This window comes from Frieseomelitta varia, unplaced genomic scaffold (genome assembly GCF_011392965.1).
Source record: "Frieseomelitta varia isolate USP_RPSP 00005682 unplaced genomic scaffold, Fvar_1.2 scaffold_183, whole genome shotgun sequence".
Classification (NCBI taxonomy): Eukaryota; Metazoa; Arthropoda; class Insecta; order Hymenoptera; family Apidae; genus Frieseomelitta; species Frieseomelitta varia.
Window position 1 is genome coordinate 164,356 of NW_025109561.1, and position 72,089 is coordinate 236,444.

The following is a 72,089-nucleotide window of genomic DNA, read 5'->3' on the forward strand; positions in this document are numbered from 1 at the left end:
AGTTAAAGTTATATTAAATCTAAAATATTATATTATATACAGTTAAAGTTATATTAAAGTTATATTAGATCTAAAATCTTAAAAAAACATATATGGACATCCACCTTTCTCATTAGCTTATCTCTCGACATGTTATTGATTGTATTTTGCTAGCTGACAGTTAAAGTTATATTACGAAATAATTCAACTAAAAAAGATGTTGTTACTGTCAAAGAAATTAATGACTAATTGATTTTAAAAACAATAGCTATTGTATTACCATTATTCGCGAAATTTTACATTATATGATCACAATTGAAAGATCCAGTGCAGACCTGTGCCACAAAATGTTAAAACAATAAGATTCTTATTAATTTTTACACCTCTTGATATCTAATTATTATGCCTTGACTTAAATAAAATTCAAATTCAAATTACTGCAATACTACTTTCCATAAAACATCTTAACATCTCACAGTGTTACAACTGTGGCATAAATCCCTTTTGCACTGAATCCCTCGATTAATTACCTGACATTGAACGAAACAGAGAAGAAATTTGTATAATCAATCTTTCCTCTTTATCGTGGCAAGAAAACTGGAGAAAAATCGATGGAACAGACGATGTTTCTTTCGAGTTAGTCGTAACATCTTCGTCTGTAATGGCACTTTGATTTTCTTTATAAAAATTGTTCGTTAAAGCATTCGTTCGCCCCAGTCTGTAATTAGTGTCCATTTTATAAAATGCAGAAGTACCGCAAAATAGGCCAAGGGAAGATGGAGTCGGGAAGAGACGACGACTTTTACAGGCTTTCTAGAGGCATTTAAAGAGGCGCTAGGTGAATGTAATCGCGGCGGCGGGCAGAAAACGAACAACCGCATTCAATCCTCAAGCTGGTATATATTCATTTTTCGGAAATGGATGGATCGAAGTGGACGACCAGATGTGAGGGATGCGCGTTTAGCAGAGGGTTGACGGCGAGAATGTGCGTGAACGGCAAGTGGAACGCGACTTCGTGACCCTTGAATACGCCACTCGAGGAATTTCTCTTGGAAATATGACCGAACGAATATTCCTCGCCTCGATAGTGTTGGATGAAGTTACCGTCAGTTTGCACTTCTCGAAAATGTAATAATTCTCCGGCAGGGAGACGCGCAGTTACTTCAAAAGAAATGGGCTTGCAGACTTTACGTTGCCGAAACGACTCGTCCAGTTTAAATGAATATTCGCAAATTATTGCTTGACGTGCCAAACGGTGTAAATAATAGTAAAAACGGATTCATCGCAGATGGACTAAATAAACCTCAAAATACAATACAACTAGTGGATGTCAAATAACAAGATTCACTTTGAACTGTGAGACACCATGAAAACGATTATCGAATAAAATATGGCGTACAAATTATTGGTAAATTTGTGAAAAACAAACTGTGACTTTCCTCGAGAAGAACGTGACGAATATTAACGTTCATTCACTTTGTCAAACAGAAGTCAATAGAACGCGCATAGAAATCGTTCCAACGATTTTTAAAGTATCAGAATCTTCTCTGTCGTTAGATCTCTCTCGCGATCGCCGCGTATATTAATTCTTAACGAGCGTAAAAACGAAATAGCCGATGGTAGTAGAAAATTGTAGAAAAAGCATTTGCAACGTGGTAGCGCGGAGGCTCTGTCGCGCAGAAAATCTGTTTCCTAAGCGAGCGTTGTTCACGTTCATGGTCGATCAAACGTAAAAACCGCTCCTCGGACTGTCGAGATTGTGGCCGGACGAAGACTGATGACGGCATAGAAGTCGAAGGGAATGGCGGAGAAAAGATCGAGCGGGCACGAAACGAGCGAAGAGGTCGGAAGAGAGATGAAACCGGGAATTAAGTGAGTGGAGAGAAGTCGAGAAGAAGGAGCGGAGAAAGCAGCTTACACGTCACTTTAACACGTCTTTGGTCATCCTTCTGCTTGCATGAAATATCATTTAGTTATAAATCGTGTCTACCACTTCTCCGCTCGCCTAATATATTAATCGTTTCTTTCTCGACGTATAGCTTCTGGACTTCCAACTATTTTTATAATGGTATCGGTAACATCTTAGGACTTGAAGAGGATTTAATTACAATAAGTGAAACGTTGATGACAGATACAAGATACAGCGTTTTCAAAATCTGAGTCTTTAAAAGTACCGTCGTTGACTTTATATTGTGGAAAAAAAAAAATTGAAAAGAGAGAAATATGACAAAGCAATGTACGATAGATAGAAATTATCAACGTACACGTATGAAATACTGTGTGCATTTTGCATTTATTAGTATATATGTATATATATGTATGAAGTCTAACAGTTCTAATCAAATTTATTAAATTGCGATCAGACTCTTCAATTTCAGTAAAAATTTGTTGAATATTTCGAGTGATTAAATACTTAGAAGCTGCAGGAGATTTTAGCCTTTGGAACATTTTATAAAAATTCTTTCTCCACGAATAAACGAATGTCAAATTGATTTCAATTGAAATCGTAAAAATAATAGAACTAGCGCGTACAACAGCTCACGCGTGGAATTCACGAATTCACATGGAACGAATGTGATGTTTCGTACAAAACACGTGCATGGATGGACGCACTAAACGTTGCATCGACGTGAAGCTAGATAAACGTATTGACATTTAGTTAGGCAGCCGAAAGAAAACGCGATCGCTGATCGAAAGAGGAAAATTGAATGCAAACATGGCGAGCATATCTCCAGGGTGTCAACGAGTGCTGTAATTAATGTTGCGCGCGTTTAAACACAGGCAATTGACTTGACCGTTAAACATTCGAAATAACGATCAATCGATAACCATTCTTGGTCCTCGACGCGACGGAAAATTCGCTTTAACTAAATTCCCTTTTCACGTGTTTGTCGATGTTTCGTTTCGAGTAGCGTGTACAGTTGGATCCCCAATAACATAGCAGAGATACGTACCGCTACGTTATAGGGATTCAGAGTTATACGAAACCAAGAGCGCAAAAATTGAACTAAATAAACAGCTTATTTTTTTTTTTTTTTTTTTTAGACAAACAAACAAGACATAACGAAAAATAATAAAAATGATATAAATCTTCTTTCCAGCTCGTCGTTTGCGGAAATCTCTAAAATCACGGCTGAAAGGTATTTTTTTTAAAAATGAAGTAAACTCTTTTTCTGCAGAAAAATAACTATTCCACAATGTGTACCATTCCAACACGCTTTCTTTGTCGCACAGGTATTAATGTAAAACTATATTTGGAAAATTATGACAAACGAGTCTTTTTCAGCAACTTTTTCATCGAATAAGAAATGCTTACCTTGTTTAACGATCATAGTGTTCAGGTAATGCGAAAGGATCTTGATTGAAACTGAAAGAAAAATATTCCCGTTCGCGTGTCATGTTTATGTATTTATATTCCTCGTGTGGAATTTATACGTTAATGGATCTGACGACGTTTATGCGAAACGGGAACAGAAATCGGGGGGTGTAACTGCGTGCTCAGTTAATACGGTTACCGTGTGCACACGGTAAATTTTGACGAAGGACCAGGGGGGTTTGGGGACCTTGTTTCCCGTCACCCTGCCGTCCATCGAGGCGAAGCAACGACCGATCGCTTTTTAATCAATTTTAAAAAGCAATTACACGCTCGTTAAGGACGAGGAGAAATGGACTGAAACCATGCGAAATGTTTCTGCTACTGTTTTTCGGCCCCCTCCCCCCATCACGTGACGATATTTGAAGAACGCATCATTTTGAATAATATATATGGGTCTTTTTGAGTAATATATGTCATCAGTTTGATTTATGTTATTTAACAAATAATTACTAAAGTACCAGGTTGATTACTGAATGCCAAGGAAAATAAGATCGGTAAATATATCTACACCTAATATTCTCTCTATCTACATATCCGTAGTGCTGGAAAAAATGCTATTTCAAATAATTCTATTTATTCTAACGTACAACTTCGAAAATGAGATACTTTTCTTGGTACAGTAAGTTTTTAAAACAGTATTTGAAAATAGTATTTTCCTTAACAAATATTGGAAACATTTGGATTTCGTTTTGAAATGTTCCATTTATTTTAATTTATTCCCAATATTTCAAATATTTTGCTAAAAGTAATGATTAATATTCAGTATATTTGCGAGTACTTTGTACATTTTGCGTACCGAAAATTATGCTACATGAAGAGGTAAATTACTTTCAATACCGCGACGATAGAACCTCTAGGTTTTAGATTAAAGAGTAAATCGAAGAAACTTTTTTACTACCCGTAGAATGACCCAATACTTTAAAGCAAGATTGAAATATTTCATTTCGTGCTTCATATTATTGAAATAAGTTGAAATAAATGTATTATAATATTTATGTAATTCATCAAACATGAAATTTTGTAAATTCTGACTATCTCACAGTATCATCGCAACACGCAAGTTGAATGAAGAAAATAATTAAATACTAGGTGAATTTGATGAATAAGCCTATTAAAATCTTTCTTCTTGGAATAAAAAAAAAAAAAAAAAGAATGAAAACTAAGGTCTAACAGACACACGTGTTTTCACGATAGCGTTTCCCGACGAATCGAAGCAGAAGCTTAACAAGCGCCTCGTCCTCGAGATTTTAATTTCCGACCGACATCCGACTTCATTTGTCTCGGTCTTAATCGAAACGAGCAGAAACGTGCACTGCAACAAGGCCTTTTCGTTTTATTTGTGGATCGGGCCTGGACTTCGGCTTTTTCCCTCCAATAATAACGTGCCTACTGTTTCGAGGCTTTTCATAAAAACGAACCACTCGGTGGATCGCGTGTTTCCGCATTTCGACAAGGGATCGCGCGTAACTCCGCGAAACGGAAATGAGACGGGAATTAAATCCGGCGAACAACGCCGATTACCGAAGAGAGAATGGAAATAAAGTCTCGTTGCGCGGAACATCGAGGGAACAATTAGACTTGCAGAGGACGCCCCGAAGGAAATGAGCCAGTTCGATCGGTTTAGGAAATCGGATTTCGTCCTTAGAGAAACCGAAGAGACCCGGCTATTTTCTTTGGAAGAAGAAAACCCATGGCGAGACCATCCAATCTAGAATCTTGATACCTCGATTAAACTCGAACGTTCACCATGATCGAACGATTCTGGGCGGAATTCGGCGCAGATCGATGAACGGTGGCAAAGCGCACGTATCGCACGACAGCCCCCGAGAAGAACCCCGCGTTCACCTCTACATCCTCTAACCGCGTCACGAATTCCTCCGACACGATTCGTTCTGAACACGCCGCGTTTCCTCGTCCAACACTCCTCTCTAGAAATTTCACCGACGTCCTCGAAATAGTTGCACGGTCCAACATCGAACCAACTCCACCTAACGTATAACGTTTCGTCAACCCACGGCTGGAATACCATCGTCGGCAAACGTAAGTTCCCGGATAAATCGGCCGGTCCGTACGCTCGAACACGCCTCGACAAGTGCGATATTACTTGCGAAACTTTCTTTCCCCTTTCGTGGTGTACACGCGACTATCCTACGGTGGATATCCCGAGGATGATGATCCGGCGAGGGTCGACAGTTGGCTAACGATCGCGATACTAACACCGTGATAGGAAAAGTTTCTCGGCCATTTCGGCGGGAAATTCACTTTAATTAAGCCGGTTTCACGAATCGCGTGAAGAAAGTGGTCAGCGTTTCCGTTATCAATTACTGCCACGTGTCGCAACGTTACCGAAACGAGAGAAGTTCAACATCGAGCGTGTGAAGTAAAAACCTTTAGGAAACTACCGAGATGTGTAACGTTGTGAAATTTGACGAGTTATTTAAATAACTCAATTGTGAGAAACACTGCTGCCGATATCTTGAAATTACTTACTACATTACACTTTCATCTTTGACGTTTTATTTTCTCGGTACATTTTCTTTTATTCTTCCTTTTTCTCGATCAGAAAGCTACGAGCTATTCGCAGATTAAACAAGAGAGCCGTGTCATAATTATTTCACACTCGATGTCGTTGTATGTTGTACTTTGGCGAAATTCGCGTGAAGAATAATGAAATAATTAAAGAGAAATTTCCGCAAGTTGTATTGCGGCGATTTGGAAATTAAAACAGAACCTTCGATAAAGAAAACGAATCGAAAAGAGCCATCGTTCGAAACTAAATTGTTTCAGTTCGAAAACGATTTCACATTATTGCTTCCTCCTGATCAGAATTAAAATATGTGCACGTGTGCACGCTAAATTCTCGATACTTTCTCGTATATTTTATCTCTACATTTCTACCATGGAGATAAACGTGAACGTGCCGCTCTTCGTTTCTTTTATTTATCAATCGAGAAATTGGCGGTAATATTGATTCAGCTCTTGATCGACGTCGTACGTTCTACATTAATATGTGTTATTGATTTTCATTAATATTCTCCGCCGATTCCACCAATATTTGCTCGTGCAGAAATCTTCCATATAATAAATTACAATTTTTCGGCAGTAATCCCGTCCTTTATAAATATTAAATTGAAATAAAGGAATAGAATTGAGGAGAACATAAATGCTAAAATTAGAAAATTTTGTTCCCCCTTTTACTGAGAAATGTTGACTGTGACAATAGGATATGTTTACCATAATATAAATATTTCTTTCTACGTAACACATATTACGCACACAAATTGGTTCTACAAATACCTTTTATTTGTCGATATTTCAAAGTGTCACAACTTTATACAAAAGAATCTATTTGCTCTCACTTTAAATGATCTTGTTCCTATTTTGACTAATTTGTTTTTTTTTTCCCAAGATACTTTTAGATCACGTAATGGGTGGCAAAGCAAAGATACATTTATTCACGAAAATTATAAAAATTCAAACGTCTCTGAAGAAAAATATTTAAAAAATTTTTTCACGACTGATCTCGAAGATTGAAACTTTCTCTTTACGACGACCTCTTAAAACTTCCTGCACAATTTCTTTATCGCCGTTTTATCAAACCTGGAACACCAAAGTTAAACGACGTACGAGAGATTCGAACATTTTTCGTCTGTCGTTTCATTAATAAAGAAAATGCAGCTGCCAGGAAATATAACCGGAATTTATTAGAGTACAGAAATTGGAAATGTCAGTAATGTCAGTTTTGGGGATGGAACGAAGCTAATTCTGATGAAATAAGCATTAATCTGGATTGCAAACGAGAGAACAATCGACGCGCACCTCGAGCAAAATCCACGGATATTGTTGTCGTAGCTTATTCTCCCTCAACGTTTCTCCGCAGCGTTTGCAGCTGTGCGAAGAAATACACACGTTGCACTCTCTTGGAAAGCGTTCAAACTTGTAAATTCTAGAATTCCGTGAAAGGTACCTCGAATTGTGTCTCCATTTCGTGCCAGTAAAGTGTGATTTTAAGGAAGACAATGCGAAAGGAAATAAAAGAAAGGAGACTATTCTAACCGACGCATCGCGATGCTCGAAACTTCTCTTTTTATAGACACAGAGGTTCCGCTTGAATTTCTAATTTTTCTGGCAAACAGTCCTTGTTCTTCATCGATATGTAATCGTGCATATGTCGAAATCATCAATCGATGGAACAGTTTATAATAATTCAAAACTGAACGCTTCCATCGACAGGTATTCGCGTAACGTGAATTACTTTTAATGAAAAGTGACTTACACTGATTGGCTTCTGGTACGTTTGTATGACATTTATCGAATGTATACCACTTCAGTTCGAATTCGACTGAGGCATATCCGAGCAGAACGATATAGATTTCATAAAGATATCAGAAATTGACTCTCACGAATCACGAATTATTCGTAAAAATCAAGAGAAGTAAAGAGGGGGAGATTTCTAAGGGATGATCTATTTCTGACTCTATTGTGTTGAGTTCATCTTTCAGCCTAGGTAGAGATATACCTCTGAAATTGAAACCCTCAAGCTCGTTTATCAAAATTTCGTGTCGAAAGCTCCAACATAGCATCCAACTTACTGTCAAATATTTTTCAAAACATAATTAAATATGTACAGATAAATTGGAGCAAATGAACTGACCAAGTTGAAAATTGAGTTGATTAATCAGAAAACAGATACCCTCAAATATCTTACTCGTTATGTCGAACAAGGATATTGGTCTATAATTAGCAACATCGGTTCCGTTACCAGATATGGATATCGGAGTAACAATGCTTGCTTTACATCGCCTCGGAAAATTGCCCGAGGCCGAATCGAAAATAAGCCACGGAATCCTGGACGAAATAAGCTCACAGTTTTTGAAAAATATTGGAAGTGCTATCTTTGTTCATTTTTCTATATTTGCCTGACACATCTGATTATCGTATTCAAAGCTAAAAAACTAAATAAACCGAGCAAAATTGTCACTAATAATATAATTTATTAATTTTTTAAATACTGCTACTACTACTATTACTCTAATCTTAATAAACTTCTCGCTGAACATAATTTCATATACCGTGGAAATTCTATATGCAAAAACGAGTTGCGAGGAAACAATGAAATTTTCAGGGCTCGTTTCCGAGGAAATAAAGTTTGGAAATTTATATTACAAGTATACTTGAATTTAACCAGTTCCCGGATTTTTCAAAGGACCTCGCGAACAACCTTTTTAACTTTCGTCAAACGAATTAACTCTGGGGAGAATCAATTTGAAAATCCCGAAGCCAGCAGTGCACAAAGAGGTGTGTAATTATTAATTGAGTGCAAAATTTGATTATATAAAAATGAAACAGCTTCGTTCACAGGCAGATTATTCAGGGAAGTTCAATTAACCTCCTCGTAACTCTGAACGAGACGTCTCGCGATCTGATATCCAACGTTTAACGCTTTAATCGAGATATCTGGCAATTTGATATCAACCGTTTAACTCTATAGACGAAATATTTTGCATCTCGTTTCTTGTTTCCCATAACGCGTAAGTTCGTTACCATTTAAAAATATATAGACATTCTCTTAATTTTGAAGTCAGAATGAATATTAAAAGAATCTACAATAAATTTGAACAAATTTTCAACATGTTGTAGGACATATTATTCTAAAAAATGTTTGAAATAAATTTGAAATAAAAAAATGTTTATCCTGTATCAAGTGGAATATCTTGTGATAATTATCAAATTTGTTTAGGTGGAAGCTTTCTCGAAATCTCAAAATTATTTTCATTTTTCTAAACGTGAAAAGTGATTACTTTAGGAAACGTTTTAACATTAGTTTTGTAAAAGCTATTCGTGTAAACTCTTGCCAAAAGAAAAAGCTGTAATAACTTCTCACTAAACTTCTGCAAATATTCTTTTATTGAGCTGCCATCGACTGAGAAAAAAAAAAAAAAAAAAGATACAAGTTTCTGTCTGTACCAAGTCATTCTTAGTAAAAATAACTTAGAAAAAATGGCACCTAAACTAAGAAAAATTTAGACCCTCTGAGCGCAAGACGTAACCACATTTGAAACAAAAGTTTTGAGACGACTGGATTTTTATTTTATGACAACAGGTTCAAGCATTTCGAAAGCTTCTTACTTCGTGTCTATCTAGAGAACATTTAAATATAAACGTATAAACTTAGTAGCACGATCCGATATAATTTAACAGATGGTGACGAACACCACCTTCGAGAGACACGGTATTCACATACAAGAACATCTCACTAGGCGGGTTCTAGCAGAGGGAAAGAGAACGAAGAATCTGCTGGATATTGGGTAAGTGATCGATGGCAGCTCCAAAGGGAATGTCTCTTCGTTTATTCGGCTCGCGAGTTTGCCGTTCCGTGCCACGAACTGATAGTTTGCTAAGGAAATATTTTTACGAACTCTGGGGGACGATTAGCCGGGCGGTGCAATTAAGCGATTCAAATCGTCTGCATTTTAATGGAACTGTCCGTGATCGTCGCGATCCTCTGATAATAAATGTGCTCGCCGCGAACGTGTTTTTACATTCGCAGATTGAACGTGCTTGAAAACAATTGGAATCGCCTGATCCCGTGGACTCGCCGGGTTCAACCCCTGTTTCCTTGTCACGGCTTCCTCTGCGGGCATTCATAATTTTGGCCTCCCCTCCTGCAGGAGTTGACGTGATATCAGATTCGAAAACCAAGTACAGGAGTTATGGCTGGATGTCAAGTGTCACGGAAGTTAAACGACTTTTCTAAATCGATACATAGTACGATCAATCACGAAAGTATACGTATACTATATAGGCATTGATTTATTCATTAATTAAAACTTACATAAAGTTCGGAGAACTAACGATATCTCTTATGTTCGTTTACTGGAAAATGCATCATTGTACTAAATGTATTTTTGTTCTACGATGTAACAAAATGGCAATATTGAGTTTCGTAACGCGTTTTCCATTTATTTACATAATTCGTTCGTTGTCGATATTTTAGAAATAGTCCAATTTTAACGAGCGAATTAATTAAGATTCGTACTATGTTCAAGATCTTCCCCTTTCAGATATTTTACTATGTTTCAGATTTTCCTTTTTTCTCTTTCAGATGTCTGAAATTTGATAGATATATGTAAATTTTTGTGAGTGATGGAAACAGGAAATATCGTAATGAACCTCAAACAAAATCATGCTTATAAAAAAAGAGGGATTAGAAAGAGAAAATTTCTAACCGTACGAGTAGCAAGTCGCTAGCTCAGCAAGTGAAATCAGGTATTTCAGGAATTTATATTTATATTTATATGTCGTGCAACAAATCTTCGTTCATTTACTAATCAAACGCTGAACAGTTCTAATTCGGCTGAAAATCAATCGATAAAATTTGAAGGAAAATTTACTGGGAGCAAAGATTATTTTTACAACGCGACTACAATCTTTAATGGAAGATTCGTCTACCGTACTAACTAATTGAATATAATTATTATTTTAATTCAAGAATAGAATTGCTTTTAAAAAATGCCATTACTAAAAAGTAGAAGAGACTGTACGTCTGCCGAGATATTTCACATCCTGATTGATACACGGGTGTTCAAATCTTACGAACTTGCCTCCGATTCAATCTTTCCTTGGAACTGCATTCCACGGTCGTCTCGAAACTTCTACGAACTAAAATGTAAAAAACGACGTTGTCGTAGGCGCGTAGCTGTCGGTGATATTAGACACCGAAGTGCAACAGTAATTCATCGTGTTGCAGAACGTCGCGTGAGTTTCAGGGCTCGAACTAACCAAAACAATCATATTTGAGAGAGCGCAGCTGCCTCTGATCACAGGATACGGGGAAAAGCTTCTCGTTATTATTTCCCAAGAGCACGCCGCCGGAAGGCTCGCGACCGCGCGGCCTCATCCACGATACGTTCGAAGCGGAGTTCCCGCGGCGAACGTATCTATTTCGCGGGGCCATCCCGGCGATATTTCATCGGCGGCCCACTTCCGCAAGAAATCGAGCAGAGCGTACCTCGGGCCAGCCTGCATTTGTTTCGTCGCAGCTCGCCTCACCCTTTTTCCATCGCCATGCTGCTGTCTGCTGGGAGAGCAACAGTTCACCGACGTAGATCAGGAGACCCGTGTTCACCCTTCTTCACCCCTTCTTCGAGCTTTGTTCGCTCAGCCGAGTCGATTTTTCCTCGACGCGAAACGTCTCCGGACGAAACGTTGCCCGACCGTGAGAATTTAAGGGCGACGTCGTCCCGTCTGGCCTTAACTCACACTCGTTACTCGCTGATGATATTCCAACGGTGAAAAACATTCCCGGTGTGACAGCTTTTGTAGTTTTGATCTACAATCGCCTGCGATTATGGCTGAGAATATTGTCCTTTTTTTTTTTTGAGGCGAGCGAAAATTGTTCTGTACTGTAACGCGGAAGCCATACCAATAATCAAGTTTTTCGTCAGAATTTTGATAGTTATGTTGTGTATTAAAAATATATTCGGCCGCTTAATTATTCTTAAAAATTGTCTTCTTCGTTTAAATTGAAAATCGTGCGTTTGATCGTAATAACATAACGTAAAGTTTTACTTCAAATATCAAGTGGAGATAAATACTAGACTCTTTCATGCATAATTTTCTGCTAGTATTTACGTGAAAATTCAGTAAATACTGTTTCTAATAAATACTTTATCCTTTACGGATATGGAAACGAGTATTTGCTTAAAAAATCACTAGTAAAAGCTTTGACTTGCCTCATATGCATGTACGATCAAGAAACGCGATTTTTTTCGTGTGCAAACACACGAAATGTGCCGTGAACTGATATCGATCAATTTATTGGTTTCAGTCAAAGATTTTCAAATATTTTTGTTAACGTGTATAAATTTAAAGTTTATCCTACAGCGTTTCAACCAATTCTACTTATCAGGAAGGTACAATAAATCAAAAGCCATACCATAGTTTATTATGCGTATAAATCAAGTTCCATCGGCGATACCACGTTATTCTTCTAAGGTTAAAAATACACGGTGTACACGTCCGTGTTTTAATTCGTGTGGTTTTTAATATATGAAAACACTGGTAAAATGTACGTTTTATTTTTTTATGATTATTAATGCAGGTATAAGAAGATACCCGAATACGTAAATATATTTATGCGCGTAATTTTTTAAACAAATGTATGATATTCTAAATTGTAATAAAGCAAAAACGATATAATCGCCATCCATTTTGATATATAAAAACTAATAAATTAACATTTTCCAGCAGTTAGTGGATCCTTTTTATTATTACAATATTTTCGACATTTGTATAAAAGTATGATACAACCAGTGTTGCTGACATTGTCAAATATTCTTCAACAGTATCGTGTATTTAAGCTGCAAACTTTTATGCGTTTATCAAATATTTTTATATTTTTTATTTTTAAATTGCACGGAATACGCATAAGACTATTTTTTAAATTTTGTTTTAAAAAATATGAATCTGCTGGAAAATCCACAATCTACATACACGTATTTGTTCCGGAAATTATATGCGCAAATATATCATATTCTTACTATACACTAATAATCATATAAAATCAAATATTTAAATTACTTAAATACACGTGCAACGAAGACTAGTGAGAATAGTGATTTCACTTTTCACTTATTACTAATTACGCCAATTCTGTTCCACAATTTTCTCATTTTTCCCAAATCTTCATCTTACGTAATTTCAGTCAGCAGAACAAAATTATTTTCATCTATCACTATCCTTTGAGCACTTAACATTATCAAGAGTTCAATATTGAATGAAGAAGATATACCAAATTAATAGTGCATTCACGCTTAAATACAGTCCTTTCGATATATTCACTCATATTTACTGTAACACGTTATTCTCTTTGAATCTTTAATAATTAACTACATCATTATTTTATTATTGATTATAGGATTATCTACGCTCTAACTAAACACTCAAAGGGTTGACTGTATAATTTGGTGTGCAAATTGTTGTTAAGTATTTAATACTGGAAGATAAATTGTTGAAATGTCAGCTTCTTCAAAATGGTAAATTGAATTAAAATAAATATTAGAAACCAGAATATTCTAGTAAATGAATCATAATGGGTTGGGTCTTCGATCATGTCCGAAATAGGTGGGATTTTATTCTCTGCGGATGAAGTTTGATTTCCTCTGGACTTTTATCTTCCGAGCTACATGCAGCGATGATGAATCGGTAGAAGTAAAATTTAATTAACAACGAAGAGTAATAAATAGCGTAGAAAATCCTCTCACCGAGAGTTGCCCGACAGTGAATGGGATTTTTAACAGTGTAATAAAAATTTTGCAATAATAGATATCTGATGCAACGCGCTGAGAGCAATAAAAACGAAGAAGAGCGTTCTTCCTAAAAAAAAAGAAAAAAAATGTTTCAATAGAAAGAAAAATAAACGAAACTGGAAACATAAATTTTCAGACACTAGAGGGAAAGAGCGTAGAAAAAACAAAATCTGGGTAATCGAAGCCACGCGTGCATTGGCCATCATTGCAAATCCTCAGAGAGGAAGTAAAGCTAAAAAATTCAAAGGATTCCTTGGAAAGTTCTCTCTTCAGTTGTGCGTGAGTGAAGCGACGAACGTGTGTGTCGCCGGAGCGCATCTAAATTTTCAGCGAAACGAGCAACAAAATTCCTTGAAATCTGAGCGAAAACTTGTTTGATGAACCGCGAGATTAACGATCGAGAAACGAGACAAGCGACACGAGACTCGATAGTAAAAAGTAGAATAATATAGTCTTCCAGATTTAAATTTCTTTTTATGATTTGGTTTGCAATAATCCTTTCGTAAACTAACAAGACTGTGTGTTCGGCGGAATTTAATATATATTATGATAAGTTATAAAGTTATTTCAGAAACTTGAACAAAAGTGATCGATAGTGAATGAAAAGCGAATCAATAGATTCTGTTCTTAAGACAAATAAGAACATTGCTGTTTTTCACAAGATGCGCAATTATTACGTGTCTATAAAATGAATTATTTAATCTATGTTTTGTTAGTTTATGAAATAATATCTGTTGCAAAATATTTATATTTATATGAGCTCTACAAGATCTGAAGACATAAGACAATGAGTTTTGAAACTATTTCTAACCCATATGTCTCTAATTTCCGGGAACCATATTATCCTTTATTACGAGAGAAGTCGATATGTCGACATAGTCTTGGAAGTTCATACATCGACATAGCTTTCAAACATTTATCAAATCTCTTAACAGGTACACCACAACACACAACTCTTCAACTTTCAGAACTTGCAAAAGAAATACTTCTCTCTAAAAGTAGGACAGAGAACTTTCGTTTTGCCGGTTTAGTTATTTATGCTTATTACTGTACGTGTAGTTAGTCAACATTCAATCCTGGATATTTCCGTTAGAAATACGAAAATCACGGGGCGAGATTACTGTAACAGGGAACCGTAGTATCTACCCTCTACCCTAATATTTTTCATTCCATTTCGGATTTCGGTTTCGAAACGTCGCTGCGATGCTCGTAGTCGAGCAGCCCCGGGTTAACCGCACAATGCACGCGAATGCGCTAAATAATGCAAGTTTCCCACATTAAGGGAACTCTATAAATATCTTACACGTCCAAACGGCGCGTAAGTAGACGCCGGCGACGAGGATTACACATTCTCGCTGTAATACGCGGTAATAAGTAATAGTTGGCTAGTTTCATCAAACGCGATACTGCAATCCACCGTGACGACGACGGGATAAGGACGAAACTGGTTAGTTGATGGGGAACGATTGTAAGCTAAAATGAAGAAACGAGAGAGCTTCGAAGAAACGAGGGTGCAGAGGAATTTAGAGGAGGACGGTGTTGAATGTGTTCTATGTTTCCCAAAGACCGGTTTCAATGTTCGATGCACCGATGCGCGCTGGATGCGCATCGACGCGTGCGGATCGTAACGTGTATACTCTTGCGAGCCGCAGTAATAACGCGGGATGACGAATAACGCGCCACCGATGCATTATGCAATAGACTAAAATATTCATGATCGCTGTTTCCTGACCAGCTATTGAACCGTGGTTGGCCGTGATTTGCCGCGCGGGCATCGATGAACGCGCCGATTCCCAACGTTCGAAAAATCCCGGCTAACATTATACTGCGAATAATGCCGACTTTGTTCCACCACGAAAACGAAAATTCGAACAGAGAACGAAACTTTCTGACCATACGACCATACTGCTCGCGTTCCTATATTTATTTCTTCCTTTTAAAGGATCGTTGATAAACAGTGTTGTCTATACAAAGCTTTAGTAGCAGTACATGTTGCTTGCGTTTCGATGTCAAACGTTTATAAATAATATATCGGCGAAATTTGAAAGCGGCTTGCAAATACCTGGTGAAGTACAAACATTCATTGTTCGCCGGCGACAATCTTTTTTACTCTTACCTGAAACAAAAGAGGAAAGCAGCAATATTAGTTGAAACATCCTGCTATTACATTGAATACTGGAACGCGACATAGAAAATGCCAATAATGGCTTGGTCGACAAAGAACGAGACAGCAGTGATTATTGCTGCACGAAAAATGGCTTGTATTCCTGTCATTCGCCGCGAGAAATGTCGTGTGTAGAAAGAATTGGAAGAGATCGGCGAGTTTCGATCGTACACACAGTTTCTGTCCAGAGCAATGAATTAGGACCACTCAGGTGATTTTCAACGTGGTTTTTAATACGGCTAAACAACAAGAACGAAATTTAATTATAAATTTTATTAATGATAATATGGCATATAATATGTTGTACTGATAATTTTTATATTGATTACGCGTCGCATGAATATTTGAAAGAGACAAGCGATTTACTAAAAATATGTTATTTACTTTCTCTACTAAAAGAAAAATTTACTTTACATTTACACGCAGTATGTCTACTTTAATAGTTAATAAAATTTATCATTAAACTTTTAATTTCACTAAACTCACGTAAAGTAATGAAAATTGAAAGTGGTCTTAATCCACTGGTAAGCAGGGCGATTCAGTTATTTATATCGTAGTATAATAAATACTTCAATTTCTTGAAATTTTATGATATTGTGGAATTTAGGTAGAAGACATCACACGATGGCAAAATATTAAACGAGTTCTTGGAATTTCCTTTCATAACTCCGATATTAAAAAACGGAATTTGATTACGCGGATTTATTGAAAAGAATTGCGAATGAAATTTCGCGTTAACGGCGAACGTCCTTAACGAATTAATTGAGCGTTCAGTTTCATTGGAAACGAAATTATCATTTAACGCTCGTTCATTAAATATCCATTTTTCCATTGACGACGAAATTACTAATTACTAATTGCGACATCGACACTTTATTTAGAAGAATTCAAATTTTCATGCTAGCTGATCAGCTTCGAAATGAAATTATTAAGTGTGTAAGTTAATTAATATCCAATGTGATTTCCATTTATTGTTTCAATGTTTATATTTCCCAAGCAGTCCCTGGCCAAAAAGTTTCGTGTTCCTAGTAAATTTTAATTTATCAATCAAACAAAATTTAATTTATAACGGGATAGCAATTAATAATTTTATCAAATTACTACGCGTACATATTAATAATATATACTGTTATACACAATATTCCATTCCATTGTGTCATTACATGAGGTTGAGAATATACTTTTATGCTAGAATAGTTACGAATAATAAACAACGAAACATGCCATTACAAATGTATCATTCACAACAGATTCAGATCGTTAGGAAATAAAGATGATGATAAAACAGTACATAAAAGATGTATTTTGTAATCAAAGGAACAAAAGGAAAAATTATTAATCATATTAATATTCCTCTGTGTAATATATTTAAACGTAACGTTCAAATATACAAATTACCTTCAAACCTTCAATATTTTCCCAGAAATACAAAAGACATTGAGAATTGTAAGTGACTCTAATTTTTTGGCCAAGGGCTGCACATCTACTTCAACTGAGTGGTCTTCATTCTTGCACGAGACAGTAATGAACGTCTACTTTCCTTTGATAAAAGGCAAATAAATTACTTCACTTCGCCTTTTATATTCGTCGCGAAGAGTTGCTACTTACTAAACACTTGAATTTCAGAAACCGAATAATTAAATCGTGTCAGAGCAGACGTCACAATGGACTAAATGCGAGGGCCACGAATTAATTTGCACAAGAAGACAAGTGTTGTATTTGGATTTCACAAGGTGTAACGTTCCGTCTTTGATACCTGGCGAAAACCCGAGCGCATTAAGAGGGATAACTTGGAAGTTTAAAATAACGTCAACAGACTCGCAGCTCTTATTTTTAATGCCTTTCTCCGGCTGTCCCACCACCGAGATTAGCCTGTTTCTTCTCTCGGGATAGTTATATTCCCTTTCCTGTCTCCCCTGCCGCGACGTAAAACACACCAAGTCGGACAGGAATGTTCTTCGCGCGAGAAAGAGGTCGCGCTCTGCTTTTTCTGCAAGAATTTTACTTGATCGCGGTGGCAAGACCAACGGTACACGACTGTCCGGGTAAGTTCCTGAAGGAGCGGCCCTCTTCCACGGATATTTCTTTTGATCCTCGGGCGGTCGGTTCGCGCGAGTTCCATTTTTATTTTCTCCTGTGCCAAGTTAGTGTCGAAAAACATGTGAATAATGCAATAAATACGTCGGTCGAGCAACGTGGAGAAAAGAAAAATGGTTGCTTCCGCGCGTTGCTAGTAGAAGTTTGCGGTTTTTTTTTTCGAGAAGCACAAACGTTCGTAATGACAATTTTTTTTTTATCATGTTATTTTGCAGCCTGAAAGTTCAGGTGTACATTTTCGACATTTTTCATAATGAAATATATTTCTCAAGTCCTCTGACTTTCAATCATTATACTATAATTTATATATTTAATGTAATTTATAACTTTTCGAAGTTGTCGTCTAGAAACGACCGAAAGAACGCATATTTTCGATAAATCAATAAAATTGGCTACTTCTCGTGGTCGGCGTTTTTCCGAAAGATTAGATACCAACTGTTTTTCGCAATAAACGAACGAGTAAACTTCCACGGGTGAAGTTCGGCTGTCAACCAGACAGCTCGTCAAATATAGATTTTATAAACAACGAAATCGACTGACACGAGCAATCACACCGGTTTTTTTTTTTTTTTTTTTTTTTGAAAATTACGAGACCGAACGGCGAGCGTCGACAACAAGAGAGAGAGAGAGAAAAAAAAGACAGGAAAGTTTCGAGACAAGCCGCGATTAATCATTCCGATAACCGAGCGAACGTAACGACTCGAGCGTTCTTTGTTCTTCCATTCTTTTTTTCCCCTTCGCCCGTTTTCCCACCTCGCGTACAGGTGTGCGTGCGCGTACGCTAGATAGAAAGAACCGGCGAACGGCGAGGCGAAAAGAAATTCGCATAGGTCGGTGGCTCTTCGCTGGGGGATGAAAGCGCGTCGGTGAAAAAAAAAAAAAGATAAAGTCCAAAGCGAACGGAGGAAGAAGGGGAGAGGGAAAAAATAGAAACGAAGAAGAAAAGCGCGAAGAAAAAAAGAGAAGTCGTTGGCAATGAACGTCACGGCGGGTGCGAGAACCCGTTTGAAGTGTGGCCGGCATAATTTAACGGCGACAGGGGAAATTTTCAACCGACGAGCGCGACGAACCTACCCCAACGAACCTCTGTTTGTTTTTCGCGCGCGGACGCGGCTGTTTTCCGGCGCGACCGTTGAATGTCGACGGAAATATTTCCGGAGCGGGACGCCGCAGTTTATTACGAAGAACGGACGTCCGGCGTTCGCCCTTTGCGCGAATTTATTCCCACGTTCCCGCGGCGGAAAAACGTCGTCAGCCGCGGCGATGTGAACGACGCCGTTGACGAGCTTCACAGACATTTTAAAACGCGCTAATGGCCGCTTGCTGTACGACACTCACCCCCTCGCTCAGCTCGTCCTCGCCGTCTTTTTTTTTTTTTTCCATTGTTCGAGAAATTAAGTGGAGGCCATCCCCCGCCGCCTTCAACTTCCGAAATGATTGTTTGAATCATCTTTTCCCCGTGGAAGCCCCCCCGTGTTATTTACCACGTTCCTGATTGCTTCCGGATAACGACCAAAGTAATTTAGAATCGTGTCTAAAAGTGTCTCACCCCGAGGCTCACCGTCGCGCAATCAACCAACTCCGTAACACCCGAGGAACCGAGTTCACCCGCACGTTCCACTATTTTCTAACTGTATCAAAGGATTTCTCCTCGTTATATCCGGCGGCGGATTAATCTTCGAAGATCTAGCACGCCAACTAGCTACCAGCTTAGTTATCTTAGTTGCGCGAATCGTCGTCGCGGAGGAACAATCACAACTACATAACCGGCGACCGGTTATTTCCACGGGGGAAAATTGGAAGGAAACACTCGTTAATCGAAACTTACATGGCTCGTTCAACGAGAATTTATTACACGTTCTTGTTACTGAACTTGATCAAAGGAAATGTTTTAACTTTATTTCACGTTCAATCTGACAATTTTATAAACCGACAAAACATCGTGTAATTCGACGATACACGGTTATATCATTATTATTGTTTTCGAGCGATCCCTTTGCCTTTGATCATCAAAGAGCGCGCGTGTCTACTGTATTACATTTATTATGTAATGCAGTCGGAGATATTCACAGAAGAGATATCAAAAGGAGCAAACGCAATAAGTTTACATGACATTTTTGACAGTTCATTATATTCATATTACAGAGCTTATATCTTGTTCGTTGTAGCAAGGCTCTTTTTATTGAGTGTAGTCTTCGCTCTGCTCGACGGAGCTTTATGCTTGATAACAAATTGAATTTATTGCCTCGTTTCTTATTGCAACTGAGAATGGCTGCTGCGATAAATGAACAGCTCCGTTTTCAGATAATTTCAGTACATTAACAAGGAAGCAATTAAAAATTGCTGAAAGTTTACGATAATCTGTTCCAAAATTACCACCGTATTTATAATTTGAAGTTAACTCATTTCTACGTCACGTAAAAGATCACATTTTGTTCCAACGAAATAGGTTCATAAAAAATGTTCTTACTGCAAACTCGACGGTTACACAGGGTTACACAGTGTATAAAGTAATTACACTGGTCTACAAAATTTTACTTCCCTTTTCTAATCACAAGAGTTTCATGGTATTTTTTCATGCCGAATTCGAATGTCTGTCATTTAAAGGAAAAATTCCAATTTTCAACATCTCTTTTACACATCTTTCTCGTGTTTCGAGCGTAAAAATTACACGTCCGTTACAGGAAATGAAAAATGTGTTCTCAAACAGTTCTCGAATAATGATGATCAATAGTCCAACAATATCCCTGTAGAATCAGAGCTTTCTAAAAATATCGTCACAATTCGAACGTCTTTCGCTACTGACGCGACGGTAAGGGAAATACATTACAGCAGCTCTGTCTGATATTCGCGTGGGTTGCCATCGCAATTACTTCATCCCAACGACCAAGAGAATATAGCCCGCCTTCCGGAAAGAGCAGAATCGAGACGGGAACGTTGGGGAAAACGTCCTTTGTATCCTGTCGCTTACCACACTTCTACGAAAGTCTGACTGCGTTCGATCGAGTTCCTCGTCTCTTTATCCTCACGTACGGTCTCCCCATTTCTCCTCTCGATTTACACGCAACCCCTCTGTCTGCGTTTCGCGACTACTCGCGTTCGCCTCTCTCCCGCCTTTACGCTTCACGGTATTGTTTTGACGGATCAATGGCGAGAGAAGTGCGTATCGCGAACCCACGACGCGGCTCTCAGCGCGATCATCGTCACCGAGCCAGCAACGATTTAATTAGGATCGTCGAGTTCAGGCAGCAGCCACGTACGTGATTTGCGGTAAGATTTGACGTGCGTCTTCGACGTTCCTGATCGACCAGCTCTCCCATTGTTCGGAAAATCATGGAGTGGAGCGAGTCACACTTTTTTTTTTTTTAATATCTTTTCACATCTTTTATATTTTATGTGAAATCATTGACCTAATATACAATGGTTCTTCGTATCCCATGTTTTTTATTTGGGTGTCATTTTCGTGCTACATTGTACCAGATCGATTCAGGCTGATTTTGCACCATATCGCTACTAATAATATAGGAATTAAAATCAAACAATGCAAACAATGTTGTTACACCTGCACTGAAAATGATTTATCGAATTGAACGCGAACGCTTTCTTGCAAATAAAGAGACGACCAATTTAACTTTTGACTGTAATGTTATTAGTTTCTACATAAATTAACATTATGTGTTGCAGACTTAAAAATTAGTGAACAGAATTATAAGTTAAAAATTAACAGTGCAGAACAACAAATGTAGTTTCAGCTTGTGAAACATGTAGTGCAGTATTTATTGTTATTTTAAATTAATGGAGGCTGTAAAATAGCAAAAATCTAAATATTATTAAATATTGTAATAGGAAAGCTGTATTTCGAAGTACTGACGATTTCCAAGAATCAATTTCCGTATCATTGACGGTCGAGAGATTAAGCGATGATTTTTGATCAATATCGGGACAAAAACTCGTTAACCTAATTAAACGTTGGTCGCGTGCACATCAATCAAACTTTCGAACTGAATTTGTAAATAATATCTCTCAATCTTCTAATTGTTTAAACATTATAAATATTTCTAACAATTTAATTTGTAACGAGCAAACAATTAATTTTCTTCTACATTTGCAAGTACCACTTCAAACTTTTAATTAATCATTTGTAGCAATCGAGTCACCAATCCATTAATCCCCCTCTATAATATTTCCAAGAACTGTTCAAAACTTTTAATTAATCATTTGTAGCAATCGAGTCAACGCAGTATAATACATTTCTAGGAGATTGTAATCAACAATTTAGCGTCGATCAAAAATGCAGAAAAGTACGCATTCTATTTAAAACATTCGAGATTACCTTGATATTTCGAAATATTAAAAAAAAATCGTTTTTTATCGTCAGATTTCCTCTTAAATAGTGGAATTTTTAAATAAAACATTATTTCAATAAAACGCGTAATTTCGCAGTTGTCTGTGGTGAACAAGCTATGTATCTCAACTTGTACTGTAATAACTGTATTGCGTTTCACGAGTAATTGTATATTGCTAGTTACACGGATGTTGAGCATAACTATCATGTTGATGTTTAATGTTTTGTAATTAGTGCAGTTTACTTGGTCCGCTAAGATAATATTAGCGTAATATAATTACAATTGTCACATAATTTTGTAATCAGCTGTGACAATTTGCAACTGTAATTGACGACGAAGAACGGTAATCATCCAGGTTTCCCATTGTTTGGAAAACTATCGATGTTGTACACACAATAGTTGCATTCTGTGAATTTCATGGAATTGTTAGTCGTATGGATGCTAAAAGCAAACTGCCATCACGCGCATGTTTAATATTTCACGTGATCGTCTGATTTATAATTTCATACTCGTTCCTAATTAGCGCTCCCGTTGACGCCAGCAAGAAAAAGATACAATGAAAATCAAAAACGGATCTTTACGGAATTCGAATTATACAGACTCGACTCGAATTCGCAACGAAATGCCTTCGTATCGATCACGATGTTCCACATTTGACTCCCACGGACGCATCACCTTCGCGAATAGAGGTTTCCATATCCACGTCAACCTAATTATCGTCGATTTCCCGCTCCTGCCTCGCTTCTAGCTTGCAACGTTCCCACTTGGTTCCAAATGAATTCCACAATCCAGTAAACTACAAGCGTTCATCAATCTCATCGCATACAACAGGCGAGACACGTTGTAACTTCTCCGTCAGCAACTCCGAATGCTTGTACTCGGTGGGAGCGCGACTCCAGTATCGCGACAAACCGACCCAAGTTTCAATCTGTCTCTTCCTCTCACCACCGACGGCAGAGAGAGAGAGAGAGAGAGAGAGAGAGAGAAGGTTCGATCGCGCGAAACACCATGGCACAAAGTCGAAGTAATCTACACCGAAACGCGACTCGTCATTATCGCCCGCCCGGAGCGCATCGCGCTCGTCATCGAAGCGTCACCGGTTGTCAAAAAGAGGAAGGTTTCATTTCCCTAAGGAGAGTCGTAAACGCGATGCACAAAGACAAATGTTTACGTAGTCCTGCGTCCCACAAACGGAATTACACGGGGGAGGGGGGGGGGGGGCGTCGACACGATGTATCAGGCGAATTAAATTTAATGAATCCCCATAACACCGAGCCAACTGCATTATCCGTTGCGCACCACCTCGGCGTACTTTATCCAGCTTATACGACCGCCAAGGCGAAAGCTTCTGTAATTTGATTTGCCAAATGCACCTGCATCGCTGTGTCGCCGCCGCCCCTTCGGCTAATCCGGACTTTTTGCCGTTCGACCGAGCTGAAAGCACGGTCCGTGCGTATGGGGGATTGGCCGGCACCGGGGGGGAAAAGGCGCTTTGTCCGCTACGTTGGATTATTGTCCTTCAGAATTACCCTCTCTCCCCTATGTTCCTGGATTAACAGACAACTTTTCCGCGAACTTCCACCCGTTAATTACCGCCTGTGACCCTTTCACCGGCTATCAGGCGCGGCTCGCTATTAGGCTCCGCGATCTGTGATTTCTCGCGACAATTTTTCGCGATTACGGGTTCGTTCGCGGCGTATCGCGGCTGTACGCAACATCGCGCTGACATTTAACGCCGGAAGCCAGGGGCGGCGAGAAGTTTCGAACAAGGAAAAATACTTAGCGCTGGAACGCGAAATCGTCGAAAACACGAATCCACAATTTGCACGGGCGCGTGTTGTTCCCGACAACTTTCTTCGCCCGGAGAACTCGCCGAGATCTTACCGCCGAGGAAACAAGCCATCGCCATCGCTCAGTAAATACGCAAGAAGTTTCAATAAATGAACGATGAACGATGAACGAACTTCCCTCCGCTCTCTATCGTTTCGCCGGCGTATTGAATAATTAACTGCAGCAGCGATATGCTCTTCCTAGTTTCTTACACTCGTCGCTGCACGATCATCGGGATACGATAGCCGTCGAACCTTGTTTCTCTGACACCCGCCCCGAATTCGGGCTAGAGAGGCTTTCGTTACTCAAGTTACGCGACAACGAACGTCGCCCTGGAATCGACCATCACGGTTAACCATCCGCGATCGCGATCTGTTAACAGCCATTTCAACAGGGACACCGAACTCCTTTCCAAGTGTACTCTTCTCTCGTAGCCGGAGGAATCTTCACTTTAACCGGAAAACTTCCACCGCGACTTCTCTTCGAGATTTCTCTCTTGGCGAAGAGCTGCGGGGTTAACGATTGACCTATTGTAAACAGACGCGAATCGAAGACCCGAAGTCGGGCTAACGACCGACCCTCCGGATACGAAAGATCAGCTTTCCTTCGAGTTACTTCCACGGGAACAGTAAACCCCTTGCGGCACGACAACGGCGCATTAAGCAACGGCGCGCAATTTAGAAGGCATTGTGCGGAATTTTTCTGATACAACGATCTCGGAATTTGCATTCTCCAAGTATCTCACCGAAATTCGCAGCAGTAACGAACGCGACGGTGCTCCTCCGGCTGTCTGATTTTCCTTAAGAAGATTTACTTCAACCAACAGTCTCGAACCTAGCGGAACATCGTGCGACCGTATCGTTATGCCTGTTCTAACTACATTGTTTAACGTACGCTGCAGCCGATTCCGTTTGTACGTGTACTCGGAAACAAACGGAGTGCTCAATCGTGCTCTGAGCATAATTATGTATAACTCACGAACTACGTAGGAAGATTAGAGGAGGAGATCGGAGAATGATCAGAGAAGGAAAGAATGAACTGTAATTTTATAATTACCGATCTCGTATCCTAAAAATATCTGTCCATTGAAAATACGTCGAGATTAACTTAATTGCAAATTGTTTTCAAATAATTTCGGGAACACTCCGTGCCTCGTATATGAAGCAAGACGAGCGGCATCAATATTACATTGGAACATTGATTGAATAATAACATCTTGCTCACGAATAATATTCCTAAATAGATAAATAAATATTTCAAGAAACACATACAACAGATAATGTGATTACTTATTTTCTACTTTAGTTTGAAACGCTTGTGAGAGAACAAGACCGAGATCGTGGCTCGGAAATACGAACAATAAATGCAAACTATTGGCACTGATAACGTGTTATGCAGAAATTCTTAGCAACGTAGGAGCTTTGTAAATTTGTTTCACTCCGCGTCCTTTTCTCACCTTACTGTCCACGTTTCTACTTTTTCAACTGGCCCGTTGAAACGCCAACCTTTCGCACAATACCAAGCCGATCGTTATCTCCTGGTCGACTTTCCACAATGGAACAAACCGTTTATCACTATGATCGATATCGGTGTCGATTAAATCGTTGGCCGAGATAAATCCATCTTAATTAGCAACACCGCAACGACGAGCATCAATGACACGATTAAATATTCATCGGACGATCGGCCGGAAATCGCGGCCGTGTTTGTAGGCAACGCGAATTTTCCACGTAATTATATCGCACGTTAGCGAATACGCTAGTTCGCAAATAGCGACAACGCGTCGACGCTCGTTTATTAACGCGCTAACGATCTCTGCTTCACGAAACCATCTCGTCCCGCGTTACAACTGACATCTTCTGGCTCACTCAAGGAAATTAGTTAATCAATTGACTCGTACATACTCCGTGGCATTGCTGTTACCAACGTGACTAACGCTACGCACCATTTTGGATGTCATTTGCAAGTAAATCACCAGAAAAAGTGCAACGTAAATTCCTGCGTATTGCCGCTATCATAAAGACGACTAATAGCATCAATGACCACGACGACTATGATCATACTTTGAGGAATATAATATTTGATATAACATCAAATTTTATTATATTATATAAAACTCTGTTCCTTTATTTAAATCTCCACAGAGAATCTAGGTCGTTTATACTCTGGGCAAAATTATATTCGCGAACGTTTTATCTTTTTCTAATTTGATTTATTAAATAGCTCGAAAATTTTTTAAAAAGTCTCGGGTAATATAAGAGTTAATGTAAAAGAACGATTCACGATTCGTATTTCGCCCACGAATGGTTAGAGCAATTTAACATAAATACTCTTTTCCTCGGTGTATTAAAAAAGTTTTTGTATTTCTAAATACAATCATTCCTCAACTTCTCAGTAACTCACGCTCAAGATGCTCAAAAAATCCGCCGTTCCCTCCCTCTGAATCATTTGTCTTATTGTAGCTAATCTCGAACCTCGTCTGAACGACAACACACTTAACCTACTTCGTCGGCTGCCAGAACTTGTCCGCTGCACTCCCGTAGTCGTCCGCCCGTAGTCCCTGTACCTTTCGAAGCGCGCGACGCGATCGATGAGCGACGAAATTAAAAGAAAAAGAAAAAAGAAACAGAGCGATAAACACTCCGGGGATTGGTCCCGTTTCCAATAATATCCGCCACGGGGCGACGCGTCGCTCGCTCTTCGCCAGCAATAAGGTACGGCCTGACCGAGTTTTACGATCGGAGAACTTGAAGGGAGGTAGCCACCCCCTTTCGACCGGAGCGTTATCGGGCTCGATTCGCGATTGCTCGACGGCTTACGATGAAGGCTGCTCGTCCAAGTGTCGCGGATCTCGGTGACAAATCGTCTGTAGCGAGCAACGTTATGCCTATGAGCGCGTGAACGATTAACACGGCGCTCGATTTGACCGAGATATACGATCGGGACAGTCAGCTGTGCCGATTCGTGGATATCGTCTTCCATCCGTGCATTAGTTTGATTAAAAGACCAGAATGCCAGCGATTATTCAATGGAAACGTTTACACGCTCGACTGAAAAAATTTGTCCTTTCTCGCTGCGGCCTTTCCCTTTTTTTTCTTTTCTTTTCTTTTCTTTTCTTTTCTTTTCTTTTTTTTGGTTTGACGTCACACGTAAAAGCTATAAAAACTTCTATGGTAGCAAGTGCGATGTCCAGCAAAATCGCGTCAAATCCGGCGATTTATCGCCACGCTGACTCGAATGGGGTTGCCATAACAGGTAGCTAGCCTGTGTACGCCGTAAAATTTCCGTGACCACCCTCGTAAAAGTCACTTAAACCGCGGCGGGAAACCGTAGTCGTTGTTTCGCTGATGACACGAAACACCGTCGCGTGTAAACCGCAACGTTTTCGACGTAATAATAATTGACGATCAAGTCGACACGACGGGGTCGTTGCATTGGCCACGCGAAGCGATCGTTCGCTTTTCACCGAATCTTTCTCCTTCTTTCAAGAAACGTCCTCTCTAAATGCTTGTTCGTTTGCTCTCTGTGGTTTATCTTCGTCGGCGAACTTATCCGTCAGTTTCGGCTGGACAACGAAGCGAAAATTATTTAAACAACCGTCGATTATCGCGGGGATAACTTTCGACCTTTCGATCAGCCTGCGCCCTCTTTCCCATCCTCCCGTTGCTTCAACGAGCTATAAAGTTCAAACTTTCAGCAGCAAGGGGGTTGAGCCAGAACTTTGTTCGACTCTCGCCAGTAGCCAGTGCACGGCGTCTATTACAACACGCGGTAAGTTGGCGCCGGAAACAAGTTCTACGTAATGTTCCTTCATTAGATTTTACCGTGTTTTCCTTTGCAAACAATCACGACGTGATCAAAATCAAACGATCCTCCCAGCAGCCAAAATCTGCTTGATAAATGAAACCGCTCCGCCGCTGGAATCTCGCGGGTGCGATGAGTGGAACGATGAATCACGCGCCTCGAACTAACGTTCGTACACGTAGAAATGTTTGTCAACGTGTATGCCCGGTTGGAAAGCAAGTTGACGTTCCGACAACGTAGAATGCTGCAGACATTAACACTGTCTGCAACTGCGAGACACGGGGTGAGAAATCGATATCCAAGCAGTCGGCCGTGCGAGTTGCTAAACAGTTGCCAGTCAGCTGGCAGTCAGCCAACGGTACAATCAAGTGGCTATCAGCTGGTAATCAGTTGGTAATTAGTTTTCATTCAATCTTTCATTGATCTGTCTGTCTGTCTGTCTGTCTTTGCGGTTGCTGCCGTCATTGCTCGGGCCACAAGCCGAGAAGATGAAGCTCGCTTTCATCGTGTGAAACTTCAACCACCTGGAGAATAATGCCACTGAATTGGACGAAACTTAACGACCGTCTCGCGTAACGTGTTAATTTCGTTTGCCGCGGAAGAATCTTCGAATCATCTCGGAAAGAACGCCGGATTACGGGAGATCTCGCTCCGAAAGAGGATGCGTTTACTGAGAGACTCGAGCGGTAAATTTCGTGAAGAGAGATGGATACACGTAGACGAGTGCACCGCTCTGTCATTTCTTTCTCCTTCGCTTCATCTTCGCCAAGGAAGGTTGCAATTGGAAATGGGAAATTTTACTCCTTAATTTCTCTCGATTTCCGCAAGATTTCTTGGAACTTGCGAACTTTCGGGGAATTCTCGCGTCTCGATAGTCATTCGTCTCTCGTCTTTTTTTTAAATTTTTCAATTACCTCTCTGTGAAATTGGTAAAGAACCAAATAATTCTTTGATTAATAATTGTAAGATTCTTACGAATCCTATCCCTCACAGATGTTCAACACTCCTCCATTAAACGTTATAGCAAATACTTTAGTTTTGATATTTCGACAGCCTAGTAATAATGTTTCATTTTAAACATATCACGCATCTTTAATACATCCTTTTTAACACACACAATTTTATAGTTTAATTTTAGTTTACCTACACTTTGAAGCATGCGATTAGATTAAAGATTTCAAGGAGATATTCAAAACTGAGAGAACCGTGTCACCAAAATTTCCTGCGAGCTCTTTTACACCTCAACTCCGGTTTCCTCGCAAAAAACGCCAGACTGTTGATGAAAAATCGAGAAGCACAGGGCTTGACGTCGATTCACGGATGTTAATCGAAAGAGAATCAAGCGGGATCAAGCGACGACATGAAAAAAACCCGAGCGGAAATTGTTTCAATTACCGAACCGTCCGCGGATCCGACATTTCTTCGGCGTGGTATTACAATTTCCTTAGCCGCGAAAGGAAAAGTTCAAATCGATAAATGAGTATTAAATAATTAACCGTGTTCCCCAAGGTGGCCAAGGGAAATTAATTGAAACTCTTATGAAACGGGACCAGCGATAATTAAAATGGGAATGTTCGTATCGAATTTCGCTGTCTCTTTCTCCCTCGCGTATCTACTTCATTCGTGGAAATCACACGGAAAATTAAGAGCCTTTTCTGAAAGAGAGAACTGGAGAGAATTAATCTATCAGCGCGAGAAAAGAAATACTCGAGGAATTTCTGAGGGAAATCGGATCGGTCCACGGTCCATTAACTTTCCGCGAGTAGATGTCCGCGAATATCTGTAGATGCGCGAGAGAGCTTCACATTTAATCCAACTATTACAATTCACTTAATTATAACTCACAGATCAGTATTTGATGCAATTCGATTACGTTGTTGTTAACAACACGCGACTGCTTTCCTTGATTTTCAGAGTATTTTATTTTCATGTAAAAAATACTGGTCGAAATTTCGGATACACTTCCACTGGCATCTGTATTTTATACTTATAGTTTTAACACGCCGACTGTCACGCGAGATTTATACGTTCTGTCTGCGGGACGGGATATTTTATTTTTTTATAAAATATCACGTTACAATAGAAGTGCAATGAAAGCGCATTTGTTATTTTACAATACTATCCATTGTCTAGTTATTCATGTTGTTCGAAATCTTCTGAAATCGTTCTAAAATATTTGCTGATGTAAAGATATCCGTGATTGTTTGACCGACGACCAGAATCGCAGCTTGTGTCAATATTTCGCTGTGTATTAATTTTTGTACATGTTTTGGCTACATATGTATATTACAGTGCAACGGCAGGCATGATCGTTTCAATAGAATATTGTAGGCATAGAAATCGTTATTGACATTAAAAATGTGTACTGATGTTAAAAAATTATACGCATCATGTTCACGTATATAAATATCACTTATTCACACTACAATTATTCCATTATCCTATTTTATATTCTATTTAGCGTTCGTCATAGGTCTCATGAAATGGTAAGACAAAATTTCCATGAAGTATTAACGTATTAATGTATCTCGTGGAAACTTGATGGATTTTCAGTTTCCAATAAGAGAAAATGTAATATACATTATCGCGCGGCGTTCGATGTTCCACGGAAGGTATCGAAACTATGATTCATGAATCACGAAATAATTCAAGAATCACGTTACAAATACACGTACGAAATTTTCAACGAAGTGGCTTCCTTCCATCGGAGTCCGAACGAAACCAATTACTCCGGCAGGCGATAATTACTAACTCGATGCGCGCATTGCGAAGCCGTTACATGCGACAGAAATTGTCGTGTTAATTATTATTATTTCTGCAACAGGAAACCGTATACGCGAGAGAGCGTATCGCGATGATAATGGCAATTCGCGTATCGAAAAACGGTGTTAAATTCACTGAGGCGAAAGAGCGCGCGCGCGCGTTCGTCTTTCTCGCCGTGTTGAAGGACTAGAAAATTTCGCGTTCCAGAGAAAATTCTCGGATCTAGGGGGCGTTGTGTCATCATAATCCCGCAGGATAGGGGAACACTCGGCCGTGGAAGAAGTTTCGGGCTCTCCGTCAAATCCGTCGGCGAATTTAGATGCGACACCCGCCGTGGAAAACTGTAAGCCGTAGCTGTCTCGTCACGTTCCACCTGTCTTCCGGAATTTCTCGTTATTTTCCGAGCCCGCAGTCGTCGGATCCACTGGCTATCGGTCCGTCGGGCTCTTCTCTCGTTTTCTTCTGGCTGGGCTGGCGCTCGATCAAACGATTCGAACGATTCGTGATGCTACGTATTGATCGGGAGAAAGCAGGGTGAACGAGCGTTTCAGCTTGAAATTATTGTTCACAAATCCGAGTGTTTAATCTGCATCCAGCAACGTAATTCTAGCAATGCTCGATAGTCGTGGTCTTCGTTGGAGGTCTGGCACAGGACCAGGTGAAAAATTAGTAATAATTAATGAGCGGATATAAATTACTAACGAATGAAATTCTTGGGAATCCATTATCTCAGACAGTGTTTCACAAAGGTCGAATTTATCAGAGGACCGTCGAGTAACAAGATTTATCTTGAACCGTCGAGTCAAGAGAATGTAGCATCGTGCAAATTATTGGCAAGAACGCTTTCCTGTGTCTGTAGGTTTCCGCTGTGAAACTCACGACGCAAAAAGAGCGTACGATACGAGCAACGTTCATTCACTGGGAAATGTTCATTCACTCAGGACAGGTCATCATCCCACATAGTTTAACGGATAGTTTTGTTTTTCGATCGACCGGCACATGCTGGACAATCGGGTGAATCAGGCTAATGAAGTATCTAGCTAGTAAATAGCTACTCGAGGCGACAAACGAATCATTGTTTCCGCAAATGACAGCGAAGAAAAACAAATGCTCTCGGCTCAAAATGGCGTTGAAACGGGCGACAATAGACGAACGGGCGAAAGGACCGCGGGAAGAAGGCTATTATGACAGCAACGAGGTAGACAAGTTACTATCGCGGGAGCGAGCAATCCCTTCTCTAGTCAGCCACGCTGAAACATCGATAATAGTCTTAGGTGGGATTGCGATGGCATCAAACAGCAAGGTGAATCGGCGTCCCCAGCAAAACGCTGTGAATCAGACTACAGTTCAGAAATTTCCATCAACGGGCACACACTTGAACTCTGGCAAGAGACATCTCATCCGTCTCGATCGATCGTTCCCTGTGTTAACCGCGACAAAAATCACCGTGAACATTCGCGAAGATTTAACAGAGTGAAAAAATACGGGAGTTTCGTTGCAAAATTGTGCGCCTCCGGGCGAACATGAAACAGAATACTTATGAGGGATGCAGAGGCTGGTAAGCTCCGTTGAATAGAGTGCAACCCCGTCCCCGGGCCAGGCCTTATCAATGCCGACAGCCACGAGGAGATACACACAGACGTTGGCGACCACTTTTCACGAACGGCCACCCGGATTGTGTGTCCTGCTCGACAAATGCTCCCTGAAAGCCATCGCGATCCCGAAGGTGAGCCCCTATTGAAATATCCGCCGGTGTACAAACTGCACCCTCGTGGTAACGAGACAGCGGTTGCTCTTTTTCTCTCTCTCTCTCTTTCTCTGTCTGGAGTAATAGAGGCTCGTTAGAGAGGATCATTGCAGTTTAAATTTCATAATAAGTCCCACATGCGCGACTAGCTTTCGTCTCGTCGAGATTTCACAGATCATCCTTTGTTATTTCGCGGTATACTTTGCGCGGATGCTCGCCGTCGAGGAAATTTGGAAACTCGAAAGAGTTTGAGGAACAGAATATAATAGATTTAGGACGGTCAAATGGAGGACGAAACGAAAAGGAGGAAACGAGATTGTTGAGAAAGCATTTTACGAGACAATGTGATAATGTGAGAAGGGCACCAAGAAGAAAATCAATATCACAGTAAGTTTTGTCCACCGGTGGTAGCCCCGAGGACAATTCCACCCTTATTTCTCAAATAACGAGCACGTCCCTCGTCAGGGGCACAAATTTAAAAATACTCGTGGAGCCCAGGACGACGAATAATTCGTCGCGGCGAGACTGGGAATAAATAACTAGGTCGCGGACCAGCCCGTATATATAATTCACGTTGGATACGAAATTCGCGTGAGAAAAAGTTAATTTCGTTCGGAGAAACACACGCCGGGAACATTTGACCGTGGGCGGAACAATGCATCATTTGCGATTTAAATAAAGCTCAAGCCTGAGTGACACAGACTGTCGAAATTACGAGTCTCGGCTGTGTGATGTGTTGTTCTGCTGTCTGCTGCTCTCTCTCCTTTTTTAAAAACCATACGTTTCGATTTTCGGTTTCAAAACGATCGAAAGATTGATCTTCTACATGCCAAATTTTGATGATAGACGAATAAGGATAACGTTACGACGAATATGACTCCATTTGAGAACATTCCTGTGACTTCTGTACTATACATTTTCAAATTCCTTCCACAATGATTGTCTCGCGTTACAGTACCAACGAAATTCCAAAACAGTTGCTACATTGCAACACGTGTGTATTGTATACACGTTAATGTTCTCTTGACGAGTGCTATCGCGTTCGTTAAAAAAGCTGTCTTCGTTAAAATTTACTGTCTACCGCTCGTTACGATAGATTTTCATATTAACGAAAAAAAGGATAACGAGAATATTAAATATCTAAAAAAAAAAAAAGAAAAAAAAATAAACAGAAGAAACCCGTTTCTCTTTGATACAATATTTAATATCTTGTATTTTTCACGTTTAGGCCGAAGCTGATTTCCCCCCATTCCCCCACTCTTTTCTCGCGAATGTCGTTATTTCCGTCCATCCAAAGCTGAAGTGGCTCGCGAGTGCAATTAGGCTCGTTGAATATTGCATGAGGTCCAAATTTATTAAAATGATCTTCAGCCCCGCGAAATTGCGACCGCACACCCGAAACGCGTCACCGCTTACGTAAATGATACATCGCGTTGCACCTGCGATTTTATTAGTTTATTTATCGGCAAAGCGAGGGAGAGGGAGACCGCCTGCGCCGTTTATTAATCACTGCGAATTCAGGCGACCAATCCACATTCATGCTGATTCCGTACGTAGGTATATAAAATCCAGGATACCGTCGTTTCAAGGGACTGTGATTAATGATTTATTGCCATTTAAAATTTAATTTTTTTTCTTCTTCTTTTTTTATCATCAGGCAATTTATGATTGCTCGCGGTATGGATTATTCCTTCTGTACTCTACGCTGTTTTAATTACGCATTCGTAGAACAGCTCTCATTTAAATTGCTGAAAATCGAACAACACGATTGACTTGCTAAGATTCTGTGTTACTCAACTGATGCAAGAAATGTTGTGTTCACGAAATGTTGAAACATCAGATTTCTGTTAATTCCTGGAATTTCTCGATCCATTAATTTCCAAATTTCCAACAAAACTTCGAAAAAATGATCAGACAGCGGATTTTTACGTCGAAACGATTAAAGTCCCATCGGTATACGCATGGGATCAACGCCACACTTGCTGCCACAGCTCAGGAACTATCAAATAGCTCGGAGTGCAAGATCATTGCTCCTTTGGTGAAGGCCGACACCCGAGCTGTGCACTGCAGTTCACTCGTCCAGTATAAACTTTTGCCCGCGACCCCCAAGAGTTCAACCGACGATTCGATTGACGACAAGGGACAAACATCTCGTGGGCCTCGTGAGTCAACCCCCTCGGTACCAATGATCAAAGCTACACTAGTTGTACCTGTCGCAGACAAGTCTGCTTCCCAATGAGGTCCTCGCATACATATCCTCGACCTGGGTAGGATCAACTCGGGTACGTGGGGTCGTCACTCCCCAAAGGCCTGGAATAAATACCAATAACCCCCCTGCGGAAGAATTTTTATGCATTTTTATGTATAGGAGAATCGTTCGGTCGATCAAAAAAATAGACGACTTCATTTAAAATGAAATGCAACATAATTTCTGAAATCACTTCAGTTTTATTATGTCTCCCTTTGTTATGTCTCCCGAATCATAAAGTTCTTTCGTTTCTCTAAAAACAATAGAGATACTAAGCCACTAATAATTTGCACAAACGCTTGTTATCTTTATTCAATGCATTATCAACGTCTATCTGATCCGATTGCTAAACATCAGCAAGTTGATGATTTAGTTCATAGTCGTCAATGATGAAACAAAGTATAAAAATATAAAATGAAAGAAAGTCCATAAAAATCGTCGGGACCTGATTTACGATACGACGCATAATTTAGGAAAAACTTTACAGAACGGAAGGGAACACGTGTTTGCGTTCAAACTCGTGTGACCGATATATGTATATATACTTCACCGAGCCGAGTCTAATTGCGAGTGTTTGAAGTCGTTTAGTCCGAAACAGGATACAGTTTATTTGCGGTGAATTTGATGTATTTGCAAACGAACCTGCGGTTCGAGGGAGGGTGAATTTGTTTTCCAACGAGAGCTACGTTCGGGGGACGAATAGCGCTCGCTTTTCAACGGAACAGGAAGAGGAAGACGAAAAAGAAGCTCAAGCAACGAATACGTAATTAAGTATTTACAGAAAACGTTAATAAATTACGAGCGCGAAGAACTTCCATTGCGGAAGTGATATTGAGAATTTTTGATTAACAACTTTTTCAGACGTAATCCGAAAGAAAGTCCACGTTTGGCGTATTGCGAGTAGAAACAATTTCGAGAATTTCACGAAAATATATCCAAACGATGTTCCTGTGGCGCTTATAATTATGTATTAAATGGAGTTAGAATGCGACCAGCTACTGATCGATATTGATTGATAGAATGACGCGATCTACGAGTAATTTAGGTTGAGAGCGCAATAACAGCTGAAATTTTGAATAGCTCGCTAATCGCATCGTTAGTGGCTATTGTGAACTCGACTTTCTATATCATTTCTGTGCAATGCTACAGTTTGCAAAATTCCCCGTTGATAATTTATCCACGATATATTGACGGTATAACGTCAAACATGCAGGAATTAAGGTGAGCTGTCCAACTACCGCCAACTAACACTACTTTCCTCCTCCTCGTTCCAGCGAATGAACGTTGCCTGTATCGTTTGAAAAGTAACATCTACCATCTTCGCATTTGCATTTAGTAGCTTCAAGTTTCTCACAAAAGGGTTCACTTTGTTAATAATAACTTGTAAACGATACTACGATGTTCAACAAGTTCGAGATAAATGTTACTGTAAAATGCATTTAATATATTAACAGTTCTATAATTAATTTGTTTTCAATTACACTGTTCAAATGTTCTTTCAACGAGTGTGAATTTATTACAGTATGAACATACAGTAAGTGTATTCAGAATTTTATAAAATATATGTTGATTTTTTTCTACTGATTGCAACAACTGTCGAAATCGAACGTCTCCTTCAGAAATATAATCTGTTCATTCACTGGAGCATCTCTGTTCGTTCATCGGAAATTTACATATTTACTCATTAGACTCATTTTTTCATTTTATCTTATATCAGATTTTTAACGAAGAACGTAATATAGCTGGAATTGCAATGTTACTGGCATGCTTACAGTAGCAACATTCAAGAGATGAAATAACAATTTCCAAGTGTTTCGTAATTTTAACAGAGACGCAGCCCATCTCTGTTCGTTCACTCGAATATTACCCCATGTTCCTGAACGAAACGAAGGAATCGAAACAAGTTTTCCAGCCATCGACTCGCAGATGAATTCGTTAGTCACGCCACGACGGGGGACATTAACTGTTTAGAATTCAAGTAGCCAAGTCGACAGTTCCCCGTGCTTACTCGAGCAACTATCCGAGGAGACGGCGGAGAACGAAGAGGCCACGGAAAGCTTAAGCGGGATAGCCCGGTACTTTCTCAATCTGTACGACCACAACCTTTCCCCAACACTATTACTATTTTCTCGAACTAAGTGATTCCCCAGAATCAAAACTTTCTACCGCCCTCGGAAAGGTATCGTCCGCTAGAGTACGGGGGAGATTCACGCGGGGATTTATTAAGGGAAACTTCTGAGCCGTTTAGCACACGCGGACCACCCCTTTCCACCCCACCAGTTGGCTGCTAACGCGAAAATCGATTATCAACCGAGCGTGAGATTCGTTTCGGCCGAAACAGCGGGCCCCAGCGTCGTTTCCGCTTCGATTTTCGCAAGCCCTCAAGCAGAATGGACCGTTTACCAAGCGACGACGACGTATTTAACGCAGGCTCGGTCGAAAAGGGATTAGGTAGACCAAGAGAAGGGAACGACGTGTTGAACATCCCAGCCGGCCAATTTTTTTCCCCTCTTAATCGGTCCTCCTTCCCGCGAGGGATTTCAAAGGGAGAACCATCCACTCCTCCGTCGGGCAAATGAGTGGTAATTGTCTCGAATACCTGTTTACCTCGTTAACCTGTTTAGTTGTGAAATTCTGGATCGCGAGCTTTTATTCTCGGTTTGGGATTCGCTCGGAAACAAGCGGTGCACTTTGAATCCATTCGACCACACCTTTCCACCTCTTCTTTGCGCGCAATTGTGAAATTCTTGATTTTGAGTTATTATTTCTTGCTTCACCCCTCCTTTTTTCTTTCCTTCTTCCTTTCTTTTTTTCTTCTTGTCTACGAAAAAGAGAGAGGCAGCTAAGAGTTTGAATATAAACCTCTTACGAAGCTTTCAAACCAACCCATCTTTGAACGTCCGTGCGCGAGACAAGAGCAGACAATGAAATCCAAGAGGAGGAAAGAAAATGGGAAAGAGCGAGAGGTCGTCTGTTTCTCGGTCGCGTGGTTCTCGCGTATTCTTGACACGTGTCACGCGTCCTCTCTCCGGCTTTCAGATTCGCAATACCCTCGGCGCCGAAGGATTTCCAATCTTTCCCCCTTTCATAGGGCTGCGTGAGTGGCTACCAGTGACTATAGAATAGAATACGGCACGAAACAGAAGAATTCCGATGTAATCCGGCCACGGAGACGGCAGGTCTACGTGCTTCAGAAACTTTTCAACGACGATGCATCGAGCATCTTCGAGGGCGTGTTCGAAAAAATGCGAATTAAGAGTGAAATCGTTCCGTCGCGATTAATCTATCTTTTTTTTTTTTTTTTACTGTCGTTTATCTACTTTTCTCATCTCAGAATGTCTGCCATTCTACCAAGAAAAATGACTGCGAGATCATTTTATTTTGTAATCTATACAGCTTGGAATGACAAGTGAATACATTGATGTACAATTCGGTCACACGGGAGTGCGGAGCAGTGATTTCACTGTACAGTTAAAAACAAGTGGAAAAGAAAGAAACGATGTTTTCGCGAAATGCTAGTTGTTTTAGAGAAAATTGAGGTTGAAAATTTCTCGACTACATTTGATTTGAATCAGTTTTTGATTGGGCAGGAATGAATAATTAACAGAAGGTCATTCTACGTGCGAGAAATATGGAATACAATTTTTTCATACGTAGCACTGTTTCCGAGGGAATTAAATTTGAAAATTGATCAAGTACGTACACGTGTGCCAAGACAATTTATTAGTCAAACATGTTCGAACTATATAGTTCCTTGGAAACGAGGCATTCAATTGAAAAATTTCACTTTTGCACGGTCGTCAAAACAGATGTATCATGTTTCCATCAAAAAACAATTTTTCTTTTTGGTGATCTATGAATATATTTTCTCCTTGGAAATTATTTTCTCGAAATCAGAAGCATTTGAAGAAGTGAAAATAAAATGAATTAAACCCCAAACAGTGAAAAAATTATATTATTTAAAAGAAACGTATCTGAGTTAATTCAAACTTCGGCGTTCGCGTTAATGCGCCTGATAACATGTCCGAAGTTCTATTCATTCGATTCGCCGTTGTATCATTTGTTTATTTCTGCCTCAAGTAATTTCCCCATTAATTTCCCAGCGCAGACCGGCGAGAAACTTTCTAATCGACGAATCGGTGCGGAATTCGAACGCGAATGCATCACGAGCAAAGAAACAATTCTCGGAAAGTCTTCGAAATCCCGGCGAATCTACCGGAATCACGAAATTATTCTACAAACTGAATATGTTTCGGCGCAGGCTTCTCTTTCGGAGTCGCGAACGTGACGTACATTCGCCTTTATTTGGTAAAAATCCAACCGCGTTGGTAGAAATCCGCGCGGGAGAAAATCGACATTTTCGGTCGTGCATTTATTCCTGCTGGAATTCGCCCCCTCCATCCCCTGATATTTCCCTTGTATCGCGCGAGATAACGGCAAGACGCTTCGAACAACTCCACCTTTCTGGTCCTATCGTAATACAATCCGTCCTGTGACTACAATTCCTCTTTACCCGTGAATCTGACGTCGTGGTACATCTTCCATGTGAAGAAAGATCGATACGGTATCTCTCGATTTCTCATTTTTATTGCGAGTAAGTTTATCGATGTTGCGATATATATTAGAGGAGCCAACGTCTCCGTTCGAGGACTCCGTTTAATTTTCGAAGAACAGACGGCCGAGTCGAGGGGATTCAATGAAACTGTCCTTCCATTCAATTTCACCTCTTCCTTCCGCCGAGAGATCTCATCGTTTTGAAAAAGATATCAAAAAAAAAAAAGTCAAACGACGACACGAAGCATTAACGGGGAAACTCCGTTGCGAGCAATTAATTTCCGAGCTGGACACGCGTGTTCCGCGATATATGTATATGCATATATGTGGCTGTAAACCGCGAACAGGGGGCCACGCTCTTGTCCTGGTTGATCGTTGAAAGAAACGCGCGCGCGCGCACACATAAATGCGCGCACGTACGAGAGAGAGAGAGAGAGAGAGAGAGAGAGAGAGAGAGAGAGAGACTACACCGGTGAAACCGACCGTCGAAAAAAAGAAACACCGTGAAATGTTAATGGAGCAACGAAGCGAGGAGGAAAGAAGCTAGAGAGGAAGACACAGAGGACAGACCGAGAAAGGGAATATAACGAACGAACCGGAAGAACGAGGCAGCGCAGAGGACAGAGAGCAGTGGGAAAGGGGAGCAGACAGAGAAACATTTTAGCTGGTTATATGCAGTACGAGCTGTTGCCAAAAAATATCAAAAATCTTCTGGCCGGGGGCCAATGGAGGTTGAACACAAACCACGGACCACGCGCACGGCGAATAGCCAGCCGAATAATAGGACTTTATTGTTGTACGTACGAGCTCGTGTACGCCGGCTACGTTTCGTACATTTTTCGACTTAGATATTGTTATTCGACTTTCGAGGGGGTTTGATTGATGGCTGGACTCAGTTTCATTCAGCTAGCCATTTCCGATCGAGCAGATTTCCTTCTTCGTTGGTTTCACGGGGAGGGAAATAAAACCGAATTTGAATAAAACGAACGTCGCGGCGAGAAGGGCCGCTGAATTAATTGAAATTTTGATGGGATTTCGAGAGCCGCCGGACGACCGGGAAAATTAATCCGTCCGATTAACTATGTAACAGTCGGGCAACTTGAATGGAATTCATAATACGAGGTTATCGGAGAATTTTCCATTCTCCTCTCCCCCCCCCCCCCGATAATGGCACAAAGGAAGTAATGATGCAACAAACTGCAGTTGCATAGAGGGAAACGGGGGAAAAGATGGACGACCTGGATAGAATTCAGAGGGGAAGAAAGTTCACCTATAGCGTCCCGCGGAAAGGAAGAAATTATTCAAGAGCATCGCTCTATTTAGAATTCCAGGTCGAACTGTACACACAGACGACGGCATCAAAAGACGAAATGAACAGGCAATCCAATAACTTCCTGTCCATCGAGTTAACCAACTTTCTTCGCTTCTCCGCCTCCTTTCTCTCGGCTTCCATCCCCCTCCCCCACCCCCCTCCCATTCTCCCCTTTCTACGTAGCTTTCGTACCTACCTCGTCGACTATAATCGCGATTCACGCTGATAGAAACTTTTCTAGTCACCGGGATAAGCGTAATTAACGATCCAAGTTACATCGGGGCCCACGGTCGTGCACCGCGCGCTGCCCTGCGCCTAGTATTATCATCAATTTCGTGTAATTGCATAACATCCCCATCGTCGTGATAGCGAATAAATTGACGCCCTGTGTCATCTAATTTGCGCGCTCGCATACTTCGGATTATTTGGCCGCGTAATTATCGCGGAGTTTCTCGGCCGGCAGTCGGTAATTAACGATAAAACGTTATCACGCTGCGTGATCTCGTCGTAGCTAATCCGTGCGTCTCCATTCGAAAATTACACGTCACATTGGTAAACGACGAGCTAGATATATCCTAGCGATCGCCATCTTGGATCGCCGGTTTACCAAACGAGGTATTTATGCGACAAAAGGCTCGATCCACGGACTTGGTCCGTGCTTGGTAACCGTCCAACTCGATAAAAATGAATTTCGTTAATGGCGACGATACGAGCGTAGATACCCTTTGAGATCGTTCTCGGTGCCTCTCGCGAGTGCTTTGTAGTCTCTGTATCCTCGTATCAATTCTTCGAGACTCCCACGAGAGCCGACACGGATTTTCCGTCTCGAATCGATACGAGTTTCACCCCGAGTTGAGCTTCTAATCTTGTCCCCGTCGATAGGGGTAGGTCTAGGTTAGGTTAACGAACTTTGACCCTGGAATTCGGGACTCTAGAGCCTGACACAGCGACGTCTGCGCACGAGATTTCACGTTTTCTATTCCTAGAGATGCGGATATGGATAAAAATGAGCTTAATCGTGGATCACGCTGACCTGAGAGATTTCAGTAGGATTGCCAAGCTACCGCCAGATGAAATACAATTTTTCTCTAATCAATAGTTTACTTGTCTATGAAAGTCTTCCAATATATATGTTGCACGGAGCATTAAGCGAATCATCAGTACAGTAACTAAATTGCTGTTCACGATGCGAGTTAACAGAGATTAAAAAAGCTGCATCAAATCAATATTATAGATATTCGTTTAAGAAACAAACGCAATTGTATCTTCCAGATGCACAAGGTTGTATTAATCTATCGGACTATATTTAATTCCGATTCATAACATTTTTGAAAGTTATAGCAACGATACGAAACAAAAATGTTTCCTTTAATTTCAGCCACCAGCCTCTCCATTGGGAGGAACATTGCTCCCGTATTATATCCCGTAACTTCGCGAATTTCAACGAAATTTCCCTCGATTCGGAAGTTCATCCGTTGTTTCAAGGGACAAATTGGAAAACAGGGAAACTCGTGCTTCGAGCCAGGAATTTCCCGGGATTTGCTGTACGACGCTTGGTAATTTTTTTTTTTTTTTTTTTTTTTTTTTTTTTTTTTTTTTTTTTTTTTTNTTTTTTTTTGCTCGAACGCAATCACCGCAATTTAACGTTCGAACAGAGACAGGAAGCAATGAACGACTTCGGATGTGCGCAACGCGAAAGACGGTTTCTCGATAAATCGATTCATTTGTAGATGCACTTTGGAGCGCGGCGTTTTTCCGCGACAAGAACAGTCCAAAAGGAGAATAATAAGGGTTAATGGTTTCCATGCTGAGAATCCATTTAGCGAGCAAGTTAAGGGTACTACGAAGGTTTATAACGTTTTTTCTTCGCTGCGGAAAGAATGAAGTGTTACGCATTCGTCTCGCTTAAACGCGGGCGATTTACCGTGAACTAGATAATTGCCGCAGGAGGAACTTTCAGAGAAATGAAATTTCCATCTTAATGCATTTTCACTGAAAATGTCTTCTTGTCTTTTCTAATTGCGACGCCTAAGCGTGCATTTAATCCCAATAATTGTACTTTCAAATTTATTCGCACTCGTTAATTCAATGATCAAGTCATTTGAATTTGGCGACGTACTGTGTGTATTATATGTAATGTCTATAACTATTGAGAAAACATTGTCTATAACATTTGCAGAAAACATTGTACAAAATTCCTATCAGAGAAAACATAAAATACAGAACAAAATTATTCACCTGAAAATTTTGAGGTATAAATGGTATAATACAAATTACAACAGTGTATCTGTAATCCCACGATACCGCTCGAGCATCAAAAAGACACGCATACCTATTATATTCGAGATAATAAAAATTTGAATTTTAATTTAATTTACGAGGTGACCTCTTGATACCAAGTTACAAAAGTAGTATCAGTAAGATGAATTCAATGTAAAAAGCTGAGAGCAAAAATTCAGTTAACAAATTGGGTTAATTTAGTAGTTCAAGCTATTTTTCAACGACGTAGGATAAGTCCAAGTTGATTAGATTGACGAGGAGAGTGGTATACAGTACAAATTATATACGTATAACGAAGACTTAAAAAAAAAAAAGTGAGACGTTAAAGACGAAAATAATAATATAATAATGTAATGAATGATCACGACTACCATCAAAACATCGAAATATATCGACTTTTCTATCAACTGAAAATCAATCTCATACGAGTTGAACCATTCTCGATCGAGCAACAATAATCTTTGATGCAACAAGTACTCTCGCAGATTTGGCTGTTCTTCGCGCTTTCGAGGCACAGATGTTCCCAGCGGATAGCTTTTATCCCGGTTAGTTTGTAAGGAAATCGTCACAAAGGAAGTTCAAACGTCACGATTACAGCGTCAAAATTTATCGCTGGACAGGCTGGCGTGGTTCTCTTTACGTGGCGCGTCCGACGTAATTGCGACATTTTTCCGTCGTTGCCGGAACTAATTAGCGTCGCGACGTCACTTCTGCGATACCACTAACTGCGATTACCGGCGACATCCGAGATTTTTCACGCCGCCGCGGAAGCCAGCTGCAACGTTTGTCGTACGACCAACTTTAAAAGAAAATCTTAATTGATCGACGAGGAAAAGAAGAGTCGAGTATCCCTTTGTTAAATCCAACGTCGCTGTAAAGCGCGCTTAAATCCGCATTTTGATTCCCTGTTAAAAGAGTAATTCTCCTGAATTTTATTACTGTCGGTGAGTTATTTCACGACTAAAGACATACACAATCTCAACAATGTTTCATAATCACAATTTTCATTTTAATAAAAACTTGTAGGAATTTGATGATTGAATTTCTTCAGGATCAGATCAGATAGGATCATCACTGTTATCTTCGATCTAATGCAAAAGCATCTAAACAAAATCGACAAATTCATAAAAATTTTTATTCTCCGTTACAGGATCTACACAATATTTATCACACTGAACGTAATTCAAAATGGAAATTGTAGATGTCAAGATTCATCTTGAACTTGTGACAGATGAACGCAACTACTGAATAAAGATTATAAGTAAGAAGAGAACACTTTCACGAGAAATCCGTGGATTCGATGTATTAATTTAACGTGCAATTTAACATTGAAAGATGTTCATTTACCGGACATGTTACCCTGCATTTGTTCCAGCGGCTTACGAGTTACGTTTCTATAAAAGTATTCTACTTGACTTTCCACGCCAGTAAAGTTCTACTATCTAATCTCGATATCCACTTGTCAGGAGACTCTGCAGAAAATTTGCGTTTCATCTAGAATCCACGTTCGACTTTACCCAGGCGAACCGATCCCTTATTCCATTCAACGCGAACACGATATAGATCGCACGGTAGGATTCTTCGCTTCCGTTTTTCCCCCCGGCTCGCGAAAGAAGGGAAAGCTAATAATTTTTTGCCCTCGTCGCAAGACATCCGAGCGGAATTTTAAGCGAAATGTCAGGAACGGCGAGGCGATAGGCCCTCGAGATAATTCTAGCGGCGGATCGATAGCTCCTACGTCTGGCGCAAATTATCGAGAAATACGTGTGACGACGATACGGCTTGGAAACGGTGGTTTCCCTACTTCTCCCCTTTTCTCTCGATCATCCCTCACACATTTCAACTCTCTCGGGTAATTGAAATTCAAAAGGTGGCGCAATTAAGAAGACCACGCGGACTCTTCTATTTTCGTTCTTACGTAATTTACGTGGCTTATCCGGCCGTCGCGATAAGCGATTGACAAAACGGTAAAATTATCGGCGAAACGCGACCATGCTCCCACCGATCATGACGTCGCTAATTGATCCCGTCGAGAATTGTTTCCACGTTACAATAAGCGGTTTCGTTCGAACGGAACGACATTGATCAATTATAATCCAGCCATGATTTGACAGGCCGCGGTTAAAATGAATTTTATTGCGACTATTCCGAACAGTTCGTATTCCCCCCCCACCACCGTTCGTGATCATTACGAATCCGAAATTGTCAAACGTTGTTAAACAGTCGTTCAACTCGCGAATCGTACACTGATCGTTCTTCCAATTATTTCATCGCCATCGAAATTTCATCTTACAGAAATATCGAGTGGTAATTTCGCTGTTCCCCGAATAAGTCACATCATTATCCCTATATCTTTACCACTCTTTCCCCTTGCATACCCTTCGTTCCCGACCAGCCATTCGTTTCTTTATTTGGGGGGGGGGGGGGGGGGGGGGGGGTAAACGATCGTCAGCTTCTCGGGATTTGCGCGTGGCCCATTGATTTCCCTCAAGTTTCGCCGAGAGGACGATTAATCAGCCCCCTGGTTCCATCCTCCGTGCGAGCTGTGAGCAGACAGGGGGGGGGGGGGCGAGGGGGAGAAGCAATGTTTCAGGCGAAGATCAGTCGTGGCGGCAGGCTTTCTTCGTCGACGGCCATTAACTCGAATTACGGCCGCTTCAACGAGAGATGAACTTCGGGGGCAACGAGCACGACCGCGAATAGCCGAGAGGGAGGCTTCCCGGCAACGTCTTTACGAGTTTTCGCAATGGGTTGGACGGATTTCGTCCTTCAGGAGGACGAAGAGGCTCCCCTCGCCCCTTGAACCCTCGTAAAAGAAGGCATGCGAAGCAACGTGACTCGAGATTTACGTCCCACCCATAGGATCTATTTGGCAGCAGCGTAATTGGAGGTATCGAACCGTACTTTATATCTTGTCCTCGATGCCCCGTGTGTTTCACGGTTGTAGACGTGAGAATTCCTTTCGGCACCATCGTTGTCCGCACATCGTGATCGCCCACCCTTGTACTGCGAGTCTTATGATTCGCGGAGGTCGTAACTACTCGGGCTCAAAAGTCCAAGGAGAAAGTCGTAAGGCAACAATTACTGTTTCGATTGAGATGTGTTATTTCGATCACAACTATATTTTTATAAAAAGTATATTTCAGTGCGGATGTTCATGCATTTGTGGGAAATTTTTGCAAAAAGTTTCCAAGTTGCTGATTTTTTGACAAACTTTTCCTACGTTTTATGAGTTCATGCTCTTAATTCAATTAATAAACACAAGTTCCTCGTTCCTCTCGCAAAAATACTGTTACTTCCGATCCCTATGTGCAATTTGCAATAAACAAATACGATTTTATAAATTACATCAGTTTCGTTCTGCAATATCTGTCAAATAAAATTCATTCAACAGCGATCGTGCGTGTGCATCAAAAGATCAACACCATGCGTCACATATCATACGCAGAACGTAGCAGTAAAGAATACCGTCCATCAGGCGCGATGCACGGGACAGTGAACGCGTCAGTAATGGAATCCCATCAGGACTCGATATTCCTCGGAAATAAAATTACACTTGAATTGTTTTCCCTCGAGCGAGTCTGCAACTCGCATATTCCGCGTACTCGATAATTCCGCCAGAGAACCATTCGCTGTAATCCGGGAGGGAAGTACCGAGCTTTACGAAATTTGAGAGAGAAAACGTCGCTCGCGAGTCTTACGACGTCTACGTTCCGTGTTTACTTCTGCAGCATTGAATCCGAAGGCAGCGCGAAACCATTGTACAAATGTCTGACGGACGATTCGATCGAACAATGGACCCATAATTCGTGTCCCAGCCTACAACGTTTCACACACGCGGCGATCGTTTTCGAGTTTTCACTGGTAAGCGCAATGGCTTGCAAAAAAAAAAAAAAAAAAAAAGAAATTGCGACGGACTCGTCTCTTGAAATCCACGGATCTCTACTTACTTCTAGAACAGAAGGGACAGCGACTAGGCGTTAATCGACGCTTTATTATCGTCTGGTCGACGCGATTCTTTTCGTAGCCTGCCGCTTCGATGTTCTATCACGAGTGAAAGAGCTTTGAGAAATTGAAAGAACCGATAGACCGTCGGTTAAGAACCTTTTCCCTTTGACCTGACGAAAATTACTTCGCACTCGCCGTCCAGTTGACTAATCCGAAGAGCCCCTCCGAAAGACTTCTTCCGTCTGAGCCTTGATCCCCCGATAGATTCCCTGGCGAAAAAATCTCACTCGAAAATTCTTCTAATTCCTGGAATATCGTTTCGGTAACAAATTGATAGCAGGTCCAACGATTTTTTAACGCATCGGAGTTCTTCATCTCGACGAGCAGAGTACTGTTCTGGATAATTTTCATCGTGTGAAAGAATTTGAAAGCTACCTTTCCATTGTATTAAATTTTCCGAAACAGAGTGGAGGATAATCGTTTGCTACGTCGAGGAACAATATCGAAATGATTATCGTGTTCGAACGAATTATCTGGAATTATTCTCCACCAATTTCCCCGGCCGTTTGCGTGTAGCCGCTCAAAGTTGCGCTCCCCGATAGTGAATAAATTTTCTAGAAGGCATACGGGCTATGCAAGAGGGAAAGAAGAGAAAGAACTTGAAACGCAATTAGACAGTTTGTATAATAGAGCGAGTAGTAGGTCGTTTCGCATTCGTTCCGATACGACTTATGCATCGATGCCGGCGAACGGAAACGTCTCGATCGCCGAGTAAGAGCGTAGAGGTTTGCACGAAGAGGGACTGACCGTATAAATTTCTCGCTGGCCATGAGACGAGGCCGCGTTACACATTTACGAGGAGCATAAAAGAATACGGGATATTATGAATGAAAGTGGCGGCTGGTTGCTAGCAGCGGCAGGACGCGAGGGAAATAAGGCGGACGCGGCTGTTATCTGAAATTTTCATCGCGCACGATACCAGTCGGCTACATTTGTTAACTGTTTATGGGGGAAATTCTCCAAAGAAGGGAGAATTCATGTCCCAGAATTTTCTGCCTGATGATAATGTATCGCTCTGGCACAGCCTCGAAGCAGACTCGCTCACGTGGGTACATCACTGTAACGGTAACAAATTTTTCTGAAGGAAAGTGCAGTGGAGCTTCCTTCGACCATTATTTCCCGGCCATTTTGTATTATCGGAACAGGATGTCATCTATAGTAACTAGGAAAACGTTTGTTAATTCTGGCAACATGACAGCAAATGTAAATAAAGTATTTGAGAACCATACGATGGTTGTAAAAATTTTCGAGCACTCTGTCAATTTTGGATAAAAAAATATGCCGATATTTATTTATAAATTTCTACCAGTCGTATTTACGATTAAAGCCACACAGGATTATGTATGAAATTGAAATTGGAATTGAAATCAATCGCTGTCGTCAATTTTTGGACGACAGCGCGTATCGAGCTTTCAAATTCCGCACAGAGTCTTTTCTGTGTTAAATTTTTTGAAAAAAGATTTAACTAAATATATATGAAGAAAAGAAACATTTTAATATAAAACAATAGAAAAGAAGTGAATTCCAAGATATAAGGCTTTTGAAGATACGTTAACCTACAATGTAACGTTGATTCAATTATTATGTCAATTTCATTTGATTAATATTAACATTACTAACATTTTCAAATATAAATCTTTCAAGGGATCAATTGTTAAATAAAATTTCAAAATTGCTCCGCCATAAACAAGAAGATCATTTTCATGTTTCGCCTATTCAACTCATACACGAGTTGTTTGTCTATAAGTTCGTTGATCCTAAGAACTTCAAAGGAAAATTCAATCTCTTTTTCGTTCTAAAAGAGAAAAATTTGCTGGAAAATGTTTCTAAAGCCTAGTTAAATCTTTGATAAAACTAATACCACCAAAGGTAATAAATATGTGAAACACTAGTGCGTCGAGTACAATAGATTAGAGGAACTTTAGCAGCGAACTATGTTTGCTTGTTGGTCGATAATCGGATAACTAGAAAGGAGAAGTAACTCTAAAATCCTAAATATCCGAGGTTGAAAACATCAATCCCACTGTTCATAATTGATTTCGTAAAATAACGGTACTCAATATACCACATTTGATATAAAAAAAATCGTCGATCACGTTGCCACAGTTGGTTGGAATTTCATAGGTTTTTGTGACATCTGTCTCGTATCGATGTTCTTTATTCTTTATGATTGTCAACCATTCGTGAATTCAGATAAAATACAGTTGGGATTTTTCATAAGCTCAAATCTATCGGACGTTCTTTCATTGAAAAAATAATAACACGCGGATATGGTATAACGTGTAATAGAATCTTGATTGGAAATCGTTAAAATAACAACAGCATTCGTAAAAAGACAATGGAAGTTTCGCGGCTGACTGAATTATTGATCTGTATTACTGACCAAGTAATACAGGTCAATAATTCAGTCTTTTTTTTTTTTTAATACTTTTTTAAATTTTTAATACTTTCGTTAATGAACTGTAGAATAAAAGTATCATCGTTAGATGGATGTTATAATATAATATCTTTCTTCTTTTTCCTTTCTATTTCTTTCTTATTGTACTTTCTTCCCTTTCCCTTTTTTTTTTTTTTGTACTTGTACCTGTCTAATAATAATCATTACAATGACACAATTTTTTTACCTCGACAACGAAAACACGTTCGTTAGAGCACAAATTACAATAATTTACGCTAATTGGCTCCCGAGCTTCCCATAAAAAAATGACGAAATTTATTCAAGATGTCTGCACACCTGTCACGTCAACAATTTCCCCTGGAATACAAAAAATTCGCTTGCCTTGGGCCATGCAGCCACGCTTGATATCCCAGTCATCGACAATATCTCCAATTTGCCAAATTCTCGCCGTAATTACAGGCAACGATCTCACGCACGTTGATTGGAGTTTCACCAGGATACCGGCAGCATGATCAACATCGCGACGTTTTCCGACGGAACGGTCCCGAAACGAACAGCCCCGAATACCGGCGGACGCGCAAGCTGCCGGAATACCATGGCGTCACGACGTTGCCAAAGGTTTTACGATTTATTCGGGCGTCGACTTCCGACGTGGGACCTTGCAATACACGGTATCGCTGCGCACAGAGTCCGTGGTCATACGTTCGAGCAGAAACGACCAAGTCCGACAATTTCCGACGAGGCTCCCTCCGGAGCCAACCTGCGAACAGACCGTGAAAGAAAATTCGCGCAACGACGAGGGATTTTGAGAAGGGAAGGAGGATCTCGAGCTTCCGTTCCGTTTAGCTTCGGAAACGCCGCTCGTTCGCAGCTCGATAACGTCTTCTAGCTAGGCGTGTAAATAGAAGTTTCTCGCTATTCAAGCACTCGCGGAAATTATTTGATAATTAAGCGAAAGGATATCTCCTTGGAAAGGAGGTGTGCTAGCGAGCAAATTATCGGGGCGAGAGCGAACCGTAGTAAATCTTCTTTGCTCGAGATTGCTGGTTTGACTTGGCGGTAATTGATGTTTAGCGCATCGACGAGTGAAACAAGTAAATACTGATATTTTATCAGTGGGAATATGCCAATTGATATGGAATGTCAATTGGTATGTCAATCGCACGTAGGAGAGTAATTCAACCGCGATTTAGTTTAAGCATTTTTTTAAATAACGATAGAATTCTTGCATTGTTATTTTTCAGTACGGTCCTCCAGTACAGATATTATTCAATGTATCTGGCTTATTTTTCTAAAATTTCAACTTTCTCTATTCGCAGAAAAGAATAATTTTTAAATTCGTATACACACACACATATATATATATATATACGTATTCATATTTCCGTTGTTTTCGTAACATTGTCTTTTCTCCAACTTGCTTTATTAATACCTAATATAATATGAAAAATAAACCTTACAGTCAACAACAGACAATTTAATACAATTAAATTTTCAAAGAGTTAAGAATTATATGCGGACCTTCGATATTTTCGACACGCTCCACGTTCCGAATTCCCACGTTCGAAAGTCAACTGTAACGAATCTTGAATCAACTACCAGCACTTGGAAAATTGGGAATTTATAGTTTTCCACCGCAGTGTCTCAAATGCCAAAGGATTTCGTACCAGTCACTGGACAATGACAGCAGATAAGTTCAATCGATCCACAAAACTTATCAGGCACATATATATTTTAATTAGTCGGTCATCGATTACTAAAGAAATTAATTATGGATACTGACACGAATGTCACGCGCATTGCCTCGAAGCTGTTGATCGATGCGCAAATTACTCGCAGGATATTCGTATAATTATTTTCTGCCGGAGCTGGGAACGCCCTCCGTTCGTCGATTAAGGATGCAGCGATATAAAGGCGTTGCATTTAAAATGCCGTTCTGCGGCATAATTCCTGTGCACTAAACCGCGCGTACGCACGCGTGTGCACACACGAACGTAAAACAACCGCTGGCAGATACAACGTTGGTTGTTTCGCCAGCGAGTCCGAATACATTAACAGAGGAAAGGGGAAGCTAGAAAATATTTTTTCCTGCAGTCCGGGAAGCAGTGAATTTCCCAGCCGACTCAGATCCCGTATGTCTCTTTATCAAAGCGTTTCTGTATCCGAAACGTGACCAAAAATTCCACGTGTTTTACGACGTGGCGCCCACGGCCTCTCCGCTTGTATTTCACGATTCTCGATAACCGTGTTTCACCTGGACTCGGCGGTAATCGCGCGAAATCCACGAACAAAGGGGCACCAGGCAGCCCCGGCGGCTCTTCGTCGTTCCGCCACGGAAAAATCCCGAAGGCGTGGCGAGGAGTAGTCGACGATCCAAACTCGGGAATGATTTATCGCGACGAGCCGCGACGGAATAATGCGACGAAATTTCACGAGGGGACGCGCTAACGACACTCTTCGCCGCCGTGACGCCCCTAAAATCGAGGGGAACATTAGTTGCCCCGTGAGAGGAAAAAAGGATGGAATTTCTCCCTCGGTCGACTCGGCTCAAGCTTGCACGAGCTCAGCCCCAGCTTAAATGGAAAAAATTGTCGGGAATAAATTGCGTTCCGAGAGCTGCTCCGATGCGTAAAGAATAAGTATCATTTTCCCGAATACACACGCTGTTCTGAATCTTACAGAGACATTTTCAGACACGAATATTCTTCGCGAAATTGAGATGGTCTTCGATGTTCCCGTTATTAATCGATCGGAGGAATTGAAACTGCTGACTGTGGTCAAAATTCCGTTTATATAATACGTGGACTGTCCGTCAATGAACAGGATTTGAACCTCAACATCTATTGCACGAACGAAGAATCATTGGCAGAGAGAAGAATCAGTGAAGAATTTGTGCGACAAACGAAAAGGTAGCAATTTTACACGAAAGAATATGAGACCTCAATTTTCCAACTTACAAAGTTAAAGTTCGATCCATTAACGAGATATTTCTAACGAAGTCTTGAATACCGTCGATTTCACAAGTAAAGAAATAATCTACTGTCGAATTACAAATTCAAGCACAAATTTTATAAACTCCTTCTTTGATTACACTATTGGATAATTGGAAATAGTAGTTTGCAGGAACTATTTGTCGCACAGGTTCACTATAAATTCTGCCGCTGCGAGTTCTAAATATTTTGGAAAGTCGTCGGGATTAAACTGCTGGACTGAAAATGCTCGAACACGTCGTACACTTCGGGGTAATGTACAACCTTCCGTTTATCGATATCGATACGATTGAAATTGCGGTTGCACATCTCGTGATCGCGAGAAGTGAGTTCCTTGCGCAGTTTAAGGCCGTCATAGTGTTTCTAGGTTTCGTAACCCGTCAGAATCCCGACAGGCTTGCGCTCCGTCTCGGCTGGGTTGCCAAGCGGAAGAAAAACTTTCTTCCTGCTGCGCGCTAGGATATATGTATTAACCGGTGAACACGAGGAGGAAGCTCTGACAGACGTGTCTGCAATCTGCCTCTCGCAGGATTTGTCTTTGTCCGCTTCGAGTCATACTCTCCGGAGTATTCGGGGCCTTCCCCGATGCTTTTTCCCCGCGGTGATTGACAGTGAAAAATGTTGAATTATTTGCCAGGAACGGGGCACGTCACCATGATTAATAAAATTGTTAATCTTTCTCGACCATGCCTACGAGGATTACTCGATAAATAACTTACGCCTCTCCTCTAATTCTTGTTTCGAAACAGGTATTTCGTCCGATCGATGGCCATACATGGTGTGCAGTTTTCTAGCAAATGGTCGCCGATATATTTTATACGTTAAAATAAGAAAACAAGAAACATTTACGTCTAACAGTATATAATATAATAATATTATAATTTAATAAATAATAAATAATATTAATATTAAATAGAATAATATTATAATATTAAATATAATAATATTATAATATTTCGACAGTTTCAATTACAACTTTATTTTGAAATATTGAAATATCGTTTCTGACAATATCAAAAGAGGTAAAAGATCGAATTATCTTTTCAAGTTTATTCTGATTTGATTTCAACTCGATGAAATTTAAAATAATTAACATTTCAATACTCGTTGATTTAATTTAAAGTCTCTAAATGGTCATGATCAAATTATGTAAAGCGTTCAATGACCGTAAGAATATTACTGATGTCGTAACAACTTTAAAGCGATGTCGGAAATATTTTTTCAGATGCAATTCACAAGCTGATCCTTACGTAAAATGCGTGGATTAAAACGTATTACCCAAACGTAAGTAAAATATTTCATTTATCGATGATCAATCTCATTTGCTTGTGTAACTTTGCTCGCGGATGTGTGTTAGACCTGTTAACTTAATAAGTGGTGGTTTTCATTTCGCTTGTTTATTTTAAAATGATTTTTCGCCGAAATAAACGATCAGAAACAATACGAAGCCGAGCAATTGGTGAATCGGGACGAAATAAAATTGAACCGATTATCGTTAATAGACACTTATACCGAGGCAAATGTTTGAACAAGTGCCAGTCGGAAATGCGAGTAACAATTTCCTCGAAGCTCGCGAATCGATAACGCGCGATAAATATTGGTATTGCCGCGCTCGGTTCAGGTCGGCGAAAAAAGAACAACGGCGAAAGGCCCGTGGAAATAAATAGAAGAAAGGGAAGAAAGGTGAAAAGCAGCAATATGTTATTAATTCTGCGACACACGGTACACGCTCGCGAGTTCGTTTTCTCATTAACTAAACCGTCAACAGATCGGGATTTATCGCCGCCAGAATTATAAGCAATCCACCGAAAGTGATTTAAAGAGGGAATAGATGCGAGGGAATTTCTGCTGCGTTCGCTACCTCCATCCCTTTTCGTTGGCAGTCAGGAAATGGCAAACTTGAATCCCGCCATTAGTTTCTGGACCATCGGTGAAAGGAACTTTTTGAAGCGAAATAAATTCCTGTCGCAGCTGTCACCGGAAACACGGAACGCCGATACTGATTTCTCACGTTTCCTTTTCTTTCGTTCCTTCGCATAGAGTTATTTACCAAGCCGAAGGTTTTCACATTCTCACACGCTCCACTTAATTCAACTCTCGATGCTGCATCAGAAATCACTAGTTGTACAACTATACAGCTTTCGATTTTTCGTTGATAAACTTGGACGTTGCGACAAAAACGTGCTTTGCAGACAGATGCACATGTGTAAAAATTTTGAAAAATTTTCGCGCAACGCCGCTTTCGAAATATTCGAATCTACGAACAATGTTAAGTATTCAAACGTCACTTTTCATTCATCATTTCGTTATTACTTTGAAGCGATTTATATTTCATACGAAAAGTTTCACAATAAAAGAAAAAGAAAAAGAGAAACGTAGAGAACATTTTCGGTGATTTGAAGAATCTGTACGGAGAATTTTGAACAGCATCGAATCAAAACTGAAAACAAAATATCACTCTCACTGTGTACTTTAGAATAATGCATTTCACAGAAACAATTCCATACAATTTCATGGGACCTGTATACTCTGGAAGACTGAAAGAGTTAATTAATTTAAACAACACAATCGTAATAAAAACACGCTCGGTAAGAATTAGGAAAAAGACGCTTTCTTCCTTCGCCTAATTAATGGTTTTCAGATCCCTACGTGCGCTGTTTAGCTTAACTTACTTAAAAAACCATTTATTTATTTCGAGAATTTAGAGATTCGTGTGAAAATTTAAACGGCAGTGGAATATATTAACACAGTCGGAAACACGCTCAGTAAGAAACGGTAACCGCGGCGTTTGACCATAGACAGTCCGCTACTATTTGCTTCTCAGTCTTTTATAAACCACTTTAACCGCTTGTTTTTCAGGCTGGTAATGCCGCTGCGTCGCAGTGTTTCACAATCGTCGCGTACAATGTCGTCGAGAGAATTATTTTAGAGGAAAATTGCTCGGGTAAATGGAAAAGCAAAAGAAAAAAAATATATATATATATTTAAAACAATGTACCGGTAAGTTCATTAAAAAGTCAGACGGTTTCCACGACGAGCTTAAAAACAGTTTCGTGACAACAATTTTTCTTCGGCCGTTTGCATTCTAAATTCCGCGGTTTATCTCTTGCCTTCGTAAACACGCAATCGCGAACGACGGATCCTTGAATTTTTCGTGTCCGCCTGATCATTCGGGAATCCAACACTCTCGGCGCGTGTCGTTTACATTTCGTTCGCTCTATTTGCTATTTAAATATATATATATATGTGTAAAAAAAAAAGGAAAGAACGAGAAAAAAGAAAAACTCGCCAACCCCGACGACCAAAGCGAAGGAGCGTCGTCCATTTGTAAGGAGCAAGTCGTCCGCTCGAAACGTCCTATTCCACTTGTTACCGTCCTCCTCGCCATCGAGAAAAAGTAAGTTCCGCAGTTTTTCAAGAAACTTTCTTATCCGAGTGCGCGGCGGCTTCGCGGGAACGAGATAAAACACGTCGATCGTCGTAACGAGGCGGTCGTACGCGAACATTTTTGCCCGCGACCGCCTATCTAATTGCGGCTAATCGGGTCTCATAATCCATGAATTTCCTTAATATCCGTGCTTGGTTCCCTTATCTCCCGCGGTAGTGTCGCGATTCTTATTCTCCAAGAAGATCCTTAAAACGAAGACCGCGAATTCGAATTAGAATTTTCAGCGCGTCACGAATATATATATATATATATATATATATATATATATATATATATATATATATATATATATATANTATATATATATATATATACGCGGAATGCAAATCGCCGAGGTAATTGTGCGTTTTCGATTAAAAATTACACGTTCCTCGTCGAGATAAAGATCCGACCGAAGGATGGATTTGACGTTTCTCGAGCGAAATGAAACATTCGTATCGTGTCACGCGCAGCAACGGGTACACTGAAATGGAATCGTATCGCGAAACAGTTGCTGCAGGCTGAATCGAATATTTCATAAGCGGCGGCAGTGCTAGCTTCTTCTAGAACCCTGGCCCGAAACGCGATGCATGTTTCAAATGCGTAACGGTACACCGTTTCAATCTCAAGCTACGGCCCGCCCTTTTCGTTTCTGATTATATCGGAATTCTCTACGAGCAGTCGGGATAAATTGTACCCGCGGTACTTTGAGCCACGGAAAAATTCGTTCGCGTTTGAATAACACGCGTGTAGGAGAAAGTAGCAAAGACGCGTTTGAATTTAACATGGAGCGGATTATCAAAGGAACTTTGAGACACGTTAGAACTTTCATGCCGTGGATTTACATCTTACAGAATTTTATTAAATTTCTGGACGATGTTTTCCCTGATTATTTTTCGAAGATCGGTCGAGATTTGTTGATACAACGAAGTGTTTATAACGATAAAGTGTAAGTGAATAATTTTCGAAACAAAATTGGTATTGCAAATAGTTCGATTTCTTAAAATTCCATGAAATTATAGCATCCGTCTGTACTTTTCTTACCTACAGCATCTACATATAATGATAAAAAAAAAAAACGTTTCGCAGTCTCAACGTCAAAAATTTAGGGTTCGATGCTACTAAATTGTCTGCTGGGAATTGCAAATGCAATTGTCGCGTTAGCAGAACACGGTACATCCTTAGTGGGTTAATTGAATCTAATATATTTCTTGGTTCTAGCGCATATCGCTGCTAACGGTGGCTCTAGAGACTACTACATTACGAGCTGTTCGCGCGGCAACGACAAGTCAAACACGCGAACGAATAGAGAAATTCACGACGAAGGAACGTGACGTTCTCCAAGCAGCGTCGGCGGTCTTCAAAGTCAATAGCGCGCTAAGAAGAGAATCCCGGACCAGTGGGCAACTGCCGACTAACTCTATAAATTCAAAACTTAAACCCGGACCGACGTTTATCGTGGTTTGGTGCGCTGCTGCTCGCCACGGAGCCAATGTTTGCGCCCTAAATTTCGCCCCGGTGCGGCGATTCGAAAGTTCGACAAGGACCGTTAACGCGCGGCAAAACTATCCGGGAACGGTTGGATTTAATCGAAGGGTGGAATCGATCGGAAACGTCATGCCTCGGCGAGCAACCTCCCTCTCTCGACGAGGCGCGCCGACGTCCTCGGCGACTTCCGCGCGCACCTCTTCAGTTACAACGTAACAAACTAGTTTCTGGCTTCTTTGAGGACCATGGCGGAGACTTGAATGATCATTGGGAAAGGAATTTTTAATTAGCCGGAGCTACTTCTCTTTGATCTGCGCCTTGATGATACATAAAGGTACCTATTACGCTGATATTACTTGAATTCCGCGTACAAAATGAACATTTATTCATCGTTGGCACGGAAGATGGTACGAAAATACCTAAACGTGTTACACGTAACGGCACTTTTAGCCTCCGAATATCTTAATATTCGAATGTACGCATGGACATTCCTAATTAAAGACATTATTATTGCACGAGCGTGCGATATTACCGTTACGATACGAAAAGGTTACACTTTATATTGTATAGGTGAGGGAAAATGATTTTCTTTTTTAATTCATCTTGAAACTCACGACCATTTACAGTGTAATAAACAAATCCATGAAAATGAATCCTTTGTGAATTGCGATCAACCGTGAATATTGAGTCATAAAGTGGATATAAAGGTCCTACTGGAGTTTATGAATTGTAAATAAAAACCGATAAATATTACATATTTATGTGATACAGTATGATACCTTTCTTAACAATTCATTGATAAGAGAATAAAAAAAAACATAACTAAAATTCATTGATAAAAAAATAATATTTACAATAAACGGTCCGTATGGGATTAGTATCAGAAGACATATATAACCAGCTAATTCGACAGTATTATTCTTAAGTGAATAATGCTTGAAACACTTCATACTTCTAACAATAACGTGTGAGAAACGCTGCATTCTAAATCTAGTTTTTAATATAACTGATGATCGATCTCTGATATGTGAAAAATATATGTATCACTGTCAAAAGTTTAATAACTGGCAAAATTTACAAAAATTATCAATTGCATGAAAAAGTAATTATTACTAGGAGAGCAACAGTTACTATGTCGCAAAGTAGATATCCAGTTTCTCTCAATTTTACACAATCACAGATTCTGGCTGGAAGAAAGATACTAAAAATGAATTCCTGAAATCCCATTTCATAACTGCAATTAAAAAGTAGATTCGAAAATGTAAAATAATTGAAAAAGAATTGCGAATGAAACGTTGGCCCTTGATGGATTGATATAAATTGCCGTGCAATCAGTTACCAGACGATCGATCGTACGAGGATTCATTCTACGACAAAAGAAATTCGCGACTTCCGCAATAATTACACCCATTCGCTTTCTTTCCCTATCATCTCACCGATTTTTTCCCACCCATTTCACTTTGGAAAATCTTTTCGACCTGTCGCCACGTAATATCATTTCAAACCAAGCCTCGCATTTCTACGCTCTCTTTTCATCGGGAGAAAATGTACGCAGAGCCAAATTAATTCTCGCTTTCGAAAAACAGAGACACGAGATCGCGATGGAGAACGAAAAAGGAACAAAAAAAAAAGGAACAAAAAACCCGAATTTTGTGAATCGCGCGAGCGTCACGGTTATTCACGTTATCCTTCCGGCCGTGTGCAGGCCAAAGTAAATTTCAGAATTGTCCCAACGCCTGTTGCGACATTTTGAAATACTGAACTCCGCGAGGAACGTGACACGGGGATTTTATTCAAATCCCGTGATCGTCGCAGTTTCGTTCCGGCGTTCTATGAAGTCGGATTCCTAACAAACTTCACCGTGAAAATTTAATGTCCCCGAAACTTGGAAATTGGAACAAACTGGTATCAAGTTTTCGTAAATCCAGCGAAATTCATAAGATATTGACAAGATTATGAAACGAACTGAACTTCGGGGTATAAATAGTTTATATAATAGGAATCCACTCATTCTCACCTCTATTACCGACTTCTCGTTCATACAATGGAAGTTTCAGGTTCGGGCAATTCAACTACCAAGAGCTCATTTAATCGGGCATTAACTTGAAATCTGTTTCAAATGACTCAAGTTCATATAAACCGTAAAGCGGGAAACAGGCAAAAGATATTGCGCTTTTTATGGCAAAGCAGAATTTAAAGTAATCATGCACGATCGCGGTAACTACAGCATTCAGAGAGTATAATATGCGCATCCGCGGTGCACAGAGCGTTTCCTCATTACGGAAACAACGGCCACGACACCGTATTTCAACTCTAATCTGACCAGCCATTACTTCCGTGAATTAAAAATCCCGAAACAATTTATTCGGTTGGCCGCATCTCGATGATCTACCAGGCGATATAAAAGAAAGAGAGAGAGAGAGAGATACAAAGGAGAGTGTCTGCTCTCGGTAGAAAATGAAGTTAATTAACTCGTAGTTTGGCTTAAAAAAGCTTTATCTCTTTCACCGTTTTCTTTCGTCGTCGACAATATAAACTGCTATCTTTTCACAGCATGAAACACATGCAGCGTCTAACGAGAGACTCCACGGTTTCAAGTACGTAAAAGTGTGCACGTAGGTAATGCAAAATCGATAAATTAAACGTAGTAGATTATAAAAATTCTATATTGAGCAGGCATTAGATCATCTGTGCTTGAATTCTGGCAACAGCGGGCTCTAACAAGGCTTCTCTTTTCCTTCTCACCACTTTCTAGCCCTATCGCTTCCCTCTTTACTCTATCTTCCGTCCCTTTTTTCATTACTTTCTTTCCTTCATATCATCTCTCTATTTTTCTAACTTGCTTTCCTTTCATCCTCTGATCTTCTTTCCTTTCTCACTCCTCCGCTTTTCCATTCAGTTTCCCTCCTTCTTCGCAATTATATCGCCATTAAAAGTACAAGTAGGAAAAGAGCAAATCGAAATCATAATCCCGCGCTGCTAGCTCGTTCCAATTCTTATAACCATTTCGAATAATCTCGCTGTTTGTTCGATCCGTTCGAACCTTGGTAAGATGATTTCGCCGAGTTATAATGAGAGGTAATTATTACGACCAGAAAAAATTCATCCGAAAAAAACCTGGTCCGGCCGTACGCGCGGAAAGAAGCCGAGGTTTTCCTCGATTTTCTCTGCGGACGAAAGTTTGTTTGCCCGTTATCGATCGGGGATTATCTTCTATCCTTATTCAGGCAAGAATCCAATTTTTCCGGCAATTCTTGGCTGCGACTGTACAGAAGGCAATCGAAGCTACTTGGACGAGTCATTCGAAATTATTTAAAATGATCTTTCGATTATTTAAAAATCTCCGAACATCATACAGGTCAATGATTCTTCACCTCGTTTACCATCATGCATCAAAGTATCATTATCCGTCGAAGAATATTTTTTCAAATATACAAAATCTACGTCTTTCGGATAAATAAATTTAATTTGTCGAAATAAAAATTCAATGGCGTGTTGTACACAAGTTCGTTAAATTCCGATGAAAGCAACATCACATTCCTTCAACACATCTTTTCAACCTACTACGATACTTTGTTTTCAGTTATAACAAAGTTGAACACGTATGTCCTTTTGTACACTGATCAGTTCTTAGCTCCAGGAATTTGTTCTTAGCTCAGAAATTTCATCAATCGCGAATTTAAATGGACTTCTCATCGTCACTCTGATTGCGAGTTTAGAAAACTGTCGACCAAATTCAATCTATAATTGCGCAGTCGCACCGCTGTTAATTTTCACCTTTTAGTCGCAAGTTTCCTCTTAAAACGATGAGATTCCCTCTCTGATTGGAGACCTTTGTTTCAAATGGTTATTGTCACTTGCAGATTCCAGATAAGTTCTTAACGTCAAACGCGAAACGCAACGAGCACTTCGGAGAGATCTTCGTAGACTCAGAATCTCAAACAGCAGCGACAAGGAATTGATTGAAATTTGCCTGTGTTAAATCTGAGTATGCCGATGCCTCGCGATGGCAATAAAATGCACCGACACAGAGCTTCGTGTATCGTCTTTTTATCGGAGCACCGTGTCTCCACGACGATCGCGTTATTGGCGTGCGAAATTCAACTATGGCCAGGATAGTTCCCGATTGTACCCTATCGGTCCGGACATTAACCGGAGGATCGACATTCACGAGCATGTACAACGACGAGCACGGTTGTTTGTTCGTTTCGAAAGATGGGTCGTTGGCGTGGTAAACATCGGCGGGCGAAGCAGCCGATTTCATCCGTGGATGCTGCCGCAGTCCCGTTGTTTTTCACACCTCCGATGTTATTTTACGAAAGCCATTCTCCACCGGCAAACAGCACGAGTTTAATTTAAATATTATTGCTACGAGTGACACAGTCATGAGTGACGTGTCCATTTTTGCGCCATTCTTGCCAGGCCAATATTTTTAGAAGCGCACGTACCCGGCGACTCTCCTCTTTATATATTTTTCTCTTTTATTTTTTGCACTAGCGAAATCGATAAAATTACTAGAAAAATCCTCTTGGCCAATATGAAACGCTTTAAATTTCCTCGTTTCGTTTTCTTGGTTTTTTTTTTTTTTTTCAATTTCTTTACGCGCTCGTTCCCGTTCGAAGACGAAGCTAGAATCACGGCGCGTAAGCTCGCTCGTCGTCGCGTTATTTCGAACGAACGTCTGGCTCGTTAACGAAGTCGGCGCAGGCCACGCGGTGCGTTTACATTAATTGCTTGTCAGATAGCGCGAAACGCGAGCTAGTAGACACAATTTATGGGATGAATAAAACTGGAATACGGTCGACAAGACACGGCTGATAAACAACGTTATAAACAATCGGCACTCATTACACACTCGAGTTTCCATTCCTGATCGATCCGGCAAATTTCCAACGTATCAGTATTAATAAACGAGCACGTGCTCCGACATACATATACATATACATATACATATACATATACATATACATATATATTGAAAGCCGGCTTTCGAATCGAATTCGTGCAACTTCGAATTGTAATTACTTAAGGTGCTGCCCGACTCAATTAAAAAGCAATTTACTACATTTCCCATAGCTTCCTGTTTAGGGTTAATGAAACTTGTCTGACAGGAACGCAATTCGGAGAAACTGCGAACGCGTTTGTTATCGACTTTCAATAAATTAACAATCACAGAACGTTTTTCGGCCGGCGTTTCGAAACGAAATTTCAGATCGACGGGAACGAATTGAAATGTTCGTCTTGGAAGATAATGCTATCGAGTTACGCGAAGTTAATTAAGCGTTATAATTCTTCCGACCGTTGTATCGGCTTTATTACCTGGAATTATAGTCGCACCATTATTAAACCTCCGGCCATTATTAAACATTAACGGACTGTCTGTACCAGTTCTTAAGCCGGTTTAAGGACTGCATTTACAGCACGTGATAAGGTGCGCGATACGCGCTCGGAATAACAGATACATTATCCTATCCTCATAGAGGAGCTTTGGCCAGGCTCGTAACGAAGCTTCGTGTACGTTAAAAGCTGATATTTCTCTTTTTCGTCTGTGTCACTTTTACGAACTCGCGTATTCGATATACGCTGCACCACGTAGTCGATAGACAGCGCAATAACCAGCGTGTAGCCAAAGTTAAAGGCAGGCTTTGGAAGTTCCTGCAACGGGTACGCTCTACCGTCTGATTATAAGCGGACCGTATCTACTTGCGCGTTCGTTCTCCTTTCGGGTCACCCGTGCAATTACTTATTCGTTATTGTTTCTCTTCTTTTTCTTTCTTTTTTTTTTTTTCGTACTGTTTGATACGAAAAATTTTCTCGTCAAACACTGGTGTAAAGCCAATAAATAACGCAGAAAAATAGCTAACGGCAACGACATTGTTATTCTTTCCACGGCCGGCAGCAATCGCATTCAAAAGGACAATCTAAGTTTGTGCAGATTTTCGTGTGGTTCGTGATTCTGCGACGAAACAAAGGCGTAACGGGGAGGAAAACGCGAAATTGCGTCACACGGGAAAATGTTGTAACACGCTCGAGATCTAGGACAGGAGGTTGAAAGGCGGGCTTTAACATTTCGTCGTTTGGATGCCAACTCGAACAGTTATGCACGAAGATAATCGATCATCTCTCGTCTGCGCCACAACAAACGATAGCGATCGGGCCGGTGTCGCGAAAAGCGGCCAACGTCGAGGGCGCGAACCGGTTGGTTGACCGTTTATAGATTATCGATTCGGCCAGGGTGACGAACAAAAGCCACTTGCCGATGAATAGCCGAAACTTCGCCCGTTAAAACGCTTATTCGTGGTGGCCATCGCGGCAAGACCGCGGTACCAACGGTGAAATCCAATTTTGAACGAGCCGTGAACGCCCAATTAAGATTCTTCAGCGATTGATCCAAGAGGAATCTCGTAAATGTAAGTGATCATCCAAGGAGTCTCTCTTGCTTGGGACACTTCGCGTCGAGCTTGAACAGATCATGTCACGTTTCTGTTGGAACATCGGAGCATTCCCGACCGTGAATCACTTAATAACACTTGCGAACATCGTACATAATATTCAATTTCTGTAATACAACAAACGAATTACATCGTGATGATCTTATCGCTTGAATAATATTTGAGAATCGTTTAGAATTATGACGATAGTTGAGTGTTACAATGTTAATAAAATCTTGAAATATCTCAAGGAGCTTAAAAATACTTTCGTAAGTCACTCGTATTATGACAATGTTTTACAGTAACTACGTAGTATATCGATTCAACAATAAGAGGGTTAAGCTATCGAATCTATTGAGCTCTGAATTCCACGCTTCGGCAAACATTGAAATCGCAATTCAACCAGCAGAATCCGTGCATACCTGATTTCCCAGTTATCTATAAACTCGTCGACGACCTAACCCAGTGAACCATCGGATACCTTCCTTTCTATCTTTTTCGTTTTCTTCTTTTTCTTTTTTCCCTTTTTTTTTTTTTTTTTGTCTCGTCTTCCGGGCGTTTACATTAGCGCGTTATTGCGCGGATATCGCGTAAGGTAGATCACAGGAACGAACGAACAAATGATTCTGTCGGTACGACAAGCTACGGTTGTGCAGCTCGTTGAAAATCGAGGTAACGAGTCGCGTACACACTGTCTTTCTCTCTCTCCCACCATTCGTCTCCGTACACACTCTGTTCCTCACTCGCTTCCATTCCGACCTCGTTTCTTGCTGCAACGTTGGCTGCTGTAACGCTTTTGGCTTAGTCGTCGTCGGCCGGAAATGTGCAGACCAGTTCGACCCATCTAAGTATTACACCGTTGCGCTATTAAAGGCTAGCCTGTATTGGAAGCATTGTGCGCCGCGAGACACGGGAAACTGGGCCATTGTGTACATACAATAATTGTACGTACGTTCTGTTCCTGACCGATAATTTTTTCTTCCCACTCAACCATCTCCACCTCCCTTTCCTGCGAGACTTCTTTTGAGAGGCGTTTCACGGAAGCCTCTAATTGGAAAATTTCCGCGGAATTGTTATCAATAATGGTATTTACCGAAGTTGTGAAAGATTGATAATAAAACGATAGAGGGGAGAAGCAGAGGATAAAAAGGAGAAAGTTCAACGCGGTGAAAATAATTAACGAAGTTATAAAAGATACGACAGGATATGGATTGACTTGCGATAAAAAAAAAAAAAAAGGAAAGAAGAAGCAAAACAAAAGGGACGAAACAGTGAAAGTTTAACGTAATTAAAAATAATCACGGAAGTTATGAAAGATACGACATAGGAAAGAAGAGACAAAAAAGATGAAAAAGCGAAGTTTAATGTATCGGAAGAGTATCCAAAATAATTCTAGGCTCGACGGTAATTTTTGAAATGGATGCAATCAAAGACCGTAATTTACACGGTATCTAATTTTCCCTGGCAACCGGTGGAAGCGAGGCGTGTTAGCGACTGCGAAATTGGTCGAAGTTGAATTTAAATTACTTCCCGACTAAATCATTTTCCAGGCTGAAAGCTACGAAACGAAAAAAAAGAAAAAAAAGAAAAAAGAAAAAAAAGAAAGAAAATACCTCGAAACATATTCGAACGCAATCGACGAGTTAAATCTCAAAATCCTCATTACATCGACTGAACTTCGACGACTTGTCGTCCTAGGCGAAAATTGTTCGCAACAAACGTCCAGATTTTCGACCGCTGTTTGTTCCCACCCGAATCACTCGAAACTTTCTTCGTTGTTCTATCAATTCATCGTCTACTTCAAAAACATTGTCGTTAAATTCCAAGTAATCGCGCGGTTAAACTCCGCGTTTAATTGCAACTTGAACCGAAAACGATAACTGGAAAGAAGGGAGTATATCGAGCAGAAGGTGGCAAAAAGGGAGGAACAGAGGGAAGAAGAGTGAGGCAGGAAAGAGGAGCATTATACGCAATAAAGGGGAAACAAGAGGGCAGCGTCAGACACACTTAACGTCGGAACTTTTTGCCAACGGTGGAGCCCATCCTTCTTCTTACTGGCACGGAGACGAGAAGAATGAAAGGGCAAGAAGGGGCAGCGATAAATCCACAAGCGGGGTTTAAAATGTTCGCGGGACGCCTGTAAAACAGTCACGACGCTGTGACCCCGCAGCAAAACGGACCTGGACCGGGCAAGAATTATTTCTACCTCTTGGTTAAATTATTCCATACATCCTTCATCCTCCAAATGGAAACGAAAACCTCCTAAACGAAGGATTCTTTCTCTCTCTCTCTCTCTCTCTCTCTCTCTGATGAAAAAGAGCAAGAATAACAACAGGTACAACGCTCTTACGTGTACATCATTTTCACGAAAAATTCATCGTTATCATTTATTTGGTGGTTCGCGTGCATTCACGGAGAAGCAGACCGACTGATCGAAAGAATAAAGCGCGATCCGTGTCGTTGTTGATAAGCGTAATTTCGCTGGGAATAGATAACACGCGTCGGTGTAACATTAAACGATCCTTCACGCACGTCAGAATTATCCAGGACGAGCTTGATTGAAAAATCAACGCCGCGAGTCGCTTTTGCACGAATAATTTCGCATTTGCTCACGCACTAGACTGCCCCTTGTCCCTGCGGAGGCCATTCGAGCACGCCGTTAATTCGCGGAACAACGACCGCGCACCGCAAACAAAACAGTTGCCCGCTAATGTATCACGCTCGATTCGCGACGTCCGGTACTTTGTAATTCCTGCGTTTGTTTTTCCCCCGGACTCTGCCCTCGAATAGAGGATTCGATTTACGGCAAATTAACGGCTGTTCATTGTTCACGCGGGATCGGCCAACACTGTCGAAATTTATTCAATTCTGCAAGCTTGCTTCGATAATTGTTATTTCGACAAAGCGGAGAATTTTCGAAGGAGAATAAAAAGAAACAAAAAAAAAAGAGAAAAATGAAAAGAGAAAAGAAAATGAGAAAGAAAGCCGCGAGTTGAAGCGGAATTTCCGCCGTTACAGAGGAGAGGAGTTTGCAGACCGGCGAGATGCCTTTCGGAACTTGCGCGACGTTCAGTTTCGAAGCGAGGCAAAGGACGAACCAACAAAGAACGCTGCAGGGCCACGACTACCTACAGAGTTTTTCAGCGAGTTTCGCGGACCGCCTGTGAATTTCTGCAACACGCGAGAACCACCATGCCCGAGTGATCGATTCCTACGAAAAGAAAAATCGATCGAACGTAACGGATATGGGTAACGATATTAACAAATATGGGACGTAGGTAAAGACACCGATCGAGAATCGAGGGTACCGGATAATGGAACAGCGATGTAAAAACTGCGTTCGAAAAACTGTTTGCCTTTTTAAGAAGTTTAATTAGTTAAGGTGATCGATAGGTTGGCTTCAAAGCTACGCTCCAATATGAATTTCCTTTCGATTACACCGAGATTTCGCCCGTGGCTGGCCCGCGAGGAAAAAAAAAAGAGCCGATTATTTAAATCGATGCTGCTCGACGACTGAGATAGGGGGAGCAACAACAAAGACAAGACTTCGAATCCGCCGGAGGCGTCGCGAAAGTGGAAGCTCAGACTCTCTAATCGCCTTTCAAGGTACAGAGATGAAATCTCGATCGATGGATTAAGTGGAATCGACGCCTCGGGCGTTGACCGGCAAAGAGAAGCCGGGAACGAAGAGAGGAAGCATTTTTTAACGTGAATGAAATGCGAAATATTCGACGAATTATATTCCACCATTGTCGGCAACGGGAGCCACTGGCCTCCATTCGTAATAAAAGTCCCTTCGATATGAAATCTGACGTTACTTGGCGCACTTAACGAATCATATTTTCGCAAGTGTCGTACAACGAAAGTGTCGTAGAAGAACAGCCACGATTTTTTTGTCCTCGAGGTACCGACATCACTGGCCTAAGAGGGCTAAATTTTCATTGGAAAGTTGTCGATATTTAAACTTTGTTTGAATATTAAACTTGTTGTTATTGCCAGGCTGCAGACATCTGTACATTTGTGGAAAATGAAAAATATATAAAATATTCATAATAGAATATTCACTGTAACGTTTCATGTTTATAGAAATCATAAAATACATAAAAATTATAATTCATAACTTCGTAGAGACAAATCAGTCGGGTTGTTTTAGTGCGCAAAGCTTCCATTTTCAGAATCAAAATAGTTTTACTGAAAGATTCTTTTAAACCGTGTCACGAGCGGGCAAACATAGATGCCCTAGAAATATAGAATTTTGAAAGTTCCAAAACATCTCTGTCGGACGAAATTGTTTTCGGAATTAAAATTACGATTGAATAGGATTCAAAATTGTATTTTGAATATATGATCGTACAGTTTGACTCATGCCCCGTGTGTCTATATTAGTTAAGATCGTTTGTTCATTTTTTCACGAAACTATAACAGTTTAAATATCGGAAAACTCAGCGAACTTTCTATTTTACATACAAATGTATGTATACGTTACATATTGTGCATAATATAGTACGGTTCTAGTTTGGTCTAGTTAAATTTTTAAAAAATTAGAGGATTTTGCTAACACGTCGAAAACAATTTATATACAATGTACGAAGAGACATTGCGTTTAACTATCCATCGTTCGATAGATAATCCTTTGTTGAATAATAAGAGGAAGATGAGGAATAGCCAAAGGGGGATATGCAGATGAAGCAAAAAGAAAAAGAGTTCGGAACGAGTTGCCGTCACCACGAGCTAGTTACGAAAGCTGCGGCAGCTACTTAACGTTACAGCTACTCTCGGCTTAGTGTTGTGTTCCAAGCAAAATAGCTTTTTGCAAAGTTTCCTTACGATAGTCATGGCACCACTGGTTGGGATGCGTCCAAGCTCGCTACAACGATCATCGTCGTGCGCTTCGTCGAACATCAAACACACGATGCAATCCTGCGAAGTTCCTTCGGCAATTTAGGTTAAATAATGTAATAAAACTGGCAAACTCGGCCACGAAGCACGACACGTTGATAGATCCTTGATGTCGCCTGAATAAATAACGACGCACTGAAAAATTAAATGGAAGACGTATTCGCGTAAGCGATACACGGGCCAGTTTCGCTGCTGTCTCTTCACATTTCTTTCGCCTGTGTATTGGCGCAACGATAAGAACGAAGAAAGAAATTGGAAAAGGAATATCACGCGATTTCTTTTCTATCTCACGACTGCCCCCAGGAGGGGAAACCTCGGCAATTTCCTCGGTCAAATCGAAAATTTGATGAACAATTTCCAGGGGACTTCTCTGTTGTTCGTTGATCGAACGTCAGCGGAGCGTGACAACGAGAAATCATCTTCCAGCGAAGCTTTCTTCCAGCAATTAAGAGGGATTACGAGAGGGTAAACAGGAGAGGCGGTAATAAAGTAGCTTTCCCAAGAATCCGGTAGCCGGGGACGGTGGTCACGTCCCCTCGGCGAGTCCGTGGATAAAGGACGAGTCTGAATGCGGTGCAACGGGTTGCACCAGTCCCGTGAGATCGGGCATTAAGCAGCTACAGCTACCGAGCGAATGGTCTGCGGCCTTGTCGCCTTGTTTTCCTGTCCCTCGACGGGGCCCATGCAAGATTAATCGGTGGTCGTTTAAGCTAATTCGTGGCAAACCAGCTCCCACGCGCTTTTTCGTCTATTTCTGTTAGCTTCCGGCGTCGTCCGAAGGAATTAACAAAAACGGGCCGTATAGTCTATAGCACTTGGAGGAATCGCCACAAGTCTACTACTTACAAGACCGGGCATTTTAACATGCACGAATCGCAACGATCGCGAGACTTGGCGATTGCTCGACTCGAGCACAGAGCGAATCAGGTCGATCACGAAGCTATCGATTTCTTACGGACGAGTCGTCCTTCCCAGGCGACGAGAACGAGACGGTTGTAATAAGAGACGATAATAGTCATTGTTATTTCATTACCGAGGTGGGAGTAACGAGCGCGGCGGACGGGTTTTATTACCTTCCTTTTAAGCCGCGGCACGTTTTACGGGATTAACGAGAAAGAGCATCGTACCCGCTAGCAGTACGAGCTATTGTTGAATCACGCCGCAGCTATGCCCTCACGCGTACTGCCAATTATCGCGTCGTTAAACCCTTTGTTAACGTTTCGAATCTCTCTTGTCCTTCAGTCGTTTGTCCCCGTCGGAATTTTGGCAATCGAGCAGAGTTCGGTCGTCCACCTCTCATAGAGTTTGCGTTTTCTTCAACGTTTCCACAGAAGAACGACTCTCGTTAAGAGTGCTGAATTAAGTAGAATTCAGTGTTGAATATTAAATAAGAGCATTCAACATTCAACCCTATAATGAATGTGGCAATTTAAAAATAATATAATTTAGAATATTTTTTATTTTGTGACTCTTGGGCAATTGATGAACAGCATGCTCTTTAGAGCGATCAGATCTAACAGCGATTGATTATTTTATTTAAATATAAATTTAGATTTTCTTGGTGCGCTGTAGAATGCTTCTTGGAGTCATTTTTTATTCTTTTTTCTTTTTTTTTTTTTTTGCAATATGCAAGTACGCTTATCCAAAATGGTCCAAGCTGAGAAACTAGCTTCCCAGATTGATGGTATTTTGAAAATTTTGCAACTAGTCGCGTAGTGCCTCAGTTTGTTTTATTAGATTCACGTGTCAATTACAATGAAAAATTGTCAAATTTTTATACTCAAAACTTAAGACACGGTATTTTTTTTAAGCGGTGGATATTAAGAGACATTAATTAACATTCCTGTAATGTTAAATCGTAAATTGCTATGGTCCTTAATGACAGTAGAAATACAGAATTTCGATTTGTTATTGAATATTACGTATCCACCGAATATACGTTCAACGTTACCAACAGACAAGCTTGATTTATTCGTTAAATATTATTCACACGCAGCGAACAAGGTGACACAATCCTAGCACCGAGCATTTTTAGTTCTACCCCCATTACGCAGCGCGTGCCGTGTGACCGCGAGACTCGTGAAACCGATGAACGCGCCGGAGTCGAAAGCGCGACAGACAGTCGGGAAACAGCGTTAATCGAAACAGCCAGGATACGGAGTTTCCCCGAGGAAACATTTCGCGGCGCGCAATTATTTTCGCCGTGGTCGCGGTAAGCCTGCGTATAAACCGTCAGCTGCAGCGTTCGCCGGGGATCAAGGCCGAAATATAGGTAGGACCGGACACAGAGAGCGGCGAGAAAGGACGAGGACAGGAACAGGAAGAAGCCGAAGCGGCGTAGAGGGGCAAAAAGACCGGCGCAAAGAATTCTCCATCGTGACCTTTTTTTCTCCACCCACATTGCAACGTCCACCGTTTCCGGCTTGTGCCGCGGCGGTTTCATTCGACCAGTCCACCTGGCCCGCTGGAAAGTCTCTTTTAATGACTGTTCCCGGTTCGAGGGAACTCCTAAGACTCGAAGCGACTCGAAGCGAACCATTACCGGCAGGAATATGACCTTTCTTTCTCTGAAGAAGAGAAGTTCCTCTCTCTCTCTCTCTCCGTTCGCGCGCCACGTTGGTCGACGCCGTATGCCCTCCCCCTTCCTCCTTCTTCCATCCCTTTCTACGGCGACCTGGCCGTAATTCAAAAAGTTTGGTCGGATTAAAAATGTGACCGAACTCGAGCAGTACTCGAGGTTTTTGTCTCTTCCTCCTGCACTTTGCCTTTCACACAGTCTGACGCAAAAGTGACGCAACCCTGAGTTCGAAACGATAAAGTATCGACTACAAGGGAGGGTGAGAAAACTCTGGTGGTGTGTAGGGTTCCCTTAGCATTCGATGTAAACACTACGCGTCGCGTAGTAGACGTAGGGTAATTTTATTATCCTCGAAAGGAAAAACAAACGACAGAAACAAGATTGACCAAAAACGAGCGCAACAATCAACCATTCGCCAGCACGCGACTTTGCATTGGAGTGGTGATCTACTTTCTTTCGGTGTACATACAATCGGCTGGGAAAAACGCGGAGAACAACGCGGCAACGACATAATAAATCGACGAGTGGTTGCTTCGAAGAAGATCTTCCAACAAAGAGATTGCGCGCCCGAGGCGTAGGGATATCGCGATGAGCTTGGTGTAATCATAAAACTGGTCGAAGACGGCCGTGGACAACGCGCCGCGAAAGGACGGTTCGTTAACGAGGAACAGATTAAATGAAAGCTGCGAAATGTGCGCGCTTTGAAAAAGACATGCTTAATCCACATGTCGTATTGCGAGGACAGAGGACCGCTCTCTGACAAGTTTTTTTAATTTATCCAGCTTTACCGTGTTTGGAGTGCAATTACTATCGAGGATTTTCTATTTCGACAACGAAACGAATCGCCACTTTTACGCGCGAGCGTAATGACTATATTCGTCTTTACTGTTGCGACCGTTGCGAAATCAATAAGTCGGTATCTTTAGTCGGGCTTTATTCTATTTAAAAGGATAGTTACATACGACAGCTCGACGAAGTCTGAGCATCTAAAAAGGAAACGTTATTAATAGATTCCAATTCCAAGTGGTTAGGCTTGACATTTCAGATCTTGAACTTGAAC